The sequence below is a fragment of the Nothobranchius furzeri genome, chromosome 16 (genome assembly GCF_043380555.1).
Source record: "Nothobranchius furzeri strain GRZ-AD chromosome 16, NfurGRZ-RIMD1, whole genome shotgun sequence".
NCBI classification, from domain to species: domain Eukaryota; kingdom Metazoa; phylum Chordata; class Actinopteri; order Cyprinodontiformes; family Nothobranchiidae; genus Nothobranchius; species Nothobranchius furzeri.
The window spans coordinates 30,579,955-30,652,043 of NC_091756.1; the positions used below are offsets into that span (position 1 = coordinate 30,579,955).

The 72,089-nt window shown below is 40.7% G+C and overlaps 1 protein-coding gene across 4 annotated transcripts; it reads left to right on the plus strand.

Annotated features, from left to right (window-relative positions):
* Positions 1-5,887: 5,887 nt before the first annotated feature.
* Positions 5,888-53,376, plus strand: itga3b (integrin, alpha 3b). 4 transcript variants are annotated; one of them, XM_015963495.3, is made up of 26 exons: positions 5,893-6,265; positions 30,034-30,161; positions 31,441-31,523; positions 31,935-32,184; positions 34,742-34,840; positions 34,961-35,168; positions 35,346-35,539; positions 37,745-37,833; positions 37,919-38,055; positions 38,129-38,215; positions 38,298-38,365; positions 38,453-38,595; positions 38,688-38,834; positions 38,906-39,003; positions 39,139-39,307; positions 39,392-39,466; positions 39,548-39,627; positions 40,106-40,183; positions 40,270-40,366; positions 40,569-40,745; positions 43,266-43,394; positions 50,711-50,824; positions 50,951-51,049; positions 51,189-51,314; positions 51,461-51,615; positions 51,909-53,376. In XM_015963495.3, the coding sequence occupies exons 1-25, from the start codon at positions 6,090-6,092 to the stop codon at positions 51,569-51,571; spliced, it is 3,162 nt and encodes a 1,053-aa protein (XP_015818981.1). In that variant the 5' UTR covers positions 5,893-6,089; the 3' UTR covers positions 51,572-51,615; positions 51,909-53,376. The 4 variants fall into 4 exon arrangements, with proteins under 4 accessions (XP_054605068.1, XP_015818981.1, XP_015818982.1 ...); XM_015963496.3 differs by having other exon boundaries at positions 51,912-53,376; XM_054749092.2 differs by lacking the exon at positions 51,909-53,376 and adding an exon at positions 51,701-51,902.
* Positions 53,377-72,089: the final 18,713 nt, after the last annotated feature.

Consider the following 72,089-nt stretch of genomic DNA (forward strand, 5'->3'; position numbering starts at 1 on the left):
ACCAAAATCACATCTGTCAGCCAGAACCGGTCTGCCAGCAATAAAATGTCACCCAGCAAATTATTTTGTATTTTCACTATTTCTTAACTTTTGTTTTCTTATTTATTGACTTTCGTTTATTAATTATAAGCTCTTTGGAAATGCTTTCTGAAAAAGTTAGGAAATAATCAAAAGATAGATGTGATGGATTACAGTAATAAATAAGATAGATGGACAATGGACTGATCTTGTGAAGGAGATTTTCAACATTCATAAAACAAGATGAACAATGTTTGGAAGAAGGTAGCAGCAGCAACGGAACAGCTGGTTCAAATTATTTTATTTACATAAAAACAATTAACAGACAGAATAATGTCCAAGTGTAGGTTTTCTTTGCAACAGTTACAGACGAAAGGTGATCCCACGTTGTCTCGGTTTGTCACAGCTGAGATTCAAGCATCCGTCGGCTGCATGAAGGTCAGGCATGTTGACCCTCGAGCTTCACAATTAATAAAGACGTATTTCTGCAAACATAAATCTAGAAATGCCCTGTTTTAATATATCTCTGTATAAGTTTGGTGTAACAAACCAAGACGCTTAAAAATCACGGGCAATTTAGCATTAATTTACTTAAAATAAAACGAGCGACTCCCACTGAGGTAAATAGTCAACTTTGTTTTGCTGAGCAGTGCACCCACCGTAGCCTCGTCATCTCTAAGCCAAATTAGACAGCTAGTAAATACAGAAACTTCCACAAACAGCCATTTACACAACTATCGAGCTTTCGTAAAGTCGTTATTGGTTTTGTAAAACCACATAAAATATCGATTGTGGTCTCAACCTGAATAACATGCAGATAGCCTAGGTGGGGCCCATGGTTCACAATTAAGTCACTTTCTAAAGCAAAAGTGTCACTTTCAACATGTGCAAGTATGTTGGTTCAAGCCCATGTGTTCTAAGGGTTGTAATAAGGCAAACAGCTTGTAAATCCGTTAATATTTCATCGAGTTAAGGGTGTTTTTGTTTAAGCTGATCACTCACCTTTCAGCTGCTACCATTGAGAGCAGAGCGGTCTGTTGTCTGAGGTAAGATGGCCGCCATTTAGCTACGCCCTCGACTTCCGCTTTCGCCATCTAGTGTTTATATACACATCTATGTATATAAACCTCTACATATATCTATATACATATCAGACTCTATCTACATATCAACATCCAAACGGTAGCTGCAGCGGCTCTGCCCCCCACTGGTGCAGAGATCACAAATAAAAGGGTTGATGGGGATTTTTCTTCCGCTTGTGGAGTTTAGACGCTCACAGCCATCAAGTTTTTTCCGAACCTCACTTGCTTGTGTGAATGCTACCCGCTAGCTTAGCATTAGCAATTATGCTTGTAGTTCAACTCTTCATCCCAAACTTTGGACTGTGTCTGCCTTTTACAATGGTTTCTGTCTTTGCTGGTTTCTCTATTTTCCTCCAAAGCACCTAGATGACCACATTGTGCTCCAGTGACATGGAATCAGACTGTGGAGTGCACATTTAACAAAGCTTCGAATCAGTGAAAAATGAATCGAGGAATTTAATGAATCGAACTATTCGAATCATTCGATGATTCGTTTCAGCCCTAATCCTGATCAGATTCGCCAGAGTAGTAAAGCCTGCAGACTCAGTTGAATCTTCACATGACTGTGGTTCTGAGCAAGCATGCAGTGGGTAACAGTGGGAAGCGCAGCTTACGTTAAACAAGAAGAATCCTCTGGAAGAACCAGAAGCGGGCTCAGGAAGGACATCCTACAGGAAATCTACAGGAACCGTGGGCGGTAACTGCACCCAGGTGTGGCATCTGATTCACTAAGTAAATACAAAACAAGATTTGTGTTAAAACTTCATAATATGTATTCAAATGTCAGGGTGCTTTGTCAAACAAAGTAAAAGCAGCAGTCTTAAACAAAAAAATATTTTGGGAACAACTTATCCCAGATATGATATCAAAATCAGGATTATACAAAGGTACATGTCTTCATATTGGAAATGGAGATGAGAAAGCAAGGTGAGGGTTTTGTGTCAACTTGTTAGGAATAAAAGAGAAGGCAAGACAGAAATTCCCATCACCCACCGTGCTCAGACATGCCTGGAAAAAGCACGGCTCTTTTTGCTGTGTTAACAAGCCCACCAAATCAGTAGGTGGATGTCGTACACGAGACTTTTCCGTGATTTGTCCAAACAAAAAACATTTTTGCTAAATGGCAAAGATAAACTTCTGTATTTGAGTGTTGTATCATTGAAGTTTAGCTTATAATGTTAGCAAAGAAATAAAAAAAATAAAAAAAAACCTCAACAATTGAACAAGCTACATTTTGAGATTCAGAGGCAAATGTATTTTTAACCTCTTCAAAACTGTTGCTTTGCTTGTTTTTTCTTTATGTATTCAAGAAAAACATATATATTTATAGGTACCTTTCCAGCAATAGCCTTGAAATGTGCAGCACAAAACTGGCAAGAAACACCAGTAAGTCTAAGTTAAGATGAATTCTGGTGGCACTGAAGCCCTGGCTGCAGATGTCGTAGGGATAATCAGCAGATTGAAGGGAGCAGCTTCATCTTGGTGTGCCTCAGTCTGATTCATATACAAACATCAGGGTGGAGCTTCCTGCCTCTTCCTGGAAGAGCTCATCTCAGCCCAAAATCTCAATTAGACGGCCTGTTAAGTGACCCCCCCCCCCCCAAAAAAAGGGAGAAAAACTGTCCGGTTCAACTGCCAGGACACGGGCTACTAAAGGCTTTCCCCTGAGACATTTGCTAAATGTATAGACCAAATGACTCAGTGGAAAGTGATAGTCAGACGTTGGCTGCTGAGGATGGGTTTTAGGACAGCTAACGTGTACATGAATTGTCTTGTGAATTCCCTTGGCTTCCAGCCCACTTAGAAAGCTTCCTCAGTGAACAGAAAAGTTGGAGTGGAAGGTGAACAAAGAAGTGGTAATCAAAGAAGTCTCTCCCTTTCTTTTGATCACTGAACAGCTGTTTTTGCAGGCCGCTCTTACTCACACACTCTTGGCAAAGAGTCAGAAAATGGGTGCATTCTTGTCAAGGGGGGCCAGGGTTGCCAAAATGGGAACAACTATATGGATAAATCTGTGCAGTCTTTGGGCTTCAGTGCCATCTGAGAGGAAGAAATGGAGAGAGTCAAAACTGAAAATGGAATTTTGAAGAACAGGACTGATCTGAGCAAGTTTCATTTGTCTGGAGAACATTTTCTTTAAGGATGAAATAATGGAGTGTCAACAGTCAATAAAAACCAAATAGGATCATTTGTAAAGTATCTCAGCTGTGTGGAAGTCACGCAAAGAGAAATTCATCTTTGGATGTTTAGCTACAACTGATTGCATTAGAAATCAACCAAACTCAAGATGGCCACAGCCTTGGCCAAAGCAAATCTGCTACAGCTCTGTTGGTGTTAAAGATATTTAGCTAAACTGTGGGGTGCTGGCAGCTAAAAGTTACTAATATCATATAGGCTACTCTGAACATTACATTTGGAAATTAACATTGTGTCATTAACTTTGTCCAATAGATGGATTTTATTGGAGTTGTCAGAAAGATTTAGAACATTGGAACATGGACAATGGCTTAAAAACCAAGTTTATTCATTTTTTTCAATACCATTTGTTGTGGTCTTTGGTATAAATGAATGCCTTATGAGTCAATCTCTGAGGAAAAGAAACTCTGGCACTCCAGTTTGAGGAAGTAGATGGTAGCTGTAATCTTAGGATGTTTCTCAATGCCAAGGAACCTCGCCTTGACGTCTTGGTCCCGCCCCTGTTGCCTAGGAGATACGTCATCGAACCGCCAAGGCGTGTTCCAATGTTCATGTTCTACTGAGGTGTCTGTTCTCCGTTTGTTAGCCATTTAGCTAGCTGAGCAAGGATATATGGGAGTTGCCTTGTAGCCTAGCCTTGGTCAAAAATTTCCCATAATACACCGCAGTATTTTCAAGATGATGGCGGATCAGAAGCCGGCAGCTACTTCGGGGGTAAATTTCAAGTTTAAATGCAAGTCAACTATTTGTAGCAATTGAGCTGATATCTAAAATGTTTATACATACGCAGTTATCAGTGGTGAGTTAGTTGCTTAGTAGTTGCAGCTTTGGCGCGCACAAACACACACTCACACCGGCAGTCTAGTCTCAACTCCTTTTTTTACACCCCACGCCAGTCCAGCTGTCATAACCTCCTCGCTCTAGCTCCTTGTAACACGTCTCGTCTCCTTCTTCCCGGTTCCTTACTTCTTGTGTGGTACTTTATTATGAGTGTGTGTACTAATACATTTGAATTAAGTGCAATTTCTGCTGCCATTCACAGTCAAGAGTAGGGGTGTCCAAAATTCTCTAAATGAACAATAAAACAGTTGATCACTGTTTTAATTAAAAAAGGAAAAAAAATGGGATTAAAATTCAAAATAAAAAAGTGAAGTGTTGTTCTAGATCGGGGGTCTTTAAGCCTGCTCCTCGATGACTACTATCCAGCATGTAAGTGGTTAAAAGACTTTTTAAGTGCCCATGGAATAGGTGATTCAGTCACTGACTCGTGTGTTAGAGCAGGGAAATGACTAAAAACATGCTTTATTAAGGCTTGCAAAGTCTGAACACCCAAGAGATCAACAGGATGCTGAAGACGCAACTATTAGACAATGACCTAAGGCTCCTCGATGCCGCAAATTGGCGGTATTGTTTGATAAAAGCGGCTTAAATCTCACTATTTTAGAAATGAAATTGGGGACTGCACAAAATCACCCAGAGGGCCACAAATGGCCACGAGCTGAGCATTATTTTGGACATGTCTGGTCTAGGGATAGGTTTACTGAATATTTGTTGCAAAGTCAGTTTAGGTGTAAATTTAGCCTCTTCTAGAAAAGAATGCCACCAATTTGCCACAACACTGAGTCGGCATCAGGGAGCCTTAGGTCATTTAGAAATAGTCAGACCGTGGCAGTAATGAAGCAATCACATCCTTTTACAAAAGGCTATGCAATGGTGGTATAAAGGTGGGTAGGAGTTGGTCTCTGCGCTGCAGTGGACTTCCATTTTCCTTGGACTTAACTCACTTTTTATTACAATCATTACGTTTTTTTCACAAGCCGTGGATGGTCAGGAGGTCTGAGCTCCTGCTCTAACGGAGAGAAGCCCCCAGAGCACTGCATTGCTTCAGTTTATCATCTCAAAGGATTCTATTCGAAAAGTAAAATGTACTGCTGCTTTTACTTTTATTTTCCACACCGTTGCCAGCCGTAGCTCGACAGTAATTCCACACGTGATCATGACACTTCCTTCTGTTGCACAAAGACGTAATATGCATTCACAAGTCCGGCATTGCGGTCCTATGACTACTACCAAGCGGGCGGCATGAATGCTGAAAAATTCCCACAGTCATGCCGCCACGGAGCGTTCATAAGACACACCGTAACGGCAGTATTACGCTGACTAGCCGGCATAGTGTGTCTTATGAAAAAGGCTTTTATGACATTTAAAAATTTTATTTAATTTTAATTAGTTTTTATTTTTTTGCTTGAAAATTAATTACTTCAAGTAGTAAAAAAGTAATATTCTTTTTAAAAAATATATTTAAGAGAAAAGCTACACTTTTTTGCCTTGGCTAAGCTTTCACATCAGTCTTGTAGAAAAAAATGCTATTTCTCCAAACTGAGGTTGTTCAGGGAGGTTCTGTGGCATGGCCTGCTTGTGAAATGATGGTTTCCGAAAGTATCTGATCTGCACAAAGCAATAGTATTTTCATTCAGAGCGAAGCGTTGAGAGGAAAAGGAAACCCAGTCTGTAATCCACACTGCTGTGTCTGGTGGTGGGTGAGCGAGTGCACTTGTTTCAGGAGGGTGAGGAGAGGTCTGATGGGGGAGGGAGGAAAGAAGGAAGGGGAGGCAGGCACCGACACCTAGGCAGTGATTACACCGAGTCGGTGCGAGGAGGGAAGCCGCGGCTCCGAATGGGAATGTCTCTTTGAAGCAGCGCAGCCCCTACCTGTTGGACCTCACTGCAGGACGGTGTCGCGTCGGCTCGGACCCGCAGGACCTCAGAAAGGACCAAAGTAACAATTAGAGCATGTTTCCAGGACTGCTGCTGTGTGTGGCTGTGGCCGTGTACCACGGGACTCGGACCTGCTGTGGATTTAATCTAGATGAACGGTTTCCTGTGATCAAAGAGGGGAAAACCAAAGGGAGCTTGTTCGGCTTGTCTGTAGCGCTGCACGATCAAACGCTGGGATCCGGACAGTACCTGTAAGTTCTGAACTCTGCATGTCGGGAGGAAACGCATTTTACCTGCGTTAATAAACTTCGTGTGCACGCTCACCTGCGCAAAAAATTAAAAGCTCGCGATAGTTGCAATGTTCGCGACTGTTTCCCATGGGATCTCTCTCTCTCTCTGCTAAGCTTCTCTTGCTGGGGTCCTCACATTTTAACCATACACGCCTGACTCATGAAATGAGAAAACTCAGAATACAGAGGCAAATAATTTATTAGATGACGAAACATTCTAATAACGGCCATGCATTTTATTGTTTACTGTATAATAACATCAATAAAGATAAATGAAATTGACCCTTGCCACCTGCCATACTTGGGTTTTCCAGCAGATGGCAGATCTGGGGTTAATGCAGCAGGTTTTTGTGGAAAGTAAAGCGCTAGAGGTATTACAAACAAAGAAATTGGCATTCTGGCTTTGCTAGCATCCTTTTATTTTGTTTTGTGTACTTTCACCACTTTGATTTGTGGCGGTGCTGTAAAAACTCAAAACAATCTACAAAAATGCTTTCAAATATTCAGCTTTTATGTGGCACTCCAGCAATTAAAAAAAGAATACTTTTCAGTCTGATCCTATTTTCTAACATTACTGTGCACTCACGTCCGACTGAGACATCTTAGCTTTCATAGCAGCTCTTCCCTGCCTTTATAGCAGCACTGTCTGACTGTGTTCATATCAATCCGAGGCACAAGAAACTGATTCAAGATGTAGGCTTGGTAATTGCTAAGTTTACACACGTTGGTCACAATTAGTTTTTAAAAGTGCAAATAGTGTCAGATTTATCAGACAGACAGGTGTATGGAGCCACTCTGCAGGTTTAAGAGTTCAACAGCTGTGTCTGTGTGGTGGGGCTGTGAAAAGTTGTGTTAAAGTTCAGAAATGTCAAACAGCACATTATTGCACAACTAATTAGGTTTATTTGAAACAGCTCAGAAATTAAATTAAACACAACAAGAGTCTCCATGAGTTGTGTCAGAAGTAAAAGTGGGTGGGGTCGACCACAGAGAAACATGCTGAGGGGTTCAGTCATTTCAGATGTTCTATCGAACATCTCTGAGCCTGCAGGCAGTGTTGAATTAAAACAAGACGCAGTTCTGTGGTGGTAATTATCCCTTCAGCTGTCACATTTTGTCATTTTAACATCTGATTAATGCCTTTTCACTATTTTCAATTAAATATAGTGAAACAACATCTTTATTCCAACTTTAAAAAAAGAGTTAATAACAAATTCTGATTCTCACTGGGGTCTCGTGTCTTTATCAAATAAAATATAAACAGAGACGAGAGGTTTTATTAGTTCTTAATCACCTTCCTGTTGAGTGGATTTGTGTTTCCTCATAATCTTGTTCACTGAGCCGTAACTGTTATAGGTTATTACTAAAACACAAATGCACACAACTTTGAATGGTTTTAATAAGCCTGAGCTGAAAAAGTTGGGTGTAGGATTTCACCCTGCTAATTACAGCTCCCTCTCCATCCTTCCATGTCCACGATCACACAGCACCCTCACAAGCTGCTGTTATCTGCATCACTGTTCCACTTTGAAGAGTAATGCAGGGAAAGAATTGTTAACTACGGCCAGCATCCTTTGTCTTGTCAGTGATGTTTAATAGCATAATCTGTGTAAAGTGGCGGACTGATGCGTGTGACAGAGATTTTCCATGCCAGCAGAACGGACGGCTGTTCTGCTGACATGTGAGAAGCTCTCTAGGCCCAGTCTTAGGGTGTTTCTCAATGTCAAGGCACCTGGCCTTGCGAGACGATGTCTTGCGAGGCCTGGCGCCTTTCTTACGAGGACACTGTCCTTCTTTGGTTAAAGAAAACAGTTAAATGGAACTGACTTGCATCACGTGGCCGCGGCTTCCACGGTGATCACTTAACGTCACGTGACACGGGAGATAACGTTATATTTCGTACGTATTAGTTTCAATATAAATATATAACGAGGCTTTTACTTTTTAAATTGTGTATATGTTTATTAAATAAAAAATATAAGTGAGTTACTACCCGCTAGACACCGAAGCTTCAACTACTAAGCAACTAACCAACCATAGATAACTTCTTTGGATCTAAAAAACATTTTAAATTAGTCGACTTACTTTTAAACTTGAAATTTGCCTCAGAAGTAGCTGCCGGCTTCTGATCAGCCGTCCTTTTGAAAACACAGTGATGTATTCTGGGTAATTTTTGACCAAGGCTAGGCTACAAGACACCTCCCATGTATCCTCGCTCAGCTAGCTAAACGGCTAACAAACGGAGAACACCCGCCTCAGTGGAACATGAACATTGGAACACGTCTTGGCGACTCCCGATGACGTATCTCCTAGGCAACCGGGGCGGGTCCAAGACATCAAGGCAAGGTTCCTTGGCATTGAGAAACGCCCTCAGAGAGACTGTTAAGGACTGCTACCCAAAACAGGAAACACAACAGTTTGATTTATTATTCTATATAGGTGGAGGTGCGGCGTGAGTGCGTGTGAAGAGGGTCAAATGCGTAAGAGTTGGCAGCCCTGGTGTGGACAGAAATATCCAGAGTTTTAGGTTTCATGTTACCGTCTGAGACAAAAATGCTGACGGCCCATGTGCGACCTGTGTTTACACTACAACATGGATGCCCTCAGAGTTGTGCTCGCATTTTCAAACTACATTTAACTAGTAGTTAAACTAGTTATAAGACTACATTTAAGAGCAATTCTGCCTCCTTATTGGTCCACACAAACAAGCTATGCGACATGTTTCATGTTTTGTTGAAGTTGAGCAGGAAGAAGAAATGGATACGATTCAGAGGAATTACTGCCACCTACATGTCTGGCATGCCTATGAATGTGCTAAACAGTGCACTTATGCGGTTACGTATGGATGGAGCTTTTTCTAAAAACAAGGTGGTGTGGATGCTATTTTTTGGGAAGGCTACCTGTGGACAACACCTCAGAATTAGCAGGCGGTGATGCTGTACATCATGATGTGAGCAGGCCATATGAATAAATTATCCTAAAGCGTTATATGTTTCTATTGGGTGTGATTCCAAATTATAACATCCACAATTTCTTTTAGTGAGATAAACATTCTGTCTTTCCTGTTTGCTGGGTACATTTTATTAGAGCTAACTCACTTCATGTTATCTTAAATAATCAAATCCAATTTTATTTGTAGACCATATTTTAGTGTATTTCGTGAATAACACTACATACAGATTAAAACACAGCCGTCATACGTCACCAATACACAACCAGTGCATTACACCCCAGCCCTCAGTCGTTCTCTCCACAAAACACAGCACAACCAATTGTTTCTTTTAGAGGTGCATGGTATCAGCTTCAATATTGGTATTGGCCGATGTTAGTCATTTTTACCATATCGGTATTGGTCCAATATATGAAACACGGCCAATATTCACAACCAATAGTTTTTTTCTCTTTAGTGGCCTTTTGTGTATTAGGTTCAGAAGGGTAAGGGGTGTTAATGCATAATTGTTTGGTCATATGACAGCGATATTAATCATCGCGTGGGGTCCACCAGAGGTGGACATGCCGTGCAGGAGCTGAAGATAGGCGCCAGTTCTATCTCAGTGTTGTTCTGTTTACAACATTGTGGAGTACTTTACAACAGATATTACGACTTGGAACGGCTTTACGGCACAAACCCAGCCACAGTATTTGTACCTTGAAAGTACCATTGATCTTAAAATATTCTAATAAATAGCGTACTTACCCATTTTTAATAAATTCGAGTCTCACAAAACACAACAGCAAGTCTGTCTGATCATGTATAAACAATAGAATCACTTCCCGTTTTCTGTTCTCAAGTCCCACGTGATGTTGTGACTGTCGAGCGACTTTCCTAGAAATGCTCAGTGGTGCGGCGCGTTCTGCGTGACCACTTGACTTCTCTAAATTTCAGGCACGACGTGGCCTGTCCGCCTTCGGTGTGCCCCAGGCTGCGTAAATATGTGTGGTTAGAGTATATATTAATATATTATTATAGTTATGTACAATTCATGTATTTGGGGTGTTTATCGGCATGAATCTGGCAATATGGTACATATCACAAATACAGAGGAGAATATACAATATTTAGCGATAATAAAAGCCCGACTATATTTGTAATTTTTTACTTAACCTAATTAAAAAATTCGGGCCGGATGTCTCCAAGTGTGTCAAGTGTTACCGCAATATTCTGTTGCTCTGTCAGAGTGAAGGCTGTAAAATCTGCTGCCACCTAGCAGTCGGGGTTTGAATTGCACCTCAGAAAAGAAATATAGTAAAGGTTTGCGTGTGAATTCTCAAATAAAAATTGATACACTGCTTTAAAATATTGATTCAGTATCATTACACAAAATATCACAATATTTCAGTGCATTGACATTTTATTACATTACTTCTTATATTAATGCATAATTGGTAAATATTGGTTATCAGGTATGGCAATAATATCGATTTTCATATAGATGCGTCCCTAGTTTCTTTATCTTTTACTGCATGTACAGCAGGCTAAATGTTTGGACACACCTTCTCATTAAATGTGTTTTCTTTGTTTTCATGGGAGATTCTCAATGAAGGCATCAAAACTATGAATGAACACGTGGAGTTTTGTACTAACCAAAAAAGGTGAAATAACTGAAAACATGTTTTATATTCTATTTTCTTCAGAAAAGCAACCCTTTGCTCTGATCACTGCTTTGCACACTTTTTGCATTCTCTTGAGCTTCAAGAGGTCAATAGAAATGGTGTTCCAACAGTCTTAAAGGAGGTCCCAGAGGTGTTTAGTGCTTGTTGGCCCCTTTGTAAATGGTCATGGTCATGAAAATAAAGAAAACACATTGAATGAGAAGGTGTGTCCAAACATTTGGCCTGTACTGTATGTACAAATAAAGGGATAAACAATGAACAACAGGAATGATGCTACTGTTAGGAAGCAATGTCTTCAAAGTTCATTCACACAGGAAGCTGACAGGATCAGAGCAGGCTGGGAGGGCAATTGAACAATTTGCAATTTATTTTATTTAAACCAATGAGAAACATAAAAGGGTTTAAGAGAGATCGTATTTTTCAGATGAAAGTGGAACTTTTCTGTTACAGAACTGATACTTGTGTTTTTGTTGTTTTTGTCTGCTATTCTTTATCATTCTGTTTTTTGTGCTTTATTCAGAGCTAACCTGTTCTACATTTTCTCCTATTGTGTGATTTATATCTTTATCTATGAGTTATAAGCAGTGACATTTCAGACTGTTGATAGTTATTTATTCACCTTGATGGAGCTTAAGCTCATATTGGGAATAAAAAATTTCATCAGCTCATGAGAAATATTAACATCATGCGACTACCCCAGTCAGTTTGTTCTAGGCGACCTGCTCCTCTCTCCCTCTCAGTCGTTGAATCACTCTTTAAAAGTCTCAAAGATATTTTTTTGTCCTCTGTTGTCTCAGGGAGGAGGGGCCAATCAGTCAGCTGGCGACCTTATTGGCTCTTCCACTCCCCCAACCTTGTGGTATGGCTGGAATGTATTCGCTTTCTGTGCACAGTCACAACCTGCCAGGTTTCAGGTTGAGGCAAAGCTCTGGGGAGAACGATGACAGGGGGGGTAAACTAGCATACAAACCTCCCAATTAGAAAGTCTGTCTGTTGATCATTCAGTAAAACATTCTTTTGTTTTGAGAAAGGAGGAACAGAAAGCACAAAATGAATATTTAATCAGAGTTTAAGTGACTTTTCTTTTTTTAGCTCTTCTCCGTCTGGATGCAGCCGCCTCAGGCAATAAAAGTCTGTCTTTTAATTTGCCAGGGCCTTTCCCTCTCCGCTGCAAGGTGCAAATTAAAAACAGTATGCTGCTCTGTACACACTAATCTGATGTTTAGTTAAAACAAGCACAGAGCCCTGTTCTGCTTTACCTCCAATCTCTACAAGTTTTCAAGACTTTTGATTTATTACTAAGACTGATATTTTGCAGCTTTTAAATGCAGCTGAAAAGATGTGTATGGAACTAGGATTGGGACAATATTACATGTAACTTGTACCAAGCCTTGTAACCTGTAACATGTTTTGTAACTGTAACTTTCATTTTGTAGCATGGAATTTTTGTTAAGTAACATGTAACTTTCGTTTTGTAACACATAATATTTGGTACGTAACATGAAACTTTCATTTTGTAAGTTGCAGAAAACTATCAATGTACAAGTTTCAAATCAAAACTCTCAAAACACACATCTCAGTCTACAGTTACAACACTTAAGTTTACAAGTACAAAACATTTTGTCCCAATTCTAGCTTCCTTCCCAACGAAGCAATGACAGGCTTTGTCTGACCAGCCAGTCATGAGTCTTGGATTCCTGTCGAGGACAATTCCTGTTGGAAGCAAGCTAGAATTGGGACAAAATGTTTTGTACTTGTAGACTGAGATTTGTGTTTTGAAAGTTGTGGTTTGAAACTTGTACATTGATTTTTTTCTGCAAGTTACAAAATAAAAGTTTCATGTTACGTACCAAAGTTACATGTTACGAAATAAGAATGAAATGCTACAAAACTAAAGTTACCCGTTACAAAATGAGTTATATGTTACAAAACAAGAGTTACGTGTTATAAAATGAAAGTTATGTGTTACAAAACATGAATTACATGTTGCTAAACAAAAGTCACAGTTATAAAACAGGTTACAAGTTACAAAACTTTGTACAAGTTAAATGCAATATTGTCCCAATCCTATAGTTCCATAGATGTGTGCCATTGAACTGGAGCACTTTTGAATTAAGTCCATCTTTGGTCTGGTAAAGATAAGCCTTAATGGATTAAATCCATTTAGGGAATAAACACACTTTAATAATGCTCCAAAAGGTTTGCTTCTGTGCCAGTACAAGACTGGTAAATGTGATTTTCCCCTGAATCATGTGATTTATGTGGACACACACTGAACTCCCTCTTTCACGTGTGTACACACTTACTCGTAGAAGTTTACTTTGAAAATAGGTCTTTCAGTCATTCACACGGAGCTCACCGTGTGAATGACAGAGCAGCGTGACATCAGTGATTTTGGACCACCTTTGTTGGAATAAAGGGAGAAAAGAAGACAAAAAACCCACACAGAATTTGGATTCTCTGCAAGAAAACTGGTGCATTTGTATTTGGAAATCTGAAAATTGTATTCCCAAATTGACATTATCAACTGGAATTCTTCCTACAGAAGTAAGAGCAAATTCAACATGGCTGCATTGCACATGAAACATTGCATTGATAGGTGCCACAGGTAAACACTGTCAGACGGAACAGAGGTTGCAGGGTTGGTCTTTGCTAATTCTGTGAGTTGGGGATATTTGTGGTCCTCCATTTTCTTCAGTCCAATTGAATAACGTAGACCGCGCACTAGGAATGAAACACGTTGCAGGTCAGTCTGCTGACTAGATGCTACAGCAGCAGCATGACTCGGTCTGCTGTGTCAGATCATGTTGAATTTTATGTAACCTATGGTGATGGTGTTTGGAAAGTGGTGGATAAAACGGGAACTTTGTGTAACACCTGTGCAGTAGCTTGACTCATCTACAGGTGTGCAGATGGATGGTGCTTTTAAACAGCCTCTCAGCGGAAAGTCAGACCTTACTCAGATTGGGATGTTTTTATTGCTGATGATGTGCAGCCTTCATCCTTTCAAGGATTATGGGGAGCTCCAGCAGTCATTGGCTGAGAGGCAAGGAACAGCCTGGACAGGTCGCCAGTCCATCACAGGGATAATTTAGTATTTCCAATTAACTCTACATGATTTAGAGCTGTGGGGGGAAACCGGAGTAACTGGAGAAAACACACCCGTGCACAGGGAGAACGTGCTAACACCACAAAGAAAGGCTGAACAGGTGGGGTTCGAAGCAGTGGCCTTTTTACTGCAAGGCAACGGTGCTACAAACCGCACCACCATAGAGCCTTGAGAACATTGATAACAAAACACACATTAATTCCTTATCTTTTATAAGCCAGACAGAAGAAGCTCTTCTTGATGTAGAAATTCCTTCGTCAAAGTTTCCTCAGATGACTTTAGTTGAGATTTAGAGTTGTATAAATACATTTCAGTAAGCGTTTCAAAAACAACCACTTTGAGAAATAGATTTTCTACCTATTGCACCTTCAAGTATTCTTAATGACTCGCCATAATGGGAGTAATGGTTGCAAGGTTGAACTGGGCAAAGATCCAGTTATCCTCTTTGAGAAAAGGCAAAGTGCTCTGTGTGTTTTTGATATGAGTGTGAGGACACCTTTCAGATAGTAACTTGGGAACTTCCCAGCATATGTCTCCACTTCACTTGGCCGGTTGAACGTTCGTTTTCCCAGCCATTTGCAGGAACTTTCGGACTACCTGTACAGGTGGAGGTACTCGAAAGGGCCCAGGGAAGTAGCTGAGCAGAGCTTTTGGTCAACTCTTGCAGATTGGTTGTAAGTCAGTAGGAAATGACATCAGCAGACATCATCGAAATCATCCGGCATTAGAAGACTTGCTGCTTGTGAAGCAGAATGAAAGCACATTTTTTAATAAAGTTATTTTTTTCTCATTACTGTTATTTTTTTACTCTTTTTTTTCATTAATTAATTATATACATGTATATATATATATATATATATATATATATATATATATATATATATATATATATATATGCACTTAACTACATCTATCTGCTACTGATTCTAATGAAGCCCAAGTTCTACTAGTCCAAAATTGATGTAAAAGCCGTTTCAAATGAGCTTGTTTCACTCTGTTGCATCATCCCACCCACCAGGAATATAGAGTGCCCTGATTGGCCCACAAAGCGGATAAAGCTCTGTGATTTGTTCACTAAGCAGATAGAGCACTATGATTGGCCCACCATTATGGACCAATCACAGCTCTTTATGTGTTTGAAACCCCTCTAGAGAGCTGTGATTGGCCAGCCAGAATGCTGTTAGTGGCTGCAGAGGTTCCAGTGGAGCGTTCCTATACCAAACTTTGCAAAGCAAGAATTTGGTCTAGTTCACTAGACTAGGTCAGTTCCCCCCTCCCAAAATTTACCCTGGAGAAATAAAACAATGGAAACATGCATTTTGTTAGTGCATTGTCAAAAAAGACATGTACAAACAAGTGAATTGTTGATTCTTTTTTAAAACACAGAAAATGTTTCTTTTTACCTTGCTGACAGTTCCGTTCGCGGACTGCGAACCAACAATGCAGTTAGAAAAGCACCACAGCAAGAACATACCAAAGATGTACAAACAAGTTAAAGCAGTATTTTCTAAAATCAAATAGTTTAATTAGCATCAGAACCAGATCGCATGAAGACAAGATGGGCAGGTTTAAGAACAGCTGTTAGAAACTTTCTTACATCTAAACATTTATAATCTCCAAAGTATGTCCAGCGTTCTTACTAAAACATGTTTTGTTAAGACTGCCTCTGTGCAAATGAGTTGAAATGGAGCTGATAGGAGCCCTCCGGGCTACTGAGAGCTACCTGCAGCTGGAAGAACTATGTGCTTCAATACCTTTCACGCCTCATGCCATTTTGTATCTTTAAAGAGGGAGATGATTCAGGGGGTATAGGTTTACGCTTCCTGTTGTTTATCACAGATGCATGAAACTAAACATATCACATAAAACATCTGGAGAAGACCGGTAAGATCTCTGCAGGTAAAATATGAGTTGTGCTTAAACAGACACACTGAGGGAGTATAGCTGTCTAGTCAACACCTAATCCCAACACCCACCCTAAACAAGAATACTCCTCTCCTCTGTCACATCTAGGGTCAAGAGTTAATGGACATAATGTCACTGATACTCTTGGTGGGAGGTCGTACAACAAGTGCTCATGAGCAACTCAACTGTGCAGGCTTTTTTGAGTCAGCGTGTCTACGTTTGGTTGTACGTCTCTAAGTATTGTATTATTATGTTTGTCTGCCTATGTCAATTGTTCATTTAGGGTTACTGGGGTGATTAAATATCTATTAATCGATTTTCTTGACCAGTGCAGCTAGCTGAAGGTCAAATAACATTTCTTAACAGATTTTAATCAAATTATTCATTTTAGTGATGGAGCATTGGACAGTGTGCCCTGTGGACCTGTGGTTCCCAAACAATTAAAGCTGTTGACGTGAATCTGCAAACAAGCTAGGTTTTGAACGTAAACACGATCACTGAACACTCATTCCTCCCCTTGTGTATCTTCCCTGAGACGCTTCTGCCAGAACCAGAAACCTTCGATGCCAGACAAAACCATAGAGCGATAAACACCAGTCGCCGTTTTCTAGGTCCAAACGTCTTTTGTTGTCCGTGACTTAAATTGGTGTTTTTCTTTTTGGGACTCTGGTAGTTTGTCCTAAAGTTGAAGTGGTAGAAGCCGGCTGTTTCTCTGTCTCAGAAATTGTTGAGCGGAGAACCTCTCACACCGATGGTGTTCTGCTGCTGAATACATGTGAGTGCGGACCCAGGGAAGTGCGCCGGTTTGGTGAGACCAACAACCGGATGGTCCAATGGTTGCTATCGGTCAGAAACGTGTTATTGGAGGAGGTTTTTAGACACATTTTGTAATGAGATGAGAGCTACGCAGAGAAACGCTGGCGTTTGCGGGGATGTAGCATGATTCGAGAACCCAGACACGGAAGAACGAGTGTTGGGAGCTGCTGTCACACAGTAAATCTAGGAACACCGGCGCAAGCCCGATGGAGAGTGGGGTGCGATAGCCGATGCAGGGAGGGAGCAAGGGGGATGTGACATGAGGCTTGAGCTGGGAGGTATGGAAGACCGGATGGACCCTGAGAAGGGCTGGCAGACGAAGCCTGTAGGTTGATGTGGTGGGAGACCACGTTGGGCCCAGGAACTTGGGTGCAAGCTTCCTTGACTCACCGCACAGCCGGATGTTGTTATTGGCGAGCCAGACCCCTGGGTCGAAGGTGTGTCCAGGGTGATGGCGGCTCTCATGATGTCAGGAGTATCGGGCGTTGGCACGCCCGATGGCCGCCCTGGCCATAATCCAGGTGTTCTGGCAGCAGCGTACAAGCGTCTGAGCAGCTGGGACCCCCACGATGGGCTCTTGGTGGGGGAAGACCGGGGGCTGGTATCTGTAACACACCTTGAAGGGGTATAGTCCAGTGACAGAAGAGACATGGAGGTTGTGGGACAGTTTCACCAAGAGGAGGTATTGGGGCCGCTGGGACGGTTGGCTGGAAACATAGCAGCGGAGGAACCGGCCCAGTTGTTGGTTGGCCGTTCCGTCTGACCATTTTGTCTGAGGGTGGTAGCCAGAGGAGAGGCTCAAGGAGGCGCTTTGTCGAAGACCACTGCCAGGTCCCGGTAGGGAGCACGGATGGTGTCCAACTCGGCTGTGGGGGAGGCACCTGCAGAAGCGACCAAGGGGAGCTGGTGAGCGATGCAGGTGGGTCCCCAGCCTAGCAGCTGGCCGGTGGACCAGGAGATGGTGGGGTCATAGAGGGTGAGCCAGGGGAGGCCTAGTATGAGAATATGCACAAATAATTTAGCCTCCGTCAACTATCTGTGAGAGCTGGGGGTGGGGGGTTGTATGTAGCCGTGAGCCTTTGTAAGGGAAACATTGTTAAATCTGATTGACAATCATTCTTTAAGTTTATTTGATTTTTCTAGCTAATGATGCCCCTGTGTTTCACACATCCCGCATCATCTTTATACATGTGTTCAGAGTCGCAATGACAAATCAGGATGAAGCAACACTGGAACACTAGAAGGACCTTACTTTATGAACTAAACAGAGTTCGGCAGCATGGTTCCTGACCGGAGCTGACAGAAGGCAGCACATCACACCCATTCTTAAGTCGCTGCACATTTGCTCGTCCTATTCAGAATCGATTTCAAAATTCTGCTCCATTCAAATCTTTGAACAGTCAGGCTCCACCATATCTGAGCAAACTCCTCCAGTTTTACCAGCCCTCTCATGCTCTTACGTCTGTAGATCAGCTCCTCCTCACCATCCCTAAGGCACGTTTGAGGACTTTTTCTATCTGTGCCCCGAAACTGTGGAACTCACTACCCCTTCAGGTTAGGCAAGCACCCTCGCTTGCCATCTTTATATCTCAGCTGAAAATGCACTATTTCTCCTTGGCCTTTGATCTTTAAAGCATTACTCCTTTCAATTTTCGTCTTTGATTTGAAATCTATGTTCTGGCAACTTTTAAATCCATGGTCTGTTTTTATGGTTGCAGCTTGTTTGGTTGACCATTCTTTGTTGTGCTATGTTTAGAATAGTTTTTATGATGTGACTGTTTTAGCTTTGTGTCTTTTTTATTATTATGTGCAGCACTTTGGTTAGCTGTATCGCCATGTTAAAAGAGCTCTATAAATAAAAGTGGTATAGTATGGTAAGTAAAGAACCATTTGATATCATATTTCACAGTGAAGGGTAGCAAGATATATATCTATATCTTGTGCCAAGACCTGGTTTCTTATAAAAAGCGAGTTAGTTTATCATCAGGCGGATGACCTGTCGTGTTTAATTTGTAGGAGCAAGTCTAAATGAGTTTGTTCTCCTGTTACAGTTTCACCAAAGGCAGATGGTGGTCTTCAAACAGGATGTTTGTCCAGCTGAAATACGCTGCTGTGTGGTGTCTGTTATAACAGCGTCACACTGACATTTACCTTAGCGCTGTGATCGTTCTGTTCCTCTTTTGGCTAACGGTTGTATTTTAAATGAACACTTTGCTGCTTTCATGCTTACTTTGTGTCTGAAATAAATAATGCAGCCAGCAGTAGACCTGACAGAGGTTTACTTGTTAGTTTTAGTTTTGACCTCCAGCAGCAACCAGTGAGCTCTGAGAAAACTGATTGAAAAAATATCAGCAGCAACTAAAGAAGCCAAAATAAAAGATAACCAGCAGTATTCTGCTGCTGTCTTAGTATTTTTTTTACATTTTCACTTCAGTTGACCTCAACATTACAAATAAAAACTGAACAAGTTCCTTTGTGTGTTCTAATGAAGAAGCAAACTGTTGGTGTCTCTATGCAGAATATTGGATTTATAATGTAAATCTAATCTAATAATTTAAACATGTGCAACTGTGAGAAAGAAAAAAGGATGTTTATTTTGTGACCCATGCAAGTCGATTTTTCACAGTTCACCTTTACGATGAATCACCAGTTAACCACTTCCTGAATATGCAGACACATTTCATGGCTCATAAGGAGATGTCTTTATCTCCCGTGTCTTATCTGCAGTATGCTGCTGTCAGAGTGCTTTTATATTTGAGGAAATGTGATAAAACTGTGCTCAGGAAACCAACCTGATGCTCAGAACTTCATAGCTAGAAAGGCTAAACATTAACCAACTAGAATAACTAAATCACATATTTGCTCAGACCCCTCTAAAAACTGTTTATTTTTAAGTATCTAGAAACAAATTTTGCTACTTTTTCTGGTGTTATTGGAGGCCGGGAGATTAAATTATCATATTTTCCGGAGTATAAGTTGCACCAGCCATAAAACGTGTAATGAAGAAGGAAAAAATCATATATAAGTCACACTGGACTATAAATCGCATTTTGGGGTGAAATTTTATTATTTTTCTTACAAAATCTGAGACCGAGCATTTCACATTGCAAGACAAGTACCGGTAACAATAACGGAATGGACAACCAGGGCGCAGCAGCGCACCACGGTCTCCAGCAGAGTATGGCGGTGTTTCAAACCCAAGCGGGCAGGGAGAGCTCATTCCTGGGCTGGAGCCGGCCCGCAGCACCCCGCCACAGGCTGCTGCAGGTGATGGCGGTGTTTGAAACCCTCCCAGTGGGACAGGGGAGCTCATTCCTGGGTCGGAGCCACCCGGCCCGCAGCAGCTCGCCACAGACTCCAGCAGGTGATGGTGGGGCAGAGGAGCTTATTCCTGGTCCGGAGCCGGTCCGCAGCAGCGCGGTATACATAATTTGGTATATAAGTCGCTCCGGAGTATAAGTCACAGGACCAGCCAGACTATGAAAAAAAGTGCGACTTATAGTCCAGAAAATATGGTATTTATTTTCTCAACTAACAGTGGGCCCCTCTCCAAAGCCAAAGCACTCACAAGCAGCCCAGTCTAAGCTCCTCCAAGCATCAGTCAAAGCAGCAGACAATCATACTTCTGAGTCCAGATGACAACTAAATCTCACATGCATGGAAATCCCTTTTTAGAAGACACACCATGCAGGCCAAGCAGCATAATACTACCATTACGATGTGTCTTAACATGCCATGGTGGCATGGCATTGCAGGAATTTTGTGGTATTCATGCTGCCATGCTTGGCAGTAATATTACAGCAACACCAGACTTGTGAATGCATATTATGCAACAGAGGGAGGTGTCATGATCACGTGGGGAGTTACTGCCGAGTTCAGGCCGAAGACTAAAGTAAACACGGGTTTACTTTCATTTTACAGCATACATTTTACACTTCATTTGATAAAGAATCAGCTGAGATGACTAACTGGAGTGATGCAGAGCTCTGGGAGCGTCTCTCCGTCAGAGCTGGAGGTCAGCTCACCAGAGACTGCACAGGGACTGTGGAACACCGACACCTGTAGAAGCAGCTTGTTAAAAAAAGCGCGGCTTTGATCACAATCAAAAGGGTTAGATAAAGGGAAGTCCGAGACAGTGCAGAGACTACCCCCCACCCCCTTTATCCCGCCATCGCGTAAAGTTTTGTTAAAAGGACACGATTGCGCCACATTACCGCCATGGTCGGACCACTTATAAATGACGTTTCCCAAAATTTCTTTAACCAGTTATTGACGCCCCTTAACAGTTAATAGCTGGTTAACCGGAAACCAGCCATCCCCCCACCCCCGTTTGAGAGCTGAAAGAGCCAGATCATTTTAGCGAGCTGAGCCGTAAGAACCGGTTCTCTTAAAAGAGCCAGTGTTCCCATCACCACGTGACATTATGATGCTCCTCTACAGCGTCCCTTACAGTTACACACACACACGCACGCACGCACGCACGCACGCACGCACACACACACACACACACACACACACACACACACACACACACACACACACACACACGGACGGACGGAACATGCAAATTAGAGGATGGCTTGTAGGACGGCCAACGGCGCATTGTCTTAATTTGGAGTTGACATGCTTGTTTTATAGTGAATCCTGTAGAGAAAAGGGTGTTTTAATTATTATCTACTGAAGGTAAATAATTCCCACAATCATACTTTAAAATGAATAAGTTTTACCTTTAACAGTTATTCATGCTTGTTAATGTTCCAGTAGTGATGTGACATGATGTTTTGTGAAAATATTACCAAAGCGTTCTATAAAATTAGACATTTGTAACCTTTAACCTCTGTTTGTGATTGGGGCGGTTCTCACAGGATGTTATTCCCTCTCACGAGTGGAACCCCAGTGGAACTCATTATATCTGTCACTTAACTACCTTCCTTTCTTGCACTGAAGTCATTACATCATTACAGCCAGCATAAAGAGATCTCAGACCGACTCTCCTCATGCTTAATTCAATCTGCAAATTGAGTCACTGCATTCAATATCATCTCCATTCATTCATTTAGTGAGCCTAAGTAGCAACATTTGCCTGAAATCAATAGCAGATCCCTTTAGTTCTTTGCAGCACGGTAAGGCTCAAAACACCATGCAGGTGAGCGGATAGATTTTGTGTGAGATTGGAAGGAGTTTCTTTGCCGACGGTTGTTATCTGCGGCTTTGATGGAAATGTACGTGCCTTGGTCATTTTTGTCCTTATATGTTAGACAGAAACTAATGCAGACCTTCTATTAACCAGTTTAGTCGTTTCATCAAACTTTTGTCATTTATGGCAGCTCCCAGAATACTGGTGTATATTTTTTTCTATTACCAAATTCATATTCAGTTCTGGTCCCACGTCCTCAAGTAGCAGCAAAACTTTACAAATTTCATTAACAATTTCTGTTGCTATATATGGAGTAAAACCTAAACTTTAACTGTATAATTAATGCATTTTTCAAAAATATATAATGAATTTAAATACCTGCATTCTCAAAAAATATATTTTATTCTATTCAGCCTCTTTCTTCTTCAGAGTTGCTGTTTGTAATTTTATGAAATTATTTACATGTCTTTTTATTTGTATTTTCAATTTGTTTCAATATTGAAATTTGAACCCACAATTGTTAAAAACCAACATTGTTTTTATGTCTACGAGGCACCATGACCCAGATAGCTAGACTAGATTAAGCATGCTGTGGTACACCTTGTGCTCCAATTCAGTCATACAGGATTTCAGAAACATTGCAGTTAGCAGAAAAAGTCATTTTAGTGATTTTGATCAGGTGAAAAACAGGATCCAGGTTTCCGTTTTCACTAAAGCTTGTAGGTTTCCTTCATTGCCCTGAAGGCAGACGCCACACCTTGTTTCAGATATGTCACCATAAACCTTACGTGAAAGGTAACCACCCACATGTTTATGGGCTGATTTCATGATACGTGTCACAATACACGCTGTTGTGATTCAGAATGTGCTCTACATAAAGACAGTAAACTAGAAAGTTCCTCTTTTATTCTTCCTCATTCATTTCCCTTGGTCTCTTATCTCACCACGTGTCTAGGATGCTTGGATGCTTTTAAAAGGTTGACACTTTTTCTGTCTACAATAAAGGTTAGAAAAAGGTGAAAGGATGATTTTCAAAACAAACCAAAACTATTTTATCATCTTTAAAACTAGAAAATGTCTGACTTTTGATTAATTGAAATCTATATGTGTGAGGAAATGTGCAGGAATTGACACCAGCGTCTGTCGTTGGCTCAATTTCAAGGCGTTTGGTGAGTCTATTATAAGAGCAGTTTAGTATTAGCTGCAGTTGTGTACGTATTTTCTCAGATAATCATTCTTTTTTATTTTATTGTAATTCACTATATTATATTTTCATGGATCAAGTTTGTGATCTTGTTTAAAGAATTCTGGACAAATGCTTATAAAGTAATATTGTGTTGATTTTATTTACACGTGCATACCATAAATCCTCTAATACAGGCCTGTATTCAATTAACGGCTGGGTCTCATATTTTGGCCGGTGTCAGAGTTGGTGGAGGTGAATAATGGCCGGTCTCTTATTGTGGCCAGGTGGAATGTGGTAACAAGCAAGTACGGGGGGGCGGTTGTGTCATCGTCTCACTTTTGATTTGCCAGTGATAGACCGCGAGGGTAACTTTAACCATGCGGAGATGAAGAGGAGGCGAAAATTTGATATCAAGTTCAAAGCGAACGTGCGCTGCAGAACACTGGGGAGCAATAGGGGTTGTATGAACTAGTCGACTTCACTATAGTGACTTTTTATGCCTGTTATGGACTAGTCGCTGTCACGTGATAATGATCGGCAAGATGCAGCCCTCGGAAAAGACAGCAGCCTGCTGTCAGCATGTGACAAGCTCCTGCGCTGGGGGGGGTGACGCGCTCTGCCAGTGCATTGGTACTGACACGCGATCGTTCATGTCGGTTCATTTCCTTTAATGTTTTCTGTCTTTTATTTGCGCCTGATGTGTTTCGCTGCTGTGGAGTGGGGCGCATCACCTTGTCCTCCGGTGATGCACCAATCACTGATGCGGCCGCCAAGCAGGGAGAACTCCGCTGTTTTTGCGGTCGGTACATCTGCGTCCTGAGCACGGCCACAGTAACATTATCAAATTAGGTGTCGCCACCTCAAAAACTAATTTAACATGCGATCGTTCATGTCGGTTCATTTCCTTTAATGTTTTCTGTCTTTTATTTGCGCCTGATGCGTTTGGCTGTGGAGCGGGGCACATCACCTTGTCCTCCGGTGACACACCGATCACTGATGCGGCCGCCAAGCAGCGAGCACTCCGCTGTTTTTGCGGTCGGTAGATCTTTTAGAACTGCAGTTCAAAGGTAACTCATAAGGTGAATATATATGAACCCAGGTAGCAGTTTTTCTTTAGGATTGAGAGGAGATGCAGGAAGATAATAAACAGGCAGACAGAAAAATAGTAAAATAAAAACAAGTTAGTTTTTGTACCTGGTGGTTGCAACAAACAGACACCATTGAAGGTAATCAGAAGTGAGGAACAGAAAATGAAATAATTATTTTAATGTTTAGAGCAGCAGGAACTCTGAGAGGCTGCAGGCGCATCAGTGAGTTTGCGGCCGCTGCGCAGGGGGAGGGGGGAGAGGGCTGAAGCAGGGGGAGGGGGGAGAGGGCTGAAGCAGAAACTACCGTTGTTAAAAGAAATGTGTTTAACTTTGAAAATGTGGGCGCAATTTTAATTGTCAAAAACTCCAGCGAACCATTAGTTCATTTTGCTCAAATAGAAATAGAGGCCTGCCTCTAATTCTGACCCTCCTTCCAATAAAGGCCTGGAGCTTGATGAGCTTAGTCAAATACAGGCCCGGGCCTGTATTAAAGGATTTACGGTATTCAGAAAGTATTCAGATCCCCAATTTTTCACTCTGTTATATTGCAGCTGTTTTCTAAAATCCATAAAATTAATTTTTTCCTCATTAATGTACACACAGCTCCCCGTGTTGACAGAAAAACACAGAATTTTAGAAAATTATGCAGATTTATTAAAAAAGAAAAATTTAAATATCACATAAGTACTCAGACCCTTTGCTCAGTAAGTAGCAGCCCTTTGAGCTAATACAGCCGTGAGTCTTCTTGGTAAAGATGCAACATGTTTCTTACACCTGGGTTTGAGGATCTTGTGTTATTCCTGCTTGCAGATCCTCTCCAGTTCTGTCAGGTTGGATGGTGAACGTTGGTGGACAGCCATTTTTAGGTCTCTCCAGAGATGCTCAACTGGGTTTAAGTCACTGCTCTGGCTGGGCCATTCAAGAACAGTCACAGAGTTGCTGTGAAGCCACTCCTTCGTTATTTTAGCTGTGTGCTTAGAGTCATTGTCATGTTGGAAGGTAAACCTTCAACCCAGTCTGAGGTCCTGAGCTCTCTGGAGAAGGTTCTTGTCCAGGATTTCCCTGTACTTGGTCACATTCATACTTCCCTCAATTGCAACCAGTCGTCCTGTCCCTGCAGCTGAAAAACACCCGCACAGCATGATGCTGCCACCGCCATGCTTCACTGTGGGGACTGTATTGGAAGAGTGATGAGCAATGCCTGGTTTTCTCCACACATACTGCTTAGAATTAAGGCCAAAAAGTTCTATCTTGGTCTCATCAGACCAGAGAATCGTATTTCTCACCATCTCAGGGTCCTTCAGGCGTCTTTTAACAAACTCCATGTGGGCTTTCATGTGTCTTGCACTGAGGAGAGGCTTCCGATTCTGTGTTTGTCTGTCAATATGAGGTGATGTGTGTACATTAATGAGAAAAAAATGAATTTAATTGATTTTAACAAATGGCTGCAAAGCCTGCAATATACGTAATAGAATGAAAAATTGACGGGTGTCTGAATACTTTCTGTACCCACTCTATTTAAACAGATGTTGGTATCTGCATGTCATATCTACCTTATTAGGTTATTGTCACCCCACCACCCACCTACCTTTTCTTCCTTTTTATGTCAAGGAGGCATTAAGTTTAACTAGGAGTATTTTTCCTTTGTAAATATTTGGTTCAGCTGTTTATTTGGAACACTTGTTTGTCAGAGGAAGCAAATTTTTACATGTTCTCAGTAAGAATGAAGCTGCTGGTTGCCCTTGTTCCACTGCAGGGATCTCTGACAGCCTGTTTATGCGAAGGTGATGAGCTGGATAGGAGATCATGTGGGGAGTAAGAGAGAGAGAACATTGTTGTGCCAGGATGTGAAATGAGGGGAGCTGTCATGGGTGAGTCAACTTCAGGTGACTCACGTTTGTGTTGGTTTTATGGCAGATGTTTTATAGTAAATCATGATTTCGGACTCTCTCATACATTAAGTGATGGGTGGATTCATCAGTTCATGGAAAAACCACCTACAAACATCAGGCAGCCAGATCAGGTTGTGTCAGCATTAGCTGGCTCATCCGAAGTGCCTCTGTTACCTTGGGTAGGTTGCACATCAGAAAGTGGGGTTTGTTTTCTGTTGTGTTTACCGAATGTAAGTTGGAGTTTTCACCCAGTGAGACTCATAAAAACCCAATGTGAGTGTTACTCGATGCGAGGAAAACACCGGATATTGAATTACTTTAGACTGCTGTGACATTTAGCTTGAACTGTTTTGAAAATTGCAGTTGGTGAGAACTCAGTCCTACTGTCGATTAGCGATTGGTCATAAATTCATCAACACACCATTGGTCTCTTGTTTGTGTTCATCAGTTGGATTAACATGTCTTACTTTATGTTGGTGGTCACCAGATCAGCCTTGGTAATCCATGCTCTGAAAGCTTGAGTAGCTGATGCATAACCGTGCTCCATTTCTGTAAAACTTAAGCTACTGATCCTCGAAGTGTTTCTGAAGTCTCTTTTTAACTCGATCTTTCATAAGGAATTCTGTGGTTCTGTTTTCTCATCAAAACCTCCAACATTGTGTAGCAACTAATACATATTAATTATGACCAATAAGATGTGATGATTCCATACAAATATGAAATATCAATCTGATTGATCTTTTAATGTTTAACTCATTCACTGCCAATGACGACTAAAGTCGTCATTTGCATTTTTTTACTGTTTGAGCATCGGAACGAGCCCCGCGCTGAGAGAACAAACATCTCAGCCCTGAAGCCGATCTTCATCTGCATACCTCACAGATCACATGATCAGGAAGCAACACATTCATGTGTTTGGAGATCATTTTGGGCCGTTCCTGTAAATAAAGTGAGGCGCGAACCGGAAAAGCGTCTGCCGATCACAATTCGACAACGGATTATGAAAGAACGGATAACGCTCGAAACACGCGGCTTCTTCCTGATGTAAAAGGTGAGTCTTCTCTTTGTTTTGGTTGTTTTGGCGTCGACATCATGCTAGCGCGCCAAGTTCTGTGACTCTTAAAAAACAGTAAAAACGGTGAGAAACGCTGGCAGCGAAGGCCGTTAGTGATCAGGAAACGGCTGGCAGTGAATGAGTTAATTAGAGGATTCTAGGGTTCTTTGCTTATTCAGGGACCATAAACACACTTCGTATTAATTCAGACAGTCAGTATATAGTTTATAAAATGAAATTAATTATTTTTCCTAAACTAATAATTTATACATGACGAGATATGAATAATAAGATGTGATGTGGTGGATGTGAGGTGTTGTGATAGAAGCTAGATGTTGTAGCAACCGTTCATTGCATCTGAGAGAAATTGTGAAATCTGGGTGTAAAATAATTTGTTGTTTGTTATAAACTAGAGTTGTTTATTAAAAACAGCATCAGACGCAATCTGTCGTGCCATGTCTACGCACCCTTGGTGTGGAGTTTCTCGTTTAATTCGGGGGTTCAATGGTAACTGCTGGTGGAGTGAACCTCTGATATCAGGAACCCATAGCCAGTTCTGATAGGACCCGTCTGGTCTGAGATCCCTCGAGGTGAAGGCTGAAAGCTGGAATGCTTATTTGTGTCTAAGGCTGATGTTTGCTTGGCTCTTAGAAGAGCCGGTTGTCTGGTTTCAGCCGCAGCGTTGCAGAGAGGTTTTGACTGGAGGACAAAGGACAAGACGGTTTCAAAAATGCTTCTTTTCTGAATTGTCTGGTTCGAGGGTCAGCGAGAAACTGAATTAATCGGGAATAAGTCTTGTTTTATTTAACTACTTTGTTATGAATCCTGGCCAAGTTTTGCAAATCAGAATTTGACACGTTTCTGAGTATTTACCAACATCCCTCAGAAACCCACGCCTTCTTCAGATACCAAGATGTTTTTAACACTGTGAATGAGAATGATCAAAACCTTATGTGAGGTGCATTTTAACCTGAGTATGTATCTTATTGTAATGTGTATGAGTGCAAACAATGATTAACTTGTTAAATCAAACACATACTGATTTATAATATAAATGGATCGTTGTAAGAACAACATTCATTTTAAAGCCATCATTGGTTTAAGCACAGATTATTCAAACATTTCATTTAAACATCTTGTTCAGTCATCACATATGATTATTTAAGTTATAACAATAACATCGTGGAGTCTTCACTTTTTCAGAGTGAAGAATGTTGACGTCTGGCTCTCACAGAGAGTGCAGGAACTTTGGGAGAGAATGTTTGTCTGGATGTTTTGTCTTCTGTATGTTAACACGCATTGAACAGAACCTTCTGGATTTAGAAGGCCAAATAGAAAGTGCTGTAGATGAAAAGTTATTATGTTGGTCAATGTAGATAGTGAAAAATGGACCCTTTTGGTACGTTACACTTGGAACGTTGTGTTCTGATACATTGTGCACTGCTCATTGAATGAAAACACACTAGATGTTATTTTCTATTTAACAGTCCGATGACTGTCCGAATGTTTCAGTTCATGTAAGCAGTGTGAAATGCTGGTTTCTCCATTGTTCCAAGTATTTATGGCAGCACAAACGTAAACCCACACAAGAATGTTGAGGTACATGCTTCAACAGGCTTGTTCTCAGACACATTTTGCTCACATCAATTATAGTTTCTCTCTACATGACTAACATTTCTTCTACGAGAGCGGTGAAGACAGATGTTCATCAGAAGCCATAAAAGTGCTGATTTATTCATGGTCTTAAGTGCAGACAAAAGTAAAAAAAAGAAAGTAGACTGTACATTTGGGTACTTTGAGATCATAGGGGTACAACATTAAGAACCCCAAGATCTCATGGAGTTTGTATGGTGTTGAAAAAAAAAATCCTTTATTTATTTTTTTTTTTTAATTTATCAATCGATGACGACCTTGATGGTCTTTGGAGGTCTTGGTGAGAAGATCAGGCCCATCATCTATCAATGCTGTGTTGATGCTGTGCACGCCCACAGTGCAGTGAAGTTGTGGTCGAACACCACTTGTAAGAATTACGAAAACTTTAATTATAAAATAGTTTATAGTGACCCTTATACTCTTCATAGACGAGGCCACAGGTGACTTTTAGTCGTGCATACCAGAAACAACATGGGGGTGGGCTCGCTCAACGTTTTACACGTGTCAGTGTTCCTAGTGTGTGTGGGTCAAGCATCCCGAATCTGTCTTTGCTTTAGTGTAAATAGGCTCTTTCACTTAGAGACTCATTTCTATTTGAAATCTGTTTGACCTTATCTTTAAAGTTTAGTATTTTGATTATGAACTGATTATCTCTATTACAACATATTGTTATATCTAAACATTGACATGTTTTTTTTTCGCTACTGATTGTCACAAAACTTGAGTTTTGTCATGTTTAAGCCAGGATTGACTAGATTTCTTCCTCCAGGAAGAGCAAATTGAAAAAAAGTTGCCAAAGTTATGATCCACCCTTGTGTTGTCTTTCTGTACAGAGTAATGCAGTTCGTATGTCACCAACACACAAGTTTACCCACACCTTTCACCTACAAAGGGCTAACAATAAATCCTGTGCTTATGATAAACAGCGTTGCCTTGAGTCTTGCAGAGGAGTAATCGCTCAGTTTCAAAGTTCATTGCTGTGGTAACAGGTTCTGATGTAGGGAGTGTCCGCGCGTGTGTGTGCGCACACGTGCATGCGTGTGTGTGTTTGTGTGTCCTTCAAAGTGAATGAGCACTCTCAGGATACACACCCTTGTTAAATGCTGTTGGAAGAGAATGCAATGCAGCAGAACATGTGGCTGCAGGATACATTATCTGTGTTTAGACTACACAGGTTATCTGCTAGATTATCTGTGATGTGACTACTGCCCTGCTTTGTGTCATCTAGCAACACGTGTGATTTGATCTGAGATTGTTTCTCTCTTCTGTGTCCAGGCTTCTTGTGGGAGCACCCAAAGAAAAAGCCAATTCTCTACCCCAAGTCAATGAAACAGGTGCTGTTTACTCCTGTCCCATCTCCACTGACCCTGCAGACTGCTCCAGGATCAATCTGGTCAGCGCAAGTAAGCACAAAGCACTAAATGCTCTTTTATGAAAACCCCCGTTCCACTTCCTTGTCTTTCTATGGAGCCATCTAGTGGTCAGATGTTGCAATTGTTATTGCAAGTTTAGTATCCAAAAAAGCAACAGGATTTTGTTTGAATTTCCTGAAGTGAGAGTTTAACTCAAGCTAGTTTACGAATGTGTCCCCCCCCAATCCTCCTCATGAGGAGTCATTAGGGTCATTGTTGTGCTCCATGTGTCTTTGATCACAATCCTGAAGGTGAAGATTGCTTTAAAACGTTCTTCTTGGCTAGGGTTAAAATGCTTTCAAAGAAAAAATGTTGACAAGAAGATTAGGGTGCAGCTTTAAAAATGCTATGACCTAATTGTGATGATTTTTCTGAGTGTGATTAAATTCAGGCTAGAAACTGGACAGTCTGGTAGTTCGCTTGTCAAACAAGTTTGATCTAATGGTTAAAGCTGAATCAGCAGGAGATATCCTGGTGGACAAGATGCAAAAGCCCTGCAGTAAGCTCTCATTGTCATACATATTTATTTATTTTTTTGATAATTTTGCCATGTATGTGAAGAGGGACTATAGCAGGGCAGGTTCTAGATGGGCATTTTTGAGGGGGCAGACAGAATTGTGACGGGGGCACATTGTGGAAGAGAAGAGAAAAAGGTGTGTGTTGGTGGTGGAGGGGCTCTGGATGTTTTAGTCATGTGACTGGGTTGTATTTTGTTAGACTTTGACCTTTCCTTTCTTTCTCTGTCCCCGAAACCCTTATTCATGTGTTCATCACATCACAGATCAACTACAGCAATAGCATCTTATATGGTATCCCATCCAAAACTTGTATGAGCAATCCAGTCTAGTCTAGGTTTGACTGGGTCGGTTGGACCAGAACCTCTGAAGATACAACTGCACTCTCTCCAGTAATTGGAAGTTTGGAGTTGCACACACTCATACCTTTCTTTTGGTCTTAAACCTGGCCCAAATGAAAGGCCTTGCATTTATTGACTAAAACATACTTTCATGACCGAGTTTTCAGTGAAAAACATAATCTGTTGTAAATTAAGAGCCAATATGAATATATCTCAATTTAAAATTTACAACCACATCAAATTTTAACTCTGCCTGTAAAATGTACTTTTTTATTTCCACGTTTCAGTTTTCCCAGGTCAGTTAGCGGAGGAACCTTTGAATTCGGATCATTTTGGGATAATTGAATGTGACTGACTTCAAAATCAGTCCAATGATAAAGAAACCAATGTTTAACTTGTTTCTGTCATTCACAGCAAATCCTTCTGAGATAGTGGAGGGCATGTGGTTGGGTGTGACAGTGGCCAGTCAGAGGGGCCAGCCAGATGGACGTGTACTGGTGAGATGACACTGTGTTTCACTCCATTAATCAGAGCCAGTTCAGTGATACCCGTGAGATCATGCTGGTGATGACTGATGTCTTTCCTAAGTGTCACAGAGAACATATAGAATATCTTGTTCTATTTAATAGCAGACTGCTGCTGACATATGATACTGTTTTTATTAGCCTCTAAACAAACTGTGAAATTCTACTCTCAAATAGAAACTAATACATGCTTACAAAGGACGATTGTTGCAACGCGTAACTCAAAAAGGAACGATATTCTTTAAAGTTTTCATTATTTAAATTGCTAATTAAAAAGTAAGTGTGCTTATGCTTAGTCATTATTAATGCTTGATTTAAATGTTCTGTAAACATTTTAGAGAAGCTGCACAATCTCACGGACCGTGACTTTTTTCTGGTGTCTAGGCATGCGGGCATCGCTACGTGAAGATCCCCCAGGGTGGTGCAGACGGGCAGAGGCGAATGATTGGAAAGTGTTACGTGAGGGGTAACGACCTGAGTTTAGACGACTCTGATTTCTGGCAGACTGACAGTTATGAGATCTGTAACCCCACTCTGGACAAGGAGGCAGAGGGTTTGTGCAACTTGGGCATCTCAGGTGGCATGACGGACACTGATGTCTACCTCGGCTCTACGGGGAGCTTCACTTGGCAAGGTGGGTGCCAAGAGCGGTTTATCAAAACATGCATTTTGTTGTTTTATGTTTGTAAATGGACCAAGGATGAATCCCATTTTTTATTCTTAATTTGAAATTTCAATATTCCACTAGAGGAAGTGAATCAATTATCGATTGTTGGCAATTCCCTTTACATAAATAGATATAATAATAAAAATAAAAATAATAATAATAATAATAATAATGCACTGAACTTATATAGCGCTTTTCTAGACACTCAAAGACGCTTCCCACACACTCTCACATTCACACACTGCTAGTGATGGTAAGCTACTTGTAGCCACAGCCGCCCTGGGGAGGTCTGACAGAGGCGAGCCGTCGGCCCCTCTGACCACCACTAACACAGGCAAGTTAGGTGTCTTGCCCAAGGACACAACAGCAGGATATCCCTGGTGGGAGCTGGAATTGAACCCACGACCCTCCGATCATGAGGCAACCCGCTCTACCACCTGAGCTACTGCTGCCCCAACTCTGAGTATGTCCAGAAGAAAGACAACTTTTGTTAAAAATGCTTTGCTTTTATGTGTCAGTTTATAATAAAAACGACCTGGTCTTCCAGGTTCTAAAGTGATTTAAATCCAACATTAATTGTTTAAAAAGCACATTCCATTATGTTTGTTCATCAAAAGTAGAGCCAATATGGAAAAGCTGGATGTGAAACTAAATCCACTCTTATTGCATTCCCAGCTTTGCTTATAAAATGTTTGGATCCATTAGATCCGGGATATTAAATTCTGATCGTGAAGGGCTCGTATCCGGCCTGCTTTACTGGTTTCTCTAGACCAACACATTTGATTCAGTGATTAAATCACCTGAGCAGCAGCTCATCAGGCACTGCAGAAGCCTGTTAATCACCTGTTGAATGTGTATGTTGAAACAGAGTTAAAACTAAAACGTGCAGGATACTGGCCCTCCAGGGCCAGACTTGAATACCCCTGGTTTTTCCAGCTCTATAAAAAGTAAGGGCTTTGACTGTTTGCTGGTCTGGAGCATACTGGCGTGTGTTCACAAAATACCCAAGAGGAAAGACAGCATCAATCTTAAAAAGGCACCTGTTGTTGTCTGGAAAGGGTTAAAAGTCATTTCCATCATTCTGCTAGGAGGAAGATAATTCACATTTGGAAAACCTTTAAAAGAGTGTTTGGCTTTTTAAAATACAACTTGGAATCCAGTTTTGTTCTTTTACACTTCAGGAATAATTTCGAATAAAGACCAGACCACTTTAATTTCATCCTGGTACACAAAACCCTTTAAACCCTTAAGAGTTAGAAAGCACTGTTGCTCCCTTCTCCCTTTTCCTGGGACTTCTTTTGGTGATATAGATCTTCGTCTCCCCTCTCCCTGCCACACCTGGTGTGGAGTGCGGTTTCTTGGTCTGCCTGGGTCGTGGCTCCCGGGTCAGGGAGTTTAAGATTTTTGGCGTCTGCCTGACCAATCCCGGTGGCTGCCTGGTGGGGTCTGGGTCCCTGGGCTCTGCTGGGTCCCCGGCGGGGGTGGTCGCCCCTGGGTCCCAGGCTCAGCCGGCTAGGGGGTGGGAGGCTGCGGGCGGGTCTGTGGGCTTGCTGCCAATATCTCCCGGGGCTTTGCCGGCTGCTGGTTGTGGCCCCCCGGGGCGATCCTCTGCGCCTCTCGAGGGGGCAGGGGCTTTTATGGTCGCAGTCTTCCTGGGGTTCCTGTGCTCTGGGGCAGCGCCTGGATCTCTGGGACTTGGGGCTCCCTCCGTCTCCTGCACATCTTTAGGAGGCAGATCTGTGGCCCCTCACACTCTCTATTGGATGCTCCTATAGAGAAACCTTACATAAACAAGCGTGTGTACACACACAGGTGCTCACATGGTGCTCTCAAAAGTATGGACTTGGGCACGTTCAACATGTCTTCAGGCTATGGTTGGTACTTAATGCACTGTGATTTATTATCGTGTGATTGTTCAGTTAAACAATGTTTATTATATATTTCTTCATCAAGTTGACACAGTGATAGCTTGATCTTGTTATATTGTTGTTGTGTCCCATAGTTTTGTTTGTTTTTTATTGTTTTCATTTATTTTTTCTTCTCTCTTTCTGCAGGTCTAGAAGCAGACTCTTGTTCATTATTGTTTATTTTTGTGGAACCCCCCCCCCCCCCCCCCCCCCCCCCCCCCCGTCTCTTCCTTTCTCTTTCACCTCTGTCTCCGTGTCTGGTCGGAATTAAAAAGCATTCAAAAACAATAACAATGAAGTTTTAAGTATCAGGCGTGACATTAAATTCAAATGCTTTGATGCTCAACCTGAGAGTAAATCTGTAAGGCTTGTTACCAGCATTCAGACATCAATTCTGTTTGCTTCACAGCCAGACAGGACACGGGAGAAAAAAAATAAAAAATAAAAAAGAAAGCACTGTTGCTTTGTTTTCTATCACAAATACATCAGGACACCCTTAAGAGCATGATTAAAGAGATAAAATGGGATTCATCCTCAGTGTCAAACAGTCATAACTCTTATCATCCAGTGTATACAAACAGCGATTTTAAAATAATCTGCCTTTGCTTTTGTTTAAGGAAATGTTCATGTAATCTGGAGGGATCCAGACCCATTGAACTCTTTTGACTATAATAAAAAAAGCTTTGGAAAGGACCAAAACCGAGACAGTTACATAGGTAAATGTTTAATCATCTAAATGTCACGTGTCACTGCAGCCTTCACACATTTAAATTGGCTCGATGAGTTAAATGTTATTTATGCTGCTGCACGTTCGTGAAACCTTGTTTTTTTAACAGGTTACTCAGTTCTTGAGGAGCGGAAGCTTCTGAGTCGTAACGACCACACAGTAGTGACGGGGGCTCCGAGGGATAAGTCCAGGGGCTCTGTGCTGTTTGGAAAAAAGACTGAAAACTCTGAATTTGAGGTGGTACAGACTATCCCAGGAGAACAAGTGGGATCTTACTTTGGGAACAGTCTAGCTGTCCTTGACCTCAACAATGATGAGTACGTTTCCACACATGCTTGAGCTTAAACTATTTTTAGATTAGTTTAAACCTGATTCAACCTATTTCAGACCACCTGCAGAGAGAACTGAACCAATCTTTGGTAAAATGTACTATTTTTTAATGAACAAAATCCATGAAGGAGTGTTTTTATATATCCAAATCTGTTCTGTTCCAGCTGGAACGACCTGATCGTGGGTGCCCCGTTTTACTTCGACCGTATGAAGGATCACGGAGGAGCCGTGTACATTTACATGAACGAGAATGGATCATTCCAGAAAACAGCCACCATGGTGCTGAAAGGTCCAGCCTCCTCTGGGTTTGGCTTTGCACTTGCTGCCATCGGTGACGTCAACCAGGACGGATTCCAAGGTATGACGTGTGTTTCAGGCATGCCTGTGATACTGATGAACAAGGTGAAGTTTACTGCAGATTGGTCATTCATTTTTTTGAGGGAAAGGAATGGAACATATTAGGGATGAGCCGGGTACTCGTTTCAGACGAGTATCCGGTACGGATAAAGCATTTTTGACGAATGTGAGCATGAAACGAGTAAAACTCGTAAATATCTGTAATCGTGCTGAAGGAAAATCCTCATTGGATAACTGACTGTCTTCACTCTCTGTGATTGGCCAGTCACATAGAGCACCCGCCCCTCCCTACACACAAAACTGCAGCCGTCCGTCCGGTCCCGGCTCATACACGCACACACACAGACAGTAACGGATCTCTCTGTGATTGCTTCACTGTTGCTCACGTTTCTTCAGTTTTCCCTAGGTTTTCTTCAGCTCACCTCTTTTTCGGTTGAATATTTAAAGTTACTTTTTTCGTAACTTACATGGTGCATTTGACAAGACAGAGCTGACGTGCGGTGTCAGTCACTACCTCCGCTCCGGTCGGGTTTTTTATTTTTTTTAAACTCCCTCTCTCTCTCCCTCTCTCTCTCTCTCTCTCTCTCTCTCTCTCTCTCTCTCTCTCTCTCTCTCTCTCTCTCTCTCTCTCTCACACACACACACACACACACACACACACACACACACACACACACACACACACACACACACACACACACGCACAAACACACACACACACACACACACACACACCTTAATCAATATTGTTTTGTTTAACTTTGTGTGGGAAAATGCCAAGAACGTTAAGAAAAAAAATCTGTTTAATCAAATTAAAATTAAAAAATATATGTAAATTTGTGTCTGGATGTAGCATGTCATATTTCCTAGTTCCTACTGCATGAGTTCAAATGTATTAATCCATGCACTTAAATATTAATGTTCTGATTTTACTGAAAAACTTGTTGTCATGGTCTGTTTCTGCGTCTTCCCTCATTTGTCTCCTGGTGTTCTTCATCCCTCTCTAGATTCCCCTTTTGCGTCTCATAGCGCCCTCATGTGTCCTTTGTCTATGTCTCATTTATGTCTTCTGTTTGTAGCCCCTTAAATCATTCCTTCCAGGTCCTGTGTTCATTCAGTCATCCCCAGCCCCTCCAGGTGTTCCTTCACGTTCTGTGTCCATGTAGCTCCAGCCCTTTTGTCCCCAGCTCCCTCCTGGTTTTCTTCATGTCTCTTAGTCTCCCCACCTCAGTTTATATAGGTCTTTTATTTCAGTGTGTGTGTGTGTGTGTGTGTGTGTGTGTGTGCGCGTGTCCTTCCCCAGCTCGGGGTGTGTGGGTGTGTGTGTGTGTGTGTGTGTGTGTGTGTCCTTCTCCAGCTCGGTGTATGTGTGTGTGTGTGTGTGTGAGTCCTTCCCTCAGTCTTTAGGTTTAGTTTTGTGTTTTATGGTTTTAGGTTTATCTGCCCTCCTCTGGTTCTGTTCCCCATTTAGATAATTGTATTCACCTGCTTTCCCTCCAGCCCTCACTCCACACACCTGCTGCCTGTTTCCCTAATTGCTCCTCCCAGTGTATATAAGCCCTGTCTTGTCTCTGTGTTGTGTCAGTCCATTGTGGTATTTTGTCAGGCTTCTCTTGTCTCTAGTGATTTGGTCTCTAGTTTAGTAATTGGACATTTTTGGATTTTTGGCTCCCAGCCTTTGGATTTATTTTATTTTCTTGGCTCATCCAATAAAGGATTTTTTCTTATCTTCACTCCTGCCTCGTGTCATCCTGGGTATCTGCATTTTGGGTCCTAACCATCCTCAGATCGTGACACTTGTTCTGTAATAGTTCCTTTACTATTGTGATCAAAATATGTAATCTCAATTCTGAGGCTGCTCTGTAAATAGTTTTCAAATAAACAATACAATTTCTGATCAATCCATATCAATTTCAGACTTAATATATTGATGCAAACCACGCCCACTTCCAGGTTATGCCACGCCCATTCTGAGTACAGATACAAATAATTTAGTTGGTTGAACAGATACAGATAGTGGTGTACTCGCTCATCCCTAGAACATATGGAAGAGGATTAGGGCTAATGAAAAAACAGAAAATAAAGAATTCTGACTTAAATCTCAGAATTCGGAGATTAAAGTCAGAATTCTCTCCTTTTTTATTTCATTTGCCCTAATCCTCATCCATAATACCATTTATGTCACATTAATTATTTTCTGTTGCAGATTTTGCAGTGGGGGCACCATTCCAAGACACGGGAAGGGTCTTCATATGGATGGGAAGTAAGAAAGAAATCTCACAGAAGCCCAGTCAGGTAGCCACAATTAAGATTTCTCTCTGCTAGAATTCTATCTGAATTATTCAGGATGAATTTTATGTGTAACAGCGTGTGTCTACAGGTGGTTGAGGGTAAGTCCGTTGGTAACGGACTGTTCAAGACCTTTGGCTACTCCATCAGTGGAGGAATGGATGTAGATGACAACAGCTACCCTGACATTTTAGTTGGCTCTTTGGATGACCAAGTAGCCCTTCTCAGGTAGAAACCACAGAAAAGACATTTGTCATTTTTACAAATGAATAACTCTAACTAGCTGGTCATCTGTTTTCAGAGCTCGGCCAGTCATTCAGTTAACTAAAACTTTCAATGCTGAGCCCAACATCGTGGATCCTAATAACTGTCCTGCTGACAATCCCTGGTAAAAATGTCCTTTATATACTTAAATATGAAACTGGCCCTCTTGTTTTAGCTGTGTTTTAACTCCTTTGCGTTCCTCACAGCATCACTGTCACCGTGTGCATGTCTTTCACTCTAAGCAATGGAAACAAAAACTTCAAGAGAAGCATAAGTAAGCTCTCACATGCAGTGAAAACTGTGGAGTCCTTATGTGAATGAGTCCGACAACAGTTCTGCTCTGTTTATTTTTTCATGGAAGTTGTGGACTACAAAGTGGAGGCTGACATGCAGAGGAGACGAAGCCCTCGCGTTCGTTTCCGAAATAATGAAGATACATATTCTGGATCTCTGAGTATACCATCTTCCAAAACTGTCTGTGAGGCCCTAAAACTCAGCGTAGTGGTAAGGTCTAAGGAAAACCTGTGTTTACACATATGGGATGGCTTGCCATGTGGTCATTTAGACCAAAATGACATTCTTGGATTCATTCACAGACACATTTGAGGGATAAACTGGAACCAGTGGTGTTTTCGGTCAACATGTCACTACAAGAACCAAAAGTAAAAACCAGACGCTCCCTACAGAACCTGGACGCCTACCCCATTCTGAGCCAAGAGCAGAAGCTCACCCAAAGAGCCGAGGTACAGAGTGGTCCTAACTCTACATGAATATGTAAAGAGCATGAAGTGTGATCCTGTTTCATGTCCTATAGATAAACTTTCAGAAGGAGTGTGGCTTGGACAACAAATGCAGCAGCAACCTACAGATGACAGCTCAGTTTGCAGACAATCTTAACAATCCTTACCCCAGGTAGGACTACACCCTGAGCTATGAAGCACTGAACTAGCCTTCAGACAGGATTACCACATCTAGCAAATCACTGAAAGCCTTCGTGGTGCTTTTAAGGTGTTCAAATAATCACAAATAAACATTGTTTGTCTGCAGGAAGGATGGCGTTCAAGTGCTCCTGTTTGACAACAGTATAAAACAAGTACGGGTGTTGGTGGATGTGACCAACCTTCCCTCTCCTGGGAGGCTGGCTGAGGACGCCCACCTGACCATGCTCAACGTCACCTTCACTCAGCCTCTGACATACTCTGGAGTCAGACCTGAGGTACGTCCACTAGAGGGTAGCAGATGACTGAGAATTTTAGACACTTTGCATTACAAAATAAATCATGATTTTTGTTGTGTGTAGAGCTTAGAATGCACCACTGTTGGGACACAATCAGTCATTTGTGAGCTGGGAAATCCAATAAAAGGCAATGAAAAGGTACATTTTAAGGGAAATTTCACTTCTGTATCTTTTCTAAACGGTTTGCAGGACAACTAACTTGTCTGCTGTTTTCATTAGTTGTCTTTGCAGATACAGCTGGAGTCCTCTGGCATTGACCTATACACAGAAGAAATAGAAGCTCTGCTGGTTCTGTCTACGTAAGTCTATGATATTCTATATAGCATAGGCCTACACTGAAACTGTCCAATCTCACTGAACTGAAGTCAGAGTTTCACGTCCAGTGCATGTTATTAGCTCTGTTGTTATTCTGTAGCATTTTGGTTTTGTTCATCAAAACTTTCTGAAATATTGCACATGCAGATTCTTCACATATATTTGTATTATTTAGACCTCGTGTAGACTGGGCAGATACAGACAGCATGCAAACAGTAAACTATTAGAAGCAATGCTAACATTAGAGGCAGGTTTTTCTAGTCTGTAAATGTCAGCAGAACGATTCCAACAGAGTGAAAACTTTCCTGCACTTGTGCTGGAGTTGTGGAGTCGTGGAGATATGACATCACTGCACCATTACTAGTTGTAGTGCCGGTCCAGGATAGTGGCCGATATGATGATAACAGGTCATACACCAGAAAGTAAAGATCGGCAGTGTTGTAATAAGGTTGGTTCCTACAGTGTTAGTGAGCAGAGTGACCTGATGCCTGTGGTGACGACTATGATGATAGAAAACGTCATTCAAACCACCTTAACTGGGTGAGTCCCTGTGCTATTTTCCACTCATGCAGTTGTTTTCTTTTGTATCTCAGATGTCAAAATATGTTTAACTAATTTTTTTACAGTACGAATGTACGAACCAAATTTGGTGGCAAAGTGATGGGCGAGTACGCCATGAAGAACACCAGTGACGTAGGCAGCCTGGTGGAGTTGACCTTCGATGTGAGTCACCTTTAGGACTATATTTTATCTATAATTTGTGTGCTACTCTCCTGTTTTCCCCACCCAGCTTTTGAAGTCATAGAAGTTTAATATTGTGTTGTTTCAGCGGTGTAAACATGACCAAGCTAATATTTCTGAGTCAGAATGAATTTAAGACTCCCCTTTATGGTATTTTTCTAATCGTGGCCACTTTTGCCATCAGGTGGGCATGAATGGACAGCGACTGGGAAACATGGGGACCCTTGCTGTGGATTTCCAGTGGCCCTATGAGGTTGCCAATGGGAAGTGGTTGCTGTACCTGACACAGATTGTTGTTTCAGGACAATCAGAAATGGAATGTGAACCATCTGGAGGAGTTGTCAACTTTCTTAAACTAAAGGTAAGGAGCTTTTTTGGGCCCAATTGCTGCCGTTAATTCACAGTTTCTTAATGAGTCATAATAGTAGTAATAATAGTCAATAATCTAAATATATTGCACATTTCCGCAGGTGAGCTGCAAACTTAAAACAAGCTCAGGTGATGCTGACATAAACATTTGCAAGAAGGAAATCACAAGTCAATATCCTAAAACAAAAAATTGTTAATATGTAGTGATAATAAATGGGATCTGTCATTAAATAGGAATGTAGATAAAATGGTCAGAAAATTAAATTAACTTAAAATGATATAATTTATTTTAAACTGATACTGTGATATTTTTTTTGTTTTGTTTTGTTACTAAACCATAATGTTTAAAATTGGCACTTGCCATCTGGATCTCCACCAAGTGGCAGAAAGCATTAGATTAGAGAAGGTTTATGAGAAATTAAATTGGAAATAAGTAAGTTTAGGAAAGGCAAGCCATCCTAAATATGTGAATATATAGTCTGGCCACGACCCATAGACAGAGCTCAGTCGTGGGGTGGAATCTACAGTTGTCTTTCATACTGTCTTCACATGCTATTGGAAAATGAACAACATGACCTACAGATGTTTGTCAATGGGGCAGTCTGCCATACACTGTTGAAGAAGACGCAAATATATCCCTTTTCTAAATAAACAACTTAAGTACCTCTATCTGCTCTTGACTCAAAGAAAATCCCAAGTCTAAATAGTCCAAAGCGAAAGCCATTTTAAACAAGCTGACGCCATCTTTGTTGTCCTGCTCCATCACGTTATCCCACCCACCAAACCAACAGAGCACTGTGATTGGCAAAGCACAAGACTGTTCAGGCCTGCTGAGGTTCCAATACCATGGCTAAACCGAAAGGCAGATCAAAATCACTCTGCGTGGCTACTGTCTGTTAACAAGTCTAGGCTAACAAACTTTGTAGGCAAATATAGTGTATCATAGTGTATTATAATGTATATATATATATATATGTGTGTGTGTGTGTGTCTATATATATATATATATATATATATATATATATATATATATATATGTGTGTGTGTGTGTGTGTGTGTGTGTGTCTATATATATATATATATATATATATATATATATATATATATATATAGACACACACATATATATATATATAATACATATTTACATACACGCTGCTCAGCATGAATAAATAAAAAAAGTACTAATTTAATCAGTAGCTCAGTTAATAAAAGATATATAATAAAAGATATAGCTTTCACAAGGCTGGGTTTTACTCAATACTTGTTCAACTCCATAACATGAAATTAAGATAAATAATACAACTTAGATGACAAAATCTTCAGTTTTACTGCAATTGGTTGAAGCTAAAATGAAAACAACCCACAGCAAAAACTACTACAGCTAGTATTTTGTAAGACCACCGTCATTTACACGGACAGCACCAAGTCTTTTAGGCATTTAAGTGTGACTTCTCTCCTGAGACTATTGGTGTGGACTTATTTTTGCAACCTGGGCTTGAATGGATTTGTTAGGAAAATCATTATTTTTTGTTTGTGCAAATGAACACATCTTGTTTGCCATCAATGGCCCACATTTGTGGGAGTATCTTGTAGTATGGTATCTCATAGAAAATGTTGGTTCTGAAAGGAAACTAAAGGTTTTCTGACAGATGTAGCGAGGTGTACTCATTTAAGCTGAGCACTGTGTATAAAATTAGGACTTCTCATTTTATCTCTTGTTCCAAATATGGTGAAAATACGTTGCTAGTAGTTCGCCTTTGAACACTTCTGGGAATTCCTGGAGATCATTTCCTAAGTTGCTGCCCCCAGTTGGTGTTTCAGTAAATTTAAAATGAATATTATTTAATCTTTGGATGGAGTTTATTTGAAAAATAAATTAATAAATAAATAAATAATAGACAGCAAAACACTAAAATAACAACTAAAAACAAGAGGGTTTGCATATATCCCAGCAGTTCCTGGAAGCTATTATCAGGAGTAGTTTTGAGTTAATGCTAACACCACCCACCACACAAACACAACAACTGTTAGGAGCTAAAATATAACACCAGTTCATTTATAATTCTGAATTCAAAATACTGCTTTTCAAACCTAGTCATTAGCATAAATGCTGAGTCATGCTGTCATTTTACTGTAATGATTCAACTACTTTTTAAATGACAAAAGCTAATTTGTTGACAGTCCCTTGAAATCGTTTTACATTGAACAGAGCTAAACTTACACAAACCCCACTGACTCTGAGCACATGAGCAGTAATGGTGACATTAGGGTGAGGTGAAGCAATGGTAAGTGGTGCTAAACTGGTCCCAGTGCTAAACCACTGGCCAGAAATACACTTTGTGTTGCCACATGCTAACCTCAGAAACCTTGAAAAAGAAATGTGTTCAGCTTATGCATGGACAGAAGACATGACACAGCTATTGTCTTTATCAGAACCAGCAGCACGTGTTCTCTGATGTAATGTATGTCCTCCTCCTCTTTTTTGTTTGTTATTTCTTCTGTCTTCCAGTTGTCTAAGAGCAAATCCAAACGTGCTAAACGACAAGCAGAAGATCATGTCAATGCAACTATGCAGCACCTTAATGTGGAGTCACAGGCAGCAACCACGTTGCTCACACCTCGGAAAAAGTACCTGTTGGTGAGTGTCACACCACACTTAACAGACATGCAAATATTTGCATTTCATAAAATGATGAAAAACTTAAATTTTCAGAGACTAGTTATCTTCATAGGGATAATCGGTTGTGGCACAAAGTAATTTTATGTTTAAAAAATGTCTTAGTAGGACAAACGTGGGGGGTGGATGGGTCCTGACTGTCGTTTGTGTTTATGCATCAAACTAGAGGTCGACCGATATTGGTTTTTCTATTGCCAATACCGATATGAGGCAGTCGTGGTCAGCCGATAAGTGCTGCCGATTTTTTGGGGCCGATTTCTCGATGTTTGGCACCTTATCAGATTGCTTAATTATCACTAAAAACAATTGTGGATGCACAAGATTTCTGAACCTAATCAGTTTTTTTAACACGGAATTTAACCAACTGTTGAATCTTCATTTTGTGCACTGCTCAGGGTTATAATCAAACATAATAATAACAAGATTAATTAAAAATACCATTAAACTGACCAAGTATTAAATATACAAAATAGGCAACAAATGAAATATGAGTTGATAACGTTTCAAAGCATTTATTAAGCAGATGTAGGGGTGTACATTTACATGTAAGTAAAAAAAATGCACCTTTAGAATAGAAAGACAGATTCTACAGAAAATTGCATAACAGTGATGTAATAATTTATAAAATACCCGGTAGCAACTTTTTAAAACATCTTCATGTGAAATATAAATGAATCTAGTGCTCTTGACTCAGCATCAGCTTCTGTGTTAGCCTGGAGATGAGGAACCTTCAGGTTGTGTTTGTACCTTTATCAGCTCCCAGCTCACCAGCCTCCTGCTAACATCACACCATCCTTTCCTTGGTTTGGCTCCATGACTTGCTGCCATGCTGGATGTGACTTTTGTTGAACCATCAGACAGAAACTACACAGGAGAAACAGTTGTTAGCGTTTGTGTCGAGCATCCATCTTCAGGTCAGTCTGTAGCAGAAGGAGCAGAGGAGAACTCAGCACATTACAGTCTATATGATAAATATTAGGTAAGTAAGTAAAAGTTTATTTATATAGCGCCTTTCACAGATATAAATCACAAAGCGCTGTACAACATGATAAAGATCAGGGCAAATACCTCTAACCAATAAAAACATCAGAAAAACAATAGCAGTGATAAACGTAGAAAATAAAATCATGAGTATAAACAAAGTGAAGATGTGAACCCGAACAAAGCCATCTTTTTGAAACATTTAGGGAGGGAACGCCTGGATGAAAAGGTGAGTTTTTAGATGATTTTTAAAGACCTCTACAGTGTTAGAGAGACGGAGATTTGAAGGTAGACTGTTCTAGACCTGGGAAAGCTCACACCATACTAAACAGACATGGACCATTTCTAAAGGCTATCCATTCTTTGTGCTTGGTGCTGTCACTGGTTGGACTCCACCAGCGTGCCCCCCCCCCCTCCCCCCCCCCCCCCCGAGAAAGGTTTAAACAACAGCACTGATCTGTTAATAAAAGTGCACCCTAACTACACTTCACTAGTGTTACTGACTGTTGATGTTAGACTTTACATGGAAACGAAGCGTACAAATTAAGAATACGGTCTTTATTCAGAACGCGTCTCTGCTGTTTCTGATCACAGATTACACGGTAAGCAGAAAAAACACACAAGCTTGCTTTTCTGTAGCAACCGTTTTCTGTGTTTTCTGTTCACTTTGTCATCCAAATAAAAACTGGAGAAGCGTGTGTCGTTTACTTCAGTAAAATTTGCAAGATATTCACAGATTCGACTTTTGCGGCGCAATACCTTCTGAACAGAGGGGTATTTAGAAACATAACATACCTCTTTGGTATCGTGGCAAGGTATTGAACAAGCTACAACCTCGTTTCTTAAAAACAAACCCGTTCTCTGTCGTGCTCTGCTCCCGACGCGTTACATTGATCTCTGTGGGCCGACGGAGCAAAACCAGCGCTCAGGGACCATCAGCAAACCATCACAACAGAAATGTTTGATGATAAAATATGTAAAAAAGTCCACAGTTACACACTGCAGTGTGACCAAATTCACAAAATACAACACTGCACACACGCTGATCACACTACACTATTTAGTTAAATCCAGGTATACAGTTTTGATTTATTGTGAAACTTTTAATAATATAAATTGCAAAAGCTCCTCCATTTGAAACTATAGTGACACCAAATTCACACAGAAAATCACAACTTTGATGCTGATCATACTAGACAATCAATTTCCCTCTGGGATTAATAAAGTATTTTTGAATTTGAATTGAATTTGAATTTTATGTTTTTAGAGAAAATAATACACGTTTCTTTATTTTCTTCTCCTCTGACTTTTGGTGATATTTTAAAGCATATAAATTAAATAACTCCTACTCTGCAGACACAAAATCATGCCTGCTGATCAACATTTAGCTGCTCTATATACTATAATCTTACTTACTTTTTTTTATTTTTATTTTTTTCCGGAACTGCGCTGCTCGGGGTGGCTGCATGTTGGAGTAGCTCTGTTGACTGTATGTAAGTTTTGCCTTTTCTTGGACATTTTTTCTTCTAGTTTCTCAAGAAAAACGGTATTCTGTTGGACATTTTACTTTTCTGTTTCTGGTGCTGTGAAGCTTGGAGGATTTTTACTGCTATTTTTTACTTTTTTCACTTTTTGAGCATTTGTTATGATGTGTAACCATGGCAACAAGCTGGTTTACAATCGGGAGCAGCTGATTAACATTGGGAAAGCTGAAATAATACCTCAACTGAAGCCACAAATCCCAAATGAGCTAAAACGCAAGAAGCGAGGGTGCAGAGCGGGAGCAAAACGGAGACAGAGAAAGAGGAAATTCAAACCATCTCTTCCATCGATCATAATGGGCAATGTGAGATCACTGGCCAACAAGATGGATGAACTCCAAGCCCTTTCAAGGACTCAGCCAGGGTATCGGCAGTGCAGTGTTATGTGTTTCAGTGAGACGTGGCTGCAGGACCATATCCCCGATTCCAGCGTCTCTCTGCCAGGATTCCTGACTGTACGAGCAGACAGAGATCTGAAGAGGAGCGGGAAAAGAAAAGGAGGTGGAGTGGCAGTGCTTGTCAACAATAGATGGTGCCATCCAGGTCATATTTCAGTGAAATGTCGTCTCTGCAGCCCAGATGTTGAACTCTTGGCAGTAAGTTGTCGCCCATATTATTTTCCAAGAGAGTTCACCAGTGTTGTCTTGGCAACCGTTTATATTCCACCTTCAGCCATTGCTGAAAATGCATGTGATGCCTTCAGTTCCGTTGTCGCAAAGCTACAAACCCAGCACCCCAATGCATTTGTGGCTATATCTGGTGATTTTAATCATGCCTCGCTCTCTGCTTCACTTCCAACATTTCAACAGTTTGTCAGCTGTTCCACCAGAGAAAACAAGACATTGGATTTGTGTTATGCAAATGTAAAGAATGCATACATGTCCAAAACAAGACCTCCTCTGGGACAATCAGATCACAATCTTGTTTTTCTCTGCTTGGAATACAAACCACTTGTTCAGAGGCAACCTGTGACAAGAAAAACTGTTAGAAAATGGTCACAGGACGCCGAAGAAGCCCTGCAGAGTTGTTTTGAGACCACAGATTGGATGACTCTCTGTCAAGGATATGAAGAGGACATCAATGCCATGACTGGATGTGTCACTGACTATATAAACTTCTGTGTGGACAACATCATACCCACCAGAACAGTGAGATGCTTCGCTAATAACAAACCCTGGATCACCAGTGAACTGAAGAATCTGCTAAATGAGAAAAAAAGAGCCTTCAAGGAGGGAGACAGGGAATTATTGAGGAGTATACAGAAGCAACTGAAGATCAAGATCAGAGACAGCAAGGAGGCATACAGGAAGAAGCTAGAGAACAAACTACAGAGGAACAATATCAGAGATGTCTGGTCAGGGATGAAGAAGATCACAGGCTTCAAGCAGAGGAAGGATTGCACAGATGGCAGCCTGGACACAGCCAATGAACTGAACAAGTTCTTCAATAGGTTCAGTTCAGGAACAAACCCAGCATCCTCCTCACCTGTCCCCAGCCAATCAGACATCCCATCCTCCTCTGATCCAACATTTTCCTGTCACACGCCAGCTCTTTTGTCTTCTAACACAGTCATGGACTCATCTGGTTCTATTAATCTGTCTTCAACCAAGTCAGGAGATGCTGCTGCCCCAGTTACCTCCCCCTCCCACCAATCTGTCTCTAGAAGTCGGTGAAGAGGCAGCTGGAGAGACTGAACAGGAACAAGGCTGCAGGTCCAGATGGTGTCAGCCCCAGAGTACTGAAGGCTTGTGCAGAGCAGCTCTGTGGGATTCTGCAGCACCTCTTCAACCTCAGCCTGGCCCAGAAGAAGGTTCCAGTCCTGTGGAAGACATCCTGCCTTGTTTCAGTTCCAAAAAAAAAAACTCGCCCATCAGTCAATGATGACTACAGACCGGTTGCCCTGACATCCCACATCATGAAGGTCCTGGAGAGACTCCTGTTGGTCCACCTGAATAAGCAAACTAGAAAATATCAGGACCCGCTGCAGTTTGCTTATCGCCATGGAGTTGGAGTTGAAGATGCCATCATCCAGCTGCTTCAACCAACCCACTGTCATCCGGACAAAGCAGGCAGCACTGTGAGGGTCATGTTCTTTGATTTCTCCAGTGCATTTAACACAATCCAGCCTGATGTACTTTGCCAGAAACTCCAGAAGACACTGGTGGGGACCTCAACTATCGCCTGGATTAAAGACTACCTGACAAACAGACCACAGTTTGTGAGGCTGAAGAACTGCACATCAAACCAGGCGATCAGTAACATTGGAGCACCACAGGGGACTGTACTCTCACCATTCCTTTTCACCCTGTACACCTCAGACTTCCAGTACAAATCAGAGACCTGTCATCTACAGAAATACTCAGATGACTCTGCAGTTGTCGGGTGTATCAGAGATGGACAGGAAGCTGAGTACAGAGAGCTGGTGGAGCGCTTTGTGGCATGGTGTGGAAACAAACATCTGACCTTGAACGTGAACAAAACAAAGGAGATGATTTTAGACTTCAGAAGAAACAGGGTGGAGTCAAACACTGTTTCCATCATGGGAGAAGAAGTGGAGGTGGTTGAGGAATACAAATACCTTGGAGTTCACCTGGACAACAGACTGGACTGGAGAAAGAACAGTGAAGCTGTTTACAAGAAGGGACAGAGCAGACTGCACTTCTTGAGAACGCTTAGGTCCTTCAATGTCTGTAGCAAGATGCTGCAGATCTTCTACAAGTCTGTTGTTGAGAGTGTAATCTCTTCAGCCATCGTCTGTTGGGGTAGCAGCATCAGAAGCAGGGGCCTGAAAAGGCTCAACAGCCTAATAAAAAAGGCTGGTTCTGTTCTGGGGACGACTGTGGAACCACTGGAGGAGATAATGCAGAGAAGGATTCTCCAGAGAATCAAGAAAATGATGGACAACCCTGAGCATTCTCTTCACAAGACTGTCCGACAACGGAAGAGTGTCTTCAGTAAGAGGCTTCTTCAGTTTCGCTGCAACACTGACCGCTACTGGAGATCCTTCCTGCCAACAGCCATTGTAATATACAACAACTCTTTGATGACTTGATTATTATTATCCTGAGCTACTACAGCAATCAATTTCCCTCTGGGATTAATAAAGTATTTTTGAATTTGAATTTGAATTTGAATTTTATTTTTTACAAAATACTTATCTGATTTAATATAATTTCTTAAAAATTTGGATTTTCAATAGCTGTTACACTGTAAACTCTGTGGACACAAAATCATGCCTGCTGATCAACACTAACATGCACTACATACTACAGTGTTGATTTTTGGTAAAAATAATTCTCAGATTTTTCATGAATTTTTTTGTACTTTGTAATTTCAATAGCCCCAACACTGCAAAGTAGCGATGTAAAATCATGCCTGCTGGTCAACACTTTTGTGCTCTACATTCTACAACCCTAAACTTTAGGAAAAAATACGTCTGATTTTTTTGTGAATTTTTTAAACTTTCTAGTTTCAGTAGGTCCCACACTGTAAACTCTGTTGACACAAGAACACGTCTGCTGGTCAACACTTAGCTGTTCTACATACAACCTTTACTTTTAGGAAAAATACTTCTCAGAGTTTTTGTGAATTTTTTAAGTTTTCTAATTTCAGTGGCTCCTACACTGTTGACTCTGTTGACACAAAATCAAGCCTGCTGGTCAATACTTAGCTCCTCTAAATAGTACAACCTTTACTTTTGGGGGAAAATAATTCTCAGATTTTTAGTGAACCTTTGAGGTTTTGTCATTAAATTTGCTCCTGGACTGTTAACTCTAGTGACACAAAATCATGCATGCTGATCAAGACGTGCCTGCTGTACTTATTTAGAAAAAATGCATCTCTTAATTTTCATTAATTTTTGTACCATCGTAATATCAATAATAGCAAGACAAACAAATCATTTGCCACATTAGCAAGAATATTTCACATTTAAAGAGACTTTGTTTCAACACCTTAAATAAACTGCTGACATGTCTCCTCAGCGTTCATTTTTACATAAATGTTTCTTCATGGAATACAGACATAATTGTTAGTTTACGATGAAAAAGTCGCAGGAGTCATGTGCTGTAAGCAGACTCCAGGGGTAGCATGTTGATATGTGACGTTACTATTGTTTAACATAATTTTATCAAAAAATAACCGACACAGTGTGACCAACACAGAAGGAAGACACTGAGAAGAAAGCAGTGTTGTGACCACAGGTAAAAATCTGTTGAATGTCAGCAAAAACAAGCCCTGAAATCCTATGAATGTGTGATAACACACATTGAGCAACTTTGATGTTGTCACATTACTCCTGTCCTTGCACATCTTCATTGACTCCCCTTGTATTTTAGGGTGAAGTTCAAGGTCTTGACCTATGTTTCAAAAGCTTTCAATGGTCTCAACACATTGTGTGCTGGCAAAAAGTTTACAGATGGGCGATGATGTTTTTTAAATATATGGTCAGACTGTTAGCAAATTATCTCGTATAAAACTAGTTTTTCGATGATGGTTGAAGCAGTTTTAGCTGAAATAGTTTGGCGAGCTCCCATGGCTCAAGAATGTGAGGTCGTTAAAGTCCTTAAGTGTGTGAAGGCAGGCATCTACTTTTGACAACACAGTGTAATGTGCTTTTTAAACTGTAAAACTATGAAATTTCCATGCATTTATAAAAAAAAAAGTTAAAAAATTAAAACAAATACCAGTCAGGAAAATTAAAACAGGATTGTCTGCTATGTTTGTTCTCATAAATAAGGACTTTTTGTCTCATAGGATTGCTCTGTGGGGACAGCTAGATGTGTGACTTTTACCTGTCCACTGCTCAATATGTCCAACACAGCCAAGATACATGTCTGGTCCCGTTTATGGAACAGTACAATGCTGGAGGTGGGCACACACACGCACACACACACACACACACACACACACACACACACACACACACACACACACACACACACACACACACACACACACACAATCCTAGACTACTTGATCTTTTCATATTTTCAGGACTATTCCGATGCCCTCATCATTACGGTCAAAGGTCAGGCCACACTGAAACTCATCACAGACAAACCAACCATCAAGATGGACAACCAGACCTTTGAAGTATGTGGTAAACATTTCATATTGGTAATTAACTATTAACAATGGAATTCATACCATTCTTTAAAATGAAAAATGTTTATCTATTGACAGCCCTAGTAATAACTCTGATTTCTTTCAACTTTCTTCGTGTTTCTGGTAGTTTTCAGTGGAGATAGAATCAGAGGAGATGGTGGAGGCCATCTATGTGCTTCCTGTTTGGATCATCATATCTTCAGCTGTAGCAGGAATCGTTCTATTAGGAATCATCATTCTTATACTGTGGAAGGTGAGACTCATCCCACTCTGCTGTAGTTCTGTAGATTAAGAGTTTAAGATGGCTTCTATGTAGCAAACATCCTGTGTGGATGGTGTGATCCATTCTGAGCCATTAGTCTAACCTTACCCCCTTGGTGCACCTTCCTCCTCCTCCAGTGTGGCTTCTTCCAGAGAGCTAGCAGGAGGGAGATTTATGAGGCCAAATCCCAGAAGGCTGAGATGAAGATCCAGCCCTCTGAGACAGAGAGGCTGACTGAGGACTACTAAGACCCCTACGTGTTTACCGACAGCACACATCAAAGGGGTTTTGGGTAAAAACTCCCCTCGAATGGACATTTTTTTATGAATTACTTTGGGGTGTAACTTAACGTACCTCTTTCCTTTCTGTCTCCTCAGCTTTCTTTAAGTGATCAAACTAATATTCCCTCTGGTTTTATTTCAGGCTAAACACTAAACCTCCATTCCTGTTCCTTTTCTACTTCCCACTATGGTCCATCGTATTTTCCACAGCCTTGATATCCCAACTCTCCTCTGTCATTAATCCCATTTCTCCTGCAGTTTTCTTCCCCTCCAAGCAAATGCGTTCTCCTTTCTGTTTTCCCAGCAGCTTGGATTCTTCAAGCGATCCATCTACTACCGGATAATGCCGAAGCACCAGGGGGTGAAAATTCGCAGAGCTGAACGTTATCAGTTCAAACTGGGATTTCAGCCTGAGGATCCACAGAAAAAGTACTGGATTACCAGCTGGACAGAGATGCAGCGTTGCTACTACTGATGCCTAAACTTTGCTCTGAACCCTGAACCACCCACCGCCACGGGCTGGGTGGAGAGCACCGATCCTCACTGAGCCATATTGAGACACTGCAGCGCACGCAACAAATACAGAAAGTGCATTTCAGATTTTTTAATTATATTTCTTCAACTTTTTCTGTGCAATATGCCGAACATTTTTTCCTGAGATTGTAATTTGTTAAGTATTTTTGTTGGTTGCAGTGTTAGCCTCTGCCATGTGCTGAATCTGGAGACTGCATGCAGAATTTCATCTCTTTTTCACCTGTTCTTATATCTTTTAAGCGACTTTTTTGTTGATTCGTTCGTTTTTGTCTACATTGTCTCTTGTCGCTAGATTTTTTTTTTATATGTGAATTGTCATTTCAGTTCAGTCCCATTTACCCTTAACTTGCTGCACAGAGGTATCATTTTAGTTCATATGGAATTCATTCAATAACTTCTCGTTAATTTCCACAGGCAAAGGTCATTCGAACCTCAGCTTCCTGATTGTGTGTCAATTAAGTCATTAGGGTACATTTTATTATTTATTACACCAGAAAGACCAAGATTTTTACACAGGGAGTCGAAACACTGGAATTAAAAGGAGATTATTTTGGTCTTTTATTATAAACTCCAGCATGGATGAATGAAATTGAAAATGGTGTGAAAGAATGCTTGTTTTTCTGCTCGTTAGTGGCTGACGCTGGAAAGGTTGGATGAATGGTAAAAATGATCTGTATTTGTATAGCTCCTTCTTAGGGTTCCACAACCCCCCCAAGGCGCTTCACAGCACAGTCAGTCATTCACCCACCCATTCACACGCTGGTGGTAATGAGCTATGTTGTAGCCACAGCTGCCGTGGGGCACACTGAACAGAGGCAAGGCCTGACATTCACTGGTGCCACCGGTTCCTCTGACCACCACCAGCAGGCAAGGCGGGTTAAGTGTCTTGCTCAAGCACACAACAGCAGAATTCTCTGGTGGGAGCAGAGATCAAACCTGCAACCATCTAATTACAGGACAACCTGCTCTACCTCTTGAGCTACTGCTGTCCCTGGATAAACAAAGACTCTCTGTGAGGTCGAACCACGGCACTGAGATAAAACAGTCCTTAGTTGGGACTAAATCCTGTGTTTCCTGGCCCCAACCCTAAAAGCTCTAGGGTACTCTGTCATGTGAGGCTTCAGTCGGTGTCGGTGTGGGGAGGGGGGAGGGTGGGAACAGGAAGGGCTGAAACAAATGCACAAATGCTTTTTTTTGTACTGTGTAGTTCAAATGTAATTAAATTGTTTTTAACAACCAAACAATTTGAGTTCATTCTGTTCTGAATAGAGGAACGATCTATTACTACTTTCCATTCACTATAAACACTTATTTTCTTCAGCATTTACAAATAAATCAATCACAAAATGGACGTGTTTCTAAATCACACGTTCAAGCTTGGTTTATGCTTGATGCGTCGGCGAGGTCCACTGTCACTCCCTCCCTTCAGATCAGAAACCTTATGTCACTTTCACATCTGTCCCACACCAGTAGATTTTGTTCTTGCACACTTCTCAAGAACATGGAAATTTCCAAGTGTAGCGTCATGAAATGTCCTGTTTTTGACCTAAAGGTCATGCTCTGCTGTGTCTGCTCGAGTGGAGACATTAAGTCTCTGACACAGGCCTAATCTACATGAGATATTGGCCAAGGCCTTTCATGCCTCTGCTCATCTGGACTGCTTCGCCTCTTTACAGCTTAAGACAAGACGGAGAACTCTCTTGATGAATACATAATCAAACAATGTTTGTTACTGCCAATTATAATGGGAGCCCAATGTTCAAGCTGTGAAATAATGTTATTACTTGATATTATAATTCTGTGCTCAGTAATATTTTACAAGTAATTATAATCTTGGACAGCTTCACTAGACACGTGATGACACAGAGTAATGCTAAAGTCACATGACACATTTCCTTTTTGTCTGATCCAATCAGAACCTTCGTTTCTGATATGAGGCGTGGTTTTCTGTGGTGTTTGTATAAGCCCTCTTTTGCATGTCAAATTCTGATACGCCAGTAAACCAAAATATGGCAATTATAAAAACTATTCCCACGTCACCTTTAGTTCAGGTCAAAGTGTTCTAGAGAAGTTCTGACAGGCCATCTGAACACCTCTTCAGCCGAAAGAACCTTGCTCGACAAGCTGGATAAAATCTGTTGCACGTTACACCTGACCGCACCGGTTCCTTCAGAATAACAGCTGAACCTCACGACCCCTTCAGGGTCTCGCTGACACCAATAATAACCTGTCGTGACCTGGGAGCATTCCGAGGTTAGACTGGTCAGCACCGCTGCTTTTCTACCGGCTTCGGTTCCAAGGAGGCGTCCACGGACCTCGACATTCTGGATCTAAACGGAGGCTTCCCCTGGGGTACGCAGACCGACAGATGGCGTTTCATGTGTGTTATAAATCTCCTACTAAAGTTTAGAGCGAAACATTCACTCCCACTCAGAACTAAATGCTTCTCCGGATACGAGGTTCTGATTACATTCCACACATATACATCATTCATCTCACGTCTCATTCCACCTAGTTCATCAGTACACATTGTTTAAAGTTAGTCTTGTTTAAATTGTGTAGAAATAAATTTCTTAACTATTTTAAACCTGACTCTTTCCTCGGGGTTAATACGAAGTGTCATGTAATCCCTGCAATAAAAAGTTCTGATCTTCTGGTTAAAATATTCAAAGATCCATCAGATTGATGTTTCAGATTTTTATGGAATCTCACATTTTATGGTTCATAAGTAAGATGTAAACTACCCATCGTTACACAAGCCAGTGGGCAGAAGATTCGTGGAAGTCCAATTAGAAGCATTGCATCATTGTATCCCCCTTAAGTAAACAAAGGTGGCAGTAAGCAATGTTGTTTTTGGAGACTCAACTGTGATATTGCATCCAGACTGCTGCGTCTGCCCTCATGCAGCTCAAGCCTCAGCGCTGCTGTCTCTGCATGTGTGCTCCTCACAGCACGTATCAGTGACAGTGGCTGATTCTACCCACCAACGAGAGGCTCCCCCTAAAGGTAGGTGTGAATTTGAGCTGGCCAATCAGTCAGCAGTGGATGTGTTGGGTCAGTTCAGCCTGAAGCAGACCGCCGGGGGAAGAGGTCTGAAAAAACGACCTGCTGAGCACTGAAAAAAGCCAGGCTGTGAACACCAAAAACCCTACCCGGGTGGGACCGTTTTGGACCAGATGTGTAAGGCCTAATAGATTTGTTTTTAACTCCATCCTCTCATTAACCACACTTCCATCATGTCACTAAAACTGCCATCTTTCACTTACAAAATATTGCTTGGCTCCACTCCACTCTGTCCTTTTCTGCAGCAGAAATCATCAATCATGCCTTACTGCATTAGCATCCTTCATAGAAGCTGGAGATTGTTCAGAATTCAGCTGCCCAGCTACTCACCCATACCTGCACTAGAGATCACATTTCTCCTGACCAACAAAAGCTCCACTGGCTCAGCAACACAACCATTTCGAGTTCTTACTCATCACCTACAAATCTTTAAACTGCACCCCTCCTTACCTCTCTGATCTTCTGCAAAATCATCACCCCTCCCACTGTCTCCTATCCTCTACCTCCTCTCTCAGATCATTTCAAAGCATTGGAGACAGCTTTTTCCATAGTCACCCTATGGAATGCTCTGCCCCTACATAGCCAAGTCTCTGACTCTCCGGAAATCCCTCTCTTGAATCAGGCACTCAAATCCCATTAAATTATTTCACTTGTGTTGGAGCCATACAGAGGTTGTTTATTTTAGTATGAAGATCTGGTTATTTTCTTGCTGTTTTGTACGTTTTATGTAAGTTTTTGCACGAATAGTGAACCCCTTTAATGTCATGTGCAATAAGATTCATTTTATTTTAGGCTGAATTGGGCGGGGCTAGCCCAAAAAGGGAGAAAAGTAAAGGGAAATGGTTGAGTTATTGAGCAGGGTGAGGAGCGACAGTTTTCTAACCGGAATAGGTTTGTTAAAGTCTGAAAAGAAATTTGTTTTTGTATGCTTTTTGATGACAACTCTTTTTGTAACAGAGTTTCTTTAATAAATGAAGATTATTTTTTATACTCAATTTGTTTTTATTTTCATTGGAACCTTACGTATCAGAACCCTTCACGTCCTGCATAAGTGGCCAGGTTAGCAATTTTAGTAATTCAGATAGAATCTACTTTGTTTTATTGTTTTGTTCACTGTTTTGTTTCCTCTTTTGTAAAGCATCAAGTGAAATGCACTTTATGAAACTGATGTAGAATATCATTTTATCTTCAATTTTTTCATCAGTATTCACTGCAGTTATCTTCAACTAAAGGCTGGTGCTCTGCAGGCATTTGGGTGTGGACACAGACAGGGAAGGAACATCACCAAGGGCTGCATGGAAACCAAACTGGCTTCATTATTGAGGGACACGATTGGGTCTTTGTACTGCAGGAAGTACAGAAAATGGCCCATCTCCTGGTGCACCATGATCAAGAGCTATTGCCAGGAAAGCTTTGTAGAAGTAGGACACAAACATAGGTTGTCCAGGTAGCAGCCAGGTAATTTATTTAAGTCTTTTATTTTGATAATGTGTGGAGTGATGGGTCCAGCAACACTGATGCATTGGCACATGTATCTTAGAGTAAGTCAGAGTAAGACCCTGTGTCGGTGCATTTGTCCTTTAAGAAGTGGTCACGCGACTGATACAGCTGCTGTTTCGCCTGACATTGAAGTGCCAAGCTGTGTTTAAATAGAGGAGCATCTCCATCTGTCAATGGGATGAGTTTCTGACAAAATGACATATTTTGAAGCAACATTTTCCCACTGTTACATCATGGAGCTTGCTCTCTTTGTCCAAATCATTCCTACCATTTAAACATGAACACACAGAGTACACAACTAAAGTTCAGAGTGGAAATGGCCAAACATCTATTTACGTAAGGCTGGAGCCTTTCCCCGGAGCTAGCTCTAACTGCTAACTCTGGCTCTGATGCTCATTAATTCAGAATTTTAAGCATTTAAGTACACTTAAAGGAGTTACAAAAAGTGTGTGTGTGTGGGGGGGGGGGGGGGTGGGGTGGGGGGGGTCTTGTCGCCAGTATTCTAAAGCCCTTTTCAGATTGACATTCCGGAATATGTGTGGACAATTCAGTCCAGTTTTTAACCAGAACTGTGTTTTCAGACACACCACTTTTGTACCGGAACCTGTCCTTTCGGCTGCCTCACACAGCAGGGAAAGGTTCCAGATTCCGGGGGGGGGGGGGGATCGGACTTCTGTTAAGCATAATTCTGCCCACACGAAGACGCATAAGACCTGGATGATGGTGCTCAATGGTTAAAGGAATCACGGAAGTGGTGTGATGCGCTCCGTCGCGCGTCTAGACGGTACCGTAGGAAGCGAGCTGCCATGGTTTGCCACATGCTACAGGAGCGAGCTATGTAGGAGGGCACAGCGTCCCCCGGTCCCCTCCTCCTCCCCCTTCTCCCTGTCCGGAACTCAACCTCACCAGTCTGAAGCTGCCACCTTGTCCGTAACAAGTCCGGACCTGTTACTAGGGGCATCGTTCGGTTTAATTAGGAAAACGTTATCCGGATGTTTGTATTCAGACACAAAGGTCTTACCGACAGAGTCCTGAACATTTCCATTTTTCATGGCCTGTCTGAAGAGGGCTTAAGTTATATTGGGATGATCTCTCAAGATAGTTGTCAGTGTGCAATACAGGGTGCATGATCGGCAGTGTCTGTGTGAATCATCTCTCTTATGCAGATTACCCTGTTGTCTTCAGTCATAGCACTGCTGGGTTGCAGGAGATGCTAAGTGTATGTTCTGGGCATAGGGATGATTATGACATTAAGTATAATATTTCCAAAAGTCTAGGCCAGAACCATGGCTCTCTGATGATATTCGGGCCTGCAGGCAAGCCTGCAGGAGGGCAGAAAGGAAATAGAAGAAAGACAGACTCCAAGTCTCTCGTGAGATATTCAGAGAATCTTTGTTTAACTATCAGCAAACTCTTAAGGAAGCAAGGGTGAAGTTCTTTGCTGATATCGTGGAAAAAAATTCTCATGATCCACGCACTCTTTTTTCTGTAGTAAATTCGCTACTTGAGTTCTCTGATTCTAGTTCTTTGCCTCCCACAGTTGAAATTGTAAAGACTTTCTTCACTTTTTTGTTGATAAGGTTACAGCTATTTGACCTGCCATTACAAACTCACCACCTGACTCTCTACTCCCAGAGCCGCCCCAGGCAACACTGGAAACATTTGAGCCTGTATCCTTATCGGACTTGGAAAAACTGGTCGCTCAGCTTAAATCATCTGGCTCTCCTTGTGATGCGCTGTCCCCTAGAATGTATAAAGAACTCTTTCCAGTGATAGGCCCTTTACTTATGGCCATCATAAATGGCAGTCTTACTTCTAGTATGGTTCTGTCCTCATTTAAGAAGGCTGTTATTCATCCTATGTTAAAAAAGCCGGGGCTGGATGTGACAACCTTAGCTAATTACAGGCCCATCCCAAAACTCCCTTTTCTTTCCAAACTGCTGGAGAAGGTTGTGTATTCACAATTGGTTGCCTTTATGAACACAAATGATTTATGGGAGACCTTTCAGTCAGGGTTCAGGGCAGGTCACAGCACTGAATCTGCTCTTTTAATGGTTTTAATGACAAGTTTTTAGCCTGTGACATGATAACGTTGTTGTCCTACTATTGCTGGACTTATCTGCAGCTTTTGATACAGTCGACCATGAAGTCCTTCTGGACCGACTACAGCATTGGGTGGGGATAACTGGGCAGGCCCTCCAATGGCTTCACTCCTACCTTCATTTAGTGTTCAGATGGGTGAGGTGACGTCACTTTGCATGAGACTTTGTTGGGGTGTGCCACAGGGCTCTGTCCTTGGTCCTCTCCTATTTGCAGTGTATTTGCTTCCTCTTGGAGTCCTCCTTCGTCGGCATAATGTAAAATTTCATTTTTTTTTGCTGATGACTGCCAGATCTATCTCCCCCTTCGACGTGGGGAGGATAGATCTGTTTCTCCTTTATTGGACTGTTTGAAGGACATAAAATGTTGGATGGCTTCTAATTTTTTGCGCCTAAATGAGAGCAAAACGGAAGTCATAATGCTTAGTCCTGGCAGAAGAAATAGCTCAGGTGCTGATATTGACCTTGGCCCATTGACCCCCTATGAAAAGAAAATAGTCAGTAATTTGGGGATAAAAATTGACTCCTCACTTAATCTTGACACTCACGTAAATACAGTGGTGAGGTCCTGTTTTTTTTTTATATCTGAAACGACTATCCAGGATCATGCCTCTGCTTTCCAGAGCTCATCTGGAGTCTGTGTTGCATGCTTTTGTCCTTTCCCGTCTGGACTACTGTAACGCTCTGTATGCCGGTCTGGCCCAGTGCATGGTTGCACAGCTCCAATTTGTACAGAACTCAGTGGCTAGGTTCCTGACATGTACTAGATGCCGAGATCACATTACTCCAGTGCTGGATGCTCTGCACTGGCTCCCGGTGCAATATCAAACTAAATTTAAGATCTTAACTCTTGTTTATAAGGCCTTCCAGGGCAGTGCCCCCTCTTACATTACTGCACTTTTGCACAAGTATGCTCCATCTCGGTCTCTTTGCTCAGCCGAGCAGGGACATCTGGTGGTCTCCCGGTCGAAATATCGATCGAGGGGTTATCGTGCATTTTCTGTTTTGGCTCCAACTCTGTGGAATTAATTGCCATTGAGCATTCAAGTCTTTAAGTCTCGTCTAAAGACTAATTTTAATTTGATTGCTTTTCAGCGCTAGGGTTCATTGAATTGACCTGACGTTATGGTTTCTAATACTTCTTCTTTTTGATCAGGATGCTTGATTTTATTTTGTCCGCCATTTGTTTTTAATTGATTAGTCTCCTTCCGTTACCTCTCTGTATTTGTAATATAGATTGCTTGTTATTTTATGATTTTATCTTGCTTTTATGCCCAGGTACTGGGAATGTTTTTATGATGCTGTTCCGCAATTTGGCTTCTGATAACGTTGTGGAAGGTGCCTCTACAAATAAAATTGATTGATTGAAAAGTGTAGTGATGATATGCCACACTAGAGATGACCTCAAAATGACTTTTCCTGCTTTTCTATTAGCAGGGAATGTTTTGTAAGAGGTGAATAAGGTGAAATATTTGGGTCATATCCTGAATGAGGTAATGTCTGATGATGACATGTTGAGAGAACATCACAGGTTGTATGCTCAGACTAACACTCTTGTGCGCAGGTTTGGCACATGTTATAATTGTTAATAATGCTTTTATGTTAAACAAATGTCCTGTTGGCTTATATGCTTTTATTCTGAAAGTGTGTGGTTGTTTCCGGAGGAATCCTTTTTTTGTGCGGGTTTTGGATGGTGTCCTGGCGGAATAAAAGAGAAGTTCTTAACAGAGTATCAGTCTAGTTTATTGAGTAACACTAATGATGTAAAAAATGTTTGTTTCATGTGTGTTGTACTTCTTTATATACATCTCACTTGTGGTCCCATTATACTAAAGCAAATATGAGGAAGGTCCAGACTGCCTACAATGATGCTATGAGAACTCTACTCAAGCTGCCAAGATGGTGCAGTGCAAGTGAACTGTTTGTAAAGGCTCAAGTTAATTGTTTACCAGCAGTCTTAAGGAATTCTATGTATAAATGTATTGGTCGACTGGATAGATCTGACAATGTGATTAGTATGAGCTTATCTAATGTAAGGCTCTGTGATGTCTGGTGTTGGTGCCAAATAAGGCAGCACTGGTACTCTTGTATTTTGTGATAGTGGATTCTTTTTTATTGTGTATCTTATGACAACCAATTTTTATTGTTTGTGTGTTCTATTGCTGTTTTAATTGTGTGTTTGTTTTTAATTGGACTTTGTGTCTGTATTAAAGTTTCTATTTTATTCTATTCTACTTAATGTATCTAAAGTACTGAAATTAATTCTATTTGTTGATGATACAAATATATTTTATTCTAGTAATAATTATAATGAATTAATACATAATATAAATAAGAATTTAATAAAACTAAAAACATGGATGGAAATAAATAAACTATCCCTGAGTTTAGAGAAAACTAAATGAATGTCCTTTGGAAATTATAAAGGGAATTTAAACCTAGGAATAAATATAGAGGGTAATGCAACAGACGTAGTGTTGAAAATTAAATTCATAGGAATATTTATTGACAGTAAACTAAGCTGGAAACCACATATCTGACACATACAGATTAAGATTAAAAAAAGTGTTTCAATCATCAATAGAACAAAATGCATTTTACAATACAGTGCGCTGTATATGTTGTATTGCTCATTGGTATTGCCTTACCTAACTTACTGTCACAATGTAAGCCAGGAGGAGATTAGGACCCAAGATGCAGAACCAGGATGACACAAGGCAGGAGTAGTAGAAAACGTAAAATCCTTTATTTAAGGATAATTGTCCAAAAGTAAAATCCAAAAAGGGCAGGTAGCCAAAAACCTAAATCCAAAAATCCTAATGCCCAACCCTCGAGACCGAGAGACGAAGAGCTTTTTTTAAAGAGCAAAACCTAGAGACATCCAAATACCTGGAGACCAAGAGACCAGGAGAGGGAAACGAGACAACGCTGACACAAACAATGGGCCGACAACACATTGAGACACAGATAGGGTTATATACGCAGAGGGAAACAACCAGGGTAACAGGTGACAGGTGTGTGGGGAGTGAGATCAGAAAGGATCTGGTGAGACTAATTAAGTGGGGAAAACTGACTAGGCAACATTAATCTACAGAGAACTAAAGAAAAGTAAACTAAACCTGAAAACTAGACACCAGAAGAAAAACACTAACAGGGATGGGATAGCTAAATCTGAAATCACTAAGGGGGAACCTGAGGGAAACCTGGAGGGAGCTGGAGACCTAAAGGGGCACAGAAACCTAAGGGGAACACCTAAGGGGAAAACCTGGAGTGGGCTGGGGAACACAAGGAGGCACATGAGGAACACAAGGAGACACGTAAGGAGAACCTAGAGAGGGCTGGAGAACACAAGGAGACACATGAGGGGGACGCAGGATGCAGAACATGACACTTACTGTATAGAGGTGTGGGGCAATAACTATAAAAGTTCATTAACCCTTTGATGCATGAATTATGAAATCTTCAACCATGATTTTTTTAAACAATTGTTTTCTTTCATCTTTAGGTGTGAATCAAACAAATTTCAACAAATATTTTTTGTAACATTTAATAATTTACAAATAATTTATTACATGTCCACCTCAGTGGACAGTGTGCATTCTGAACATGAAATATGTTGGCTTGACTTACTGAAGTCCAAATGGAGGGGCTCAAATGCAATAAAGTCTTCAACAGCTGTGCTTAATAGCCAAAAATAATAATAATAATAAAAATAACAATTTTGAGTACCTGTCCACTGTAGTGACCATTATGCATCAAACGTTAAATTCCCTCTTCATACTCCAAAAACGTGCAGTAAGAATTATTCATAAGGTAAGATTTAATGATCACACAAATAACTTATTTCTGCATTCTAAACTTTTACAGTTCTTTGATTTGGTGGATTTTACACTGCACAATTATTATACAAAGCCAGTAAAGGTACACGTCCTATAAATAAATATTCAAAAGCTCTTTTCACAGAGAGAAGGGAGCTACAATTTCAGAGGGGGCAACTTTAAAGTTCAGGCCATAAAAAGTACAAGAAAAAGTCTGTGTGTGTCCATATGTGGAATTAAACTTTGGAACCGACTGGGGCTAGAGCTCAAGCGATGTCCAAATATGTATACATTTAAACTCAAATACAAGGAAATAGTTTTGTTACAATATACCAGTGAGAAAGCTGGTGGTTGATTGCTATTGATTGTTGTGGATTTATCATGTTGTGTACAATGTTGTGGGTAAATGTTGTGCTTTTACGCTTAATATACAGTATGACCTTTAGTGTACCAGGCTAAAGACCAAAGGTGACAGATTATTTGCTGCTGTGGCCCCCCAGACACTGGAACTCTCTCCCCCTGAGCCTGAGATCAGTGGACTCAGTGGTCTCCTTTAAAAAGCAGCTGAAAACTCACCTGTTCAAGCTGGCTTTTGTGTGACCTTCATCACCCTATCCTGTTCTGCTCTCCCTACTTATTCCACCTTCCTCAGGATCCACTGATTTCCCTCTGTCCTATTCACTCTCTCTCTTTCTTTACATTTTAAATCACAATTGTCTATTTTTTTGCTCATTTAAAATATATTTTAATCATTTTCTAAATTCTTTTTTATATTTTTACATTTTTTGTTTTTGTGAAGTGCCTCGTGATTTTTATATTGAGAGGTGCTTTTAAGTAACTGGAAAGGCTCTGTAAATAAGTGATTGTTCTTGCATGGTTTTAATTTGATATTAAACTGCATGCTTTTATTTTGGCGGACCAGCAGAGGAAATAAGGGAGAGCAGAGAAGGCGAGATGACTTTTGCTTGGAACTGACAGCATGCTGTAAGACCAAACAGACAGGACTGGGCCTCTGTACCCTACCTTTTGACAATTAAGCACCTAGCTGGAATTGGGAACAAGGTATGGTTTGATGCATGTGTTTTATGTGGATTGATGTGATTTTCTATGTATGTTGTTGTGTTTAAAGTGGTTAAATGCAGAACAATGGTAACAGCCATCTCAACCATAGAGCCAGGTGAACACCCATGCTAATATTAGCCTTTGTGTGGTTCACATGCTTGGACTTAGTTTTAATATTGGTTTTAGCTTTTAACATGTTTATGCACATTTTTGATCTCACTCAACCTACTATTACTGTAGATTCAATAATATTGTAAATGGTTATATGGCATAAAAGTAATCTTTGTAAGAGCTCATTATAATTTAATTTATCTGTTTTATTTAGCTCTTACGGTGTTTCAAGAAAGAAAAGGTGGATTTATATTCAAAATAAGGATGCCAGCTGAACATAAATAAAAATACCTTGAGAAACCTCAATACGCTTCACCATTGTCTGGCTGGGTTCGCTACAGTGCTATAGAAAAGATCTTTTCTTCTTCTTCTTTACTTATGACCAATAAGCTGAATATAGAATATCAACCTGCTTGGTCTTTGGATGTTTAATCAGAAGATTCTAGGATTCTTTGCTTTTTCAGGGATCAAACACACTTTGTCTCAGTTCCGACAGTCAGGTTTATAAAAAATAAGAAATTTATTTTCTAAACAAATAAAAACATGACAAGTTAACCAAGGCTACTGTGATGGATGAATCTAAGTGGATGGGATGTGATGTATGGTGACTATGTGTGAATGCTATGGTTATCAGAACCTTCATATCTAGAAGAACTGAGTTCTAGGTGAAAAGAATTTGGTTTGCATTAAGCTATGAAGTTGATTCTTATCAAAACGGCATCAGACGCAATCTGGCTGTGTTCTGCGTACCCCTGAGGAGACTCTCTTTCGGATCCGAGATGTTGGGTGCGTCGGGTGACCCCAAGGTACCGAAGTTTTAGAAAAGGCCGCAGTATGACCAGGTCGGTCCAGAGTTGTCTCCCCGATCACAACAGATAGATTAAATTGTTTGCGTCAAGAACAGCTGTTTCTGAATAGCTGAAGGAACCGTTTTGCTGTGTCAGCTGTGAGCAGCTTTTAGCTTGTCGAAAGCTTTGCGTTAAAGAGGGTTCGCTCCAGATAGCCTGTCCGTAGCTTTCTCTAGAACTGACTCACCGTCTAGTGAGCTCTGTTTTATTATTCTCATATTATGAATTCTTGGCCAACCGGGACGTGCCATGTTGAGGGGTGTTAACAAGCAAACCTCAGAACTTCACGTCTCTTTCAGATACAGGATGTTCTGATTTGTGGCTAAGAAAATATGTGTCATGACGTTTAACTTAAATTTAATTTATCTCTAATGAACCTTGTGTCTGAGTGTAGATAAAGACTCATTTGTTAAATCTAAAATTACTGATCATAATATCAAAATGTTTCATTTCAACCACAGTAATTTAAGCACAGATTAATCAAAACATTTCATTAGTATTCATATAACATTGGTTCATCCATTTCATGATTGATTAACTCATATGAGCTGAAAATAGTCACTTTATTCAGAGAGTGAGCAATCCTGCGGTGTTATCAAAAGAAGGCTTTGTTTGGGAACACAGGCTGATATGTTGTTCCTCCTGAAATTTCAACAAGGTTTGCAGAACCTTGTTGTTTGTTGGAAGGTAGAATGTAAAATCCACCTTAGAGAATGGAATTTATGTCTGCCGGTGACCGGTGGCATGTAGGTCAATTTTTAGGTGAAAACTAACCATTGCTGGACGTTACAACAATGTCTCCAGGATTAATACTGATGCTGTTGTAACTGTTATTGTCATTTTTATAATATATCAAATTGTGTATAGGAGTGTAAACTGAATTCATTATAGTGTTGATACGATGTTGACTGAAGTAATACTGAGATAACCATGCAGAGTATAATATGGGGGTAGTATTAAATAAGTTATTCATCCTCCCACTCCTTTTTAAGCAATGCCTGTGTGCCTGATTGTTTCTTTTATTTTAGTTCAATTTAGTTTTGTCTGTATGATGTATATGGTTGCTATTGTAACGGAATGAAATGACTGTTTTCCACCTACAGTAAAAGTCACTTCCCCCTCTCAGCAAGAACAAATCTGCATGAGATATTGTTCAAGGTCTATTAAATCTGCTTCTAAACTGTTTTCCTTTCCAGCCCAAGAGAAGAATGAAGACAAAGGACTCTTTCTTTTTAATAAATCAAAGAACTCTATTTTTAATAAGCTAATCAAAGTGTTAGTCAATAATAAAATATGAACCAATTTGTGAAATGAAAATATTAATTACTTGATATTATAATTCTATTGAATGTAATAAGTAATATAACTTTAAATGTTTCCACGAGACTGATTACACGTAGCGTTAAGACACATGACACATTGCTTTTACTGATCTAATCAGAATCTTCCAGATCTGAGGTTTTGGTGGTGCTTGGAAAATCTGTCCTCTTTTCATTCGACCGTAAATCAAAACATCCAAATTATAAAACTATGCCCACGTCATCTTAAACTCCAGTTCAAAGCTTTTTAGAGAAGTTGTCGGAATGACCAATCCGTAACTTTCCTCTTCAGCCAAAAGAACCAACGACAAGCTGGATAAAATCTGTTGCTTTACCAACCAAGCAACGGTTCCTTGCTGAACCATCATGACCACGTTTTGGGTCTTGCTAGATGCCAATAAACTGTCGTGACCCGGAAGTATCTCAAAGACCGGACTGGTCGGCGGCCGCGGCTGTTCTACAGGCTTCGGCTCCAGAAAGGTCCAAGCTGGACCTCTACACCTCCTGATCTAGACAGGGACTTCCGCCAAGGGTACGTAAAATGACAGAATGGCATCTCAATGTGTGTTATGAATCTCCAAACCAAAGCTTAGCGCGAAAACATAATCTTCACTCCCATCAGAACTAATCATTTCTCCGGATTTGCTGGTTCTGAACACCATTCCACACTACACTATTCTCCGTCTCACTTCACCTTAGTCACCATACATTTAGTGTTTAAAGTTAGTCTAGTTTTAATTTGTTCTGTAATAAATCATTTAACTTTTAAAACTTGACTCTCTTTCTTTTGTCTCTGAGTTAATACGAAGTGGTTACATAATACCTGCAATGAAAAGTTCCGATCTTATGGTTTAAGTTATCCACAGGTCCATAAGACTGATTTAATATTTTCTATGGAATCTCATGTCTTATGGTTCATTAAATAATATGTAAATTTAATCGTTACACTATGTATAATATATACTGTATGAACATATATATTGTTAATTTTCTTTTTATGTCTCAAAATAAACTTAATAATAATAATAATAATAATAATAATAATAACAATAATAACAACAACAACAACAATAATAATAACTATAGTTTATTTGACTTATTCAGTGACCATAAACACACTTCATATTAATTAAGACAGAGTCAAGTGTAATGAATCAATAGACAGTCACTTTGGTGACGTTACACAAGTATATAGTTTATAAAAATGAATTTATTTCTATTTCTCTAAACTAATTATTATACAAGACAAGGTATGAATGATGTAATGTAATGGATATGAAGTGATTTAATGTGAGGTGTGGAAAAATGGAATGGAAGCTAGATGTTTTAGCAAAAACTTTCTTAAATATCTGAGAGAGTTTGTGGAGTATGGGTTGTAAAAGAATATCAACATCGGCCCATGTTTTCAGAACTGGTAGAGATTAGGTTAATGTTGACACAGCTGCTCAACCTTGTACGCTTAGAATGTGGAGAAGTAAAACTTATGCAGTTTCTGACCGAAACATTTAAATGTTTAAATTTATTTAAACCAATAAATGAACAAACTTATTGCAGAACACATCAAATGGCAAATTTTGTAAATAACCAAATATTTCATTTATTGTAGAGCTGGGGGTATGATATTAGCTACATTTATAACTTGGACTTCAGAAAACATGATAAAGTTTAATGAATCTTTGTTACACACCTAAATTTATTTTATAAATGGGATTTAGATGACAAATGTTCATTTGGTTTTACTGATTGATTCGGCCGTTTCTTAGTACCCCACATGCCAAATCTCATTGTTTCCTTGTCATAACCCAAATAAAAGAGACTTCTAGGCGACCTGACCTATTAGACACGCAGAGGTTGGTGGAGCCTGACACTTTTCCAAAGTAAGATAGTTAGCTGATTCCTCTTGATAATCTGCCGACTATCTGACTGACAATAATACCTTGATCATAAGAGTAAACCAAAATAATATTTAAGCAGAATGAACAAAGTTACCCCTGATAGGAGATTGTATGAACAGTCATGAAATGTCACAGATAGGAGTGACGTTTAATGTTTTGGTTATAAGCCTAAATTACACTATCATTAGAAAAAAGGTATTATTATATGATGTCCTAAACTTTCAAAAGTACTGATTGTGCCTTTTTAAATTATAATCCATGAATGACCTGGTTCACTCCCTCAAGCAGATTCTTAAATACTATCATTGATCCATCAATATCATTAGGGATTATCCAATATCATCAGAAACATTATCTATTGGAGATAGATAGATTTCTAAGTTACCATGGTTTTATCCATTATGCTGTTATCATATGACATTAGATATCTTAAAGGTCAAAGACTACTACTCGAACCATGGCTCAAGTCCATTTATAACTTTGCAACTTTCCAAACAAATGAACCTTATAAACAAATCTCCCCATTTATGATTGAAGTTACCTAAACTTGATTTAGTGTTCATGATTTCGGTAACGTCTAATTTATGATCAGTTACTTCTATATGAAGATGTTAAATTAACTGTATAGTTGAAGAATCTAGTTCTTTAAAAGTTATGAAGAGTGTTATAGTTATGAAAAATATCTCTACTTTGAGTTAGTCAGTCTATCTCGGTTCTCAATTACTGTTTATGTAATTAATATTGAACTCCTTCCTAGTTGGGTTAATGCATGTTTTCTGTTGTTTTGCTCAGTCTTATTCTGCCTCTACCTTAGTTAAAAAAGAAAGATTTATCTCTTGTTGAGTAAAACAGCTCTCACTTTCTTATCTCCTTCTTTATTTAACATAGAGAGCAGCCCTTGCCCTTGGCTCATCATTGTTTTGTTTTATTATTTGCTAGATGAGCATTATAAGATGGCACTTGTCCTACATGACCCTTATATTCTCCTTAAATATATCTGCTATTCCGTTTCACTTATGGAGTTTTAATTTAGCAGTATTTATCTCCTGTTGGCAAATATCAGTCATTATTAAAATGACATTGTACATTGTTGATGTACTCTGAAACACCCTTATTTTACTAAATCTATGTGAAGTTGAAAAAGTAATTTTATAATTAGGGCTGGTTTCATTGTTAGTTAACTCCAGTGTTAGAAGCAAAGAAATAAAATTTAAAAAGTCGCTTGGTCTTGGTCACATTCCATAATTTAGCTCTGATGATGTAAATAAAGGTGAACGTTTCTGGCATAAGGAGAGCAAAACGCATAGAGTCCATGACATTATTATTTAGTGATATGAGCTTGTGGGTGCTTGACGAGCTCCCCTTTTTTCCCAGATGGGTTGATTCATTTTGATTTCATTAGATCACAATCTGCAACAGTTCTTCTACAGCAATTTCTCCTGTAACTTGTGGGTGATGTGGATTACTTTTGTGTTTATTTTCTATTTTTTTTACACCGATTGAGGCGTTTTGTTTTGTTTTATGCACACTGTGCTGTATGACTCTGCCCCCTGTTGATGTAACCTGGTTACCTTGGGATGGGTATTTTTAGCTTTTAGAGGAGACATTATATGCGAGATTCAACTTTTGCATTGGTTTGATGCAATGCCTTGCTTGCCGGAATCTGACCTGTTTTGTTTATATCTTTTTATGCCTCTTTTGCTCTGATGAGCCATGAGTAGTCTCATGCCTCAAGAGGGTGGATGGCTGATAACGATTTTCTCACATTATTACACTGCCTAAATGAAAATGGATCCTACAGAAAATGATGCATCAACAAGTAGCGGAGGTGATATGCACCCACCTGTGTGCCTCTGTTATAAGATAAGTAAATAGCACACATTTGTGAATGCAGCAATGGCTGGATGTTTGAGACTTTGAATTTGAGCTGAAGAACATTTGTTAGTAAAACTGTGGATGAGAATAACTGCCCCCTCTGGTGGTCTGTTTCGGTTCCCATATGTCACAAATCCCATAGTCCAGAGTGACAGAGAAAATACTTTAAATATTGGATGATAAGAATTTTTGCTGAAAACAAGTCAAAATCAACAGTGATGTCCCAGAGTTTTCTTTTGCTTTTTCGCCCACACGTCGTGAAACCAGGAAATTGGGTTCTGATGAAGGTGCTGAAACAAGACAATTGGGGCAGCCAGAGGTGAGAAGTTCCATTCAAAGTACTCCTCACCACTCCTACTGCTGTGAAGATTGCTGAGAGGCCATCTTGGATTCATCTATCCCACTGCAAGCTCATCAACGTCAACTGACCGCAAATAGAGCGACAATGAATTCCAGCTGCAAAGGGGTGGGTCACCTTTAGGGTCCCACGTCTCAACCCCAGTGAAGATGAAGATCTGCTTCAAGCTTGCTGGGTTCACCACATTGTTGATGTTGGTGCACGTTCATGGCCTGCACTTGGGCTGCCTCTCAGCACCTGATGGAACGACTGGGACAGCAGCATCTGAGGGGGTACTAGAACTGGAACTGGATGGGACTAGACGGATTGGGGCTCCTCCCTGACTGCACACCTACATGATGTGAACTGCACCCACCTCCGCTGAAGACCCCCTTGACGCAATCACGACAGGACACAGCAACGAAGAGACGCTGGACAAGGATACTGCTTCAATCACCTGCACCCAATCTCCGACCTGTGACATGGTTTTGGGGACGAGTTCAACCCAAGACATGCAGAATTCACCACTCATGAGTCAATTAGAAAAATTAAAGAATTTTATTTTAAAAAAATCGGGAACTGAAGGCGCACTGGATAAGGTCCAGTGGGGATTGCAACGGAACTGCAGCGTCTGGGGAGGGGAGAGCAGAGGAACAGGTGAGTCCAGGGAGGTAAGTCTAAACTAGGAAGGTGCAGAGTAAAGACTTATGGGAAGCTGAGGGCTGAGGAATTGGGGAGGGTAGTTGGAGTGCCGGGGTGAATCCAAGAGGGGGTGTTCAGTAGAGGAGGTGCGTGGAGAGCAGAAGAGCGGGCCGGCAGGGAGGAGAGGAGAATGGGGAATGCTGCGTCCAGGAGATTTATGGGGCACAGGTGAGTAATCCAGCGGGATCATGGAAATGTCCAAGTAGTCAATCAGAGGAGCCACAGGAAAACCAGAGAAGCTCCAGAAGCTTCAGATGTCCAAGGAGATCCTGAGGAGTCAAGGTAAGGTCCACAAATGATCCAAAAATCCTGGGAACAGGTAAGCACAAGTATATCCTCAAGGGTTCTAAAATCCAAAAATCACTAGAGTTAACCTGGAGACACAAAGGGCTGGAACCACCAAGTTGTAGTTAATCATCCGGCATTGAGATGTGTTCTCCTCCTCCTTTTATAGCTGGACCCGCGGATTGTTAATGAGCTGCAGCAGGAGCCTCCCTCTCCTGAAACACAGCAGCTCAAAGCTGGAACAAAAATTAGAGGAGCACTCACCCCGGCACATGACAACCTGGTTTCACGGTCAAAGGATCAAAAGGACTTTTCGGGGACAAGATCAGCTCCCTGACAATTGGACAACCACCTCAACACGCCATGGAAGGACCCTGACGTCTTCCTATTGAGAAGTTTTACTCCATTCTTGCATTGTGGACCTGGACTTCAAGGAACTCATCAACGTAAGACTGAAACCATCCTGATCAACGGAAGAGGACTCTGACCTTCCAAACTATTCTTCGACCGGGACTCTCAGTCCACGGACAAGCCTTTGATGAAGAATGCTTGACTTGCCTCAGCTTCTGCCATAATTAGAGCTGCATAAATTAATATTACCTGTTCATTTTTCCTCATTCACAGAAAGAGCCGTCTGCAACTTGAAGCTGTAAATTAAATTCATCTGATGTTTCAATAAACTCCACTGATGTTTTATGGTTTTAACCGTTTTATGGTTTTGCTAACCCTTCCCAATCTCTTTACAGACACTGCTATAAATTGTAGAATTGTTGCATCACAGTAAATTCGCTTCAATATGTATGTAATAGCTCTTTTTGAGTTTATTATGGTGTTGATTTAGCTGATTTCCATTATCTCACTTATATCTCTGTAAAATGCTGTAAGATGTTGTTGTCAGTTGCGTTAGCCTTATTGTGTTTTATAATATTATTTGTTCTTTATTATTTTATTTATTTGTTCTTTGTGTTGTTGTTTTCTTTTTGTCTGGTTATCCTATTTGGATAAACAGGAGGGATTATGTTATGGAAATTTTATAT

Bases quoted from the DNA above. Each gene is read 5' to 3' on its own strand.
- itga3b (XM_015963495.3), top strand. From the start codon at position 6,090: ATGTTTCCAGGACTGCTGCTGTGTGTGGCTGTGGCCGTGTACCACGGG. The intron at 40,184-40,269 runs GTGAGTCCCTGT...ATTTTTTTACAG, and splicing joins ATTCAAACCACCTTAACTGG to TACGAATGTACGAACCAAAT. The intron at 40,367-40,568 runs GTGAGTCACCTT...TTTTGCCATCAG, and splicing joins TGGTGGAGTTGACCTTCGAT to GTGGGCATGAATGGACAGCG.